This window comes from Oncorhynchus masou, unplaced genomic scaffold (assembly GCF_036934945.1).
Source record: "Oncorhynchus masou masou isolate Uvic2021 unplaced genomic scaffold, UVic_Omas_1.1 unplaced_scaffold_1195, whole genome shotgun sequence".
NCBI lineage: Eukaryota > Metazoa > Chordata > Actinopteri > Salmoniformes > Salmonidae > Oncorhynchus > Oncorhynchus masou.
In genome coordinates, this window is record NW_027001726.1 from 15,342 (window position 1) to 87,430 (window position 72,089).

General features: G+C 49.2%; 1 protein-coding gene and 1 long non-coding RNA gene across 3 annotated transcripts; both read left to right on the forward strand.

Annotated features, from left to right (window-relative positions):
* Window positions 1–14,282: 14,282 nt before the first annotated feature.
* On the forward strand, window positions 14,283–48,331 carry LOC135529643 (eukaryotic translation initiation factor 3 subunit B-like). The gene is made up of 17 exons (XM_064958269.1): window positions 14,283–14,523; window positions 16,532–16,733; window positions 18,880–18,990; window positions 19,585–19,642; window positions 19,731–19,859; window positions 20,071–20,228; window positions 25,072–25,203; window positions 25,697–25,763; window positions 27,715–27,761; window positions 29,654–29,743; window positions 29,867–29,886; window positions 29,942–30,135; window positions 30,318–30,404; window positions 40,717–40,847; window positions 45,128–45,255; window positions 45,866–45,975; window positions 48,290–48,331. The coding sequence occupies exons 1-16, from the start codon at window positions 14,424–14,426 to the stop codon at window positions 45,961–45,963; spliced, it is 1,752 nt and encodes a 583-aa protein (XP_064814341.1). The 5' UTR covers window positions 14,283–14,423; the 3' UTR covers window positions 45,964–45,975; window positions 48,290–48,331.
* LOC135529644 (uncharacterized) lies at window positions 30,427–37,989 on the forward strand. 2 transcript variants are annotated; one of them, XR_010453741.1, is made up of 3 exons: window positions 30,427–30,482; window positions 32,831–32,923; window positions 37,672–37,989. It is a non-coding gene; the product is annotated as an uncharacterized LOC135529644 (long non-coding RNA). The 2 variants fall into 2 exon arrangements; XR_010453742.1 differs by lacking the exon at window positions 37,672–37,989 and adding an exon at window positions 37,021–37,040.
* Window positions 48,332–72,089: the final 23,758 nt, after the last annotated feature.

The window sequence follows — 72,089 nt, forward strand, 5'->3', positions numbered from 1 at the left end:
TCGCTGTGTGTGAGATTATATAGGAAGTCTCATCCTCGCTGTGTGTGTGAGATTATATAGGAAGTCTCTCCTCCTCGCTGTGTGTGTGCGATTATATAGGAAGTCTCTCATCCTCGCTGTGTGAGAGATTATATAGGAAGTCTCTCATCCTCCCTGTGTGAGATTATATAGGAACTCTCTCATCCTCGCTGTGTGTGTGAGATTATATAGGAAGTCTCTCCTCCTCGCTGTGTGAGATTATATAGGAAGTCTCCTCCTCGCTGTGTGTGTGAGATTATATAGGAAGTCTCTCATCCTCGCTGTGTGTGTGAGATTATATAGGAAGTCTCTCATCCTCGCTGTGTGTGTGTGAGATTATATAGGAAGTCTCTCATCCTCGCTGTGTGTGTGTGAGATTATATAGGAAGTCTCTCATCCTCGCTGTGTGTGAGATTATATAGGAAGTCTCTCATCCTCGCTGTGTGAGTGAGATTATATAGGAAGTCTCATCCTCGCTGTGTGTGTGTGAGATTATATAGGAAGTCTCTCATCCTCGCTGTGTGTGTGTGAGATTATATAGCAAGTCTCTCATCCTCGCTGTGTGAGAGATTATATAGGAAGTCTCTCATCCTCGCTGTGTGTGTGTGAGATTATATAGGAAGTCTCTCATCCTCGCTGTGTGTGAGATTATATAGGAAGTCTCTCATCCTCGCTGTGTGAGTGAGATTATATAGGAAGTCTCTCATCCTCGCTGTGTGAGTGAGATTATATAGGAAGTCTCATCCTCGCTGTGTGTGTGTGAGATTATATAGGAAGTCTCTCATCCTCGCTGTGTGTGAGATTATATAGGAAGTCTCTCATCCTCCCTGTGTGTGAATGAGATTATATAGGAAGTCTCTCATCCTCGCTGTGTGTGTGAGAGATTATATAGGAAGTCTCTCATCCTCGCTGTGTGTGAGATTATATAGGAAGTCTCTCATCCTCGCTGTGTGTGTGAGAGATTATATAGGAAGTCTCTCATCCTCGCTGTGTGTGAGATTATATAGGAAGTCTCTCATCCTCGCTGTGTGAGATTATATAGGAAGTCTCTCATCCTCGCTGTGTGTGAGATTATATAGGAAGTCTCTCATCCTCGCTGTGTGTGTGAGAGATTATATAGGAAGTCTCATCCTCGCTGTGTGTGTGAGAGATTATATAGGAAGTCTCTCATCCTCGCTGTGTGTGTGAGATTATATAGGAAGTCTCTCATCCTCGCTGTGTGTGAGATTATATAGGAAGTCTCTCATCCTCGCTGTGTGTGAGATTATATAGGAAGTCTCTCATCCTCGCTGTGTGTGAGATTATATAGGAAGTCTCTCATCCTCGCTGTGTGTGTGAGATTATATAGGAAGTCTCTCATCCTCGCTGTGTGTGAGATTATATAGGAAGTCTCTCATCCTCGCTGTGTGTGTGTGAGATTATATAGGAAGTCTCTCATCCTCGCTGTGTGTGAGATTATATAGGAAGTCTCTCCTCCTCGCTGTGTGTGAGATTATATAGGAAGTCTCTCCTCCTCGCTGTGTGTGAGATTATATAGGAAGTCTCTCATCCTCCCTGTGTGTGAGTGAGATTATATAGGAAGTCTCTCATCCTCGCTGTGTGTGAGAGATTATATAGGAAGTCTCTCATCCTCGCTGTGTGTGAGATTATATAGGAAGTCTCTCATCCTCGCTGTGTGTGTGAGAGATTATATAGGAAGTCTCTCATCCTCGCTGTGTGTGAGATTATATAGGAAGTCTCTCATCCTCGCTGTGTGTGAGATTATATAGGAAGTCTCTCATCCTCGCTGTGTGTGAGATTATATAGGAAGTCTCTCATCCTCGCTGTGTGTGAGATTATATAGGAAGTCTCTCATCCTCGCTGTGTGTGTGAGAGATTATATAGGAAGTCTCTCATCCTCGCTGTGTGTGAGATTATATAGGGAAGTCTCTCATCCTCGCTGTGTGTGAGATTATATAGGAAGTCTCTCATCCTCGCTGTGTGTGAGATTATATAGGAAGTCTCTCATCCTCGCTGTGTGTGTGAGATTATATAGGAAGTCTCTCATCCTCGCTGTGTGTGAGATTATATAGGAAGTCTCTCATCCTCGCTGTGTGAGTGAGATTATATAGGAAGTCTCATCCTCGCTGTGTGTGTGTGAGATTATATAGGAAGTCTCTCATCCTCGCTGTGTGTGTGAGATTATATAGGAAGTCTCTCATCCTCGCTGTGTGAGAGATTATATAGGAAGTCTCTCATCCTCGCTGTGTGTGTGTGAGATTATATAGGAAGTCTCTCATCCTCGCTGTGTGTGAGATTATATAGGAAGTCTCTCATCCTTGCTGTGTGAGTGAGATTATATAGGAAGTCTCATCCTGGCTGTGTGTGTGTGAGATTATATAGGAAGTCTCTCATCCTCGCTGTGTGTGAGATTATATAGGAAGTCTCTCATCCTCCCTGTGTGTGTGAGATTATATAGGAAGTCTCTCATCCTCGCTGTGTGAGAGATTATATAGGAAGTCTCATCCTCGCTGTGTGTGAGATTATATAGGAAGTCTCTCCTCCTCGCTGTGTGTGTGAGATTATATAGGAAGTCTCTCCTCCTCGCTGTGTGTGAGATTATATAGGGAAGTCTCTCATCCTCGCTGTGTGTGAGATTATATAGGAAGTCTCATCCTCGCTGTGTGTGTGAGATTATATAGGAAGTCTCTCATCCTCGCTGTGTGTGAGATTATATAGGAAGTCTCTCATCCTCGCTGTGTGTGAGATTATATAGGAAGTCTCTCATCCTCGCTGTGTGTGTGAGAGATTATATAGGAAGTCTCTCATCCTCGCTGTGTGTGAGATTATATAGGAAGTCTCTCCTCCTCGCTGTGTGTGAGATTATATAGGAAGTCTCTCATCCTCGCTATGTGTGAGAGATTATATAGGAAGTCTCTCATCCTCCCTGTGTGTGAGATTACATAGGAAGTCTCTCATCCTCGCTGTGTGTGTGAGATTATATAGGAAGTCTCTCCTCCTCGCTGTGTGAGAGATTATATAGGAAGTCTCTCCTCGCTGTGTGAGAGATTATATAGGAAGTCTCTCCTCCTCGCTGTGTGTGTGAGATTATATAGGAAGTCTCTCATCCTCGCTGTGTGAGAGATTATATAGGAAGTCTCTCATCCTCGCTGTGTGTGTGAGATTATATAGGAAGTCTCTCCTCCTCGCTGTGTGTGAGATTATATAGGAAGTCTCTCATCCTGCGCTGTGTGTGAGATTATATAGGAAGTCTCTCCTCCTCGCTGTGTGTGAGATTATATAGGAAGTCTCTCATCCTCGCTGTGTGTGAGATTATATAGGGAGTCTCTCATCCTCGCTGTGTGTGAGATTATATAGGAAGTCTCTCATCCTCGCTGTGTGTGAGATTATATAGGAAGTCTCTCCTCCTCGCTGTGTGTGAGATTATATAGGAAGTCTCTCATCCTCGCTATGTGTGAGAGATTATATAGGAAGTCTCTCATCCTCCCTGTGTGTGAGATTACATAGGAAGTCTCTCATCCTCGCTGTGTGTGTGAGATTATATAGGAAGTCTCTCCTCCTCGCTGTGTGAGAGATTATATAGGAAGTCTCTCCTCCTCGCTGTGTGAGAGATTATATAGGAAGTCTCTCCTCCTCGCTGTGTGTGTGAGATTATATAGGAAGTCTCTCATCCTCGCTGTGTGAGAGATTATATAGGAAGTCTCTCATCCTCGCTGTGTGTGTGTGAGATTATATAGGAAGTCTCTCCTCCTCGCTGTGTGTGAGATTATATAGGAAGTCTCTCATCCTCGCTGTGTGTGAGATTATATAGGAAGTCTCTCCTCCTCGCTGTGTGTGAGATTATATAGGAAGTCTCTCATCCTCGCTGTGTGTGAGATTATATAGGGAGTCTCTCATCCTCGCTGTGTGTGAGATTATATAGGAAGTCTCTCATCCTCGCTGTGTGTGAGATTATATAGGAAGTCTCTCCTCCTCGCTGTGTGTGTGAGATTATATAGGAAGTCTCTCATCCTGCGCTGTGTGTGAGATTATATAGGAAGTCTCTCATCCTCGCTGTGTGTGAGATTATATAGGAAGTCTCTCATCCTCGCTGTGTGTGAGATTATATAGGAAGTCTGTCATCCTCGCTGTGTGTGTGAGATTATATAGGAAGTCTCTCATCCTCGCTGTGTGTGAGATTATATAGGAAGTCTCTCATCCTCGCTGTGTGAGAGATTATATAGGAAGTCTCTCCTCCTCGCTGTGTGTGTGAGATTATATAGGAAGTCTCTCATCCTAGCTGTGTGTGAGAGATTATATAGGAAGTCTCTCCTCCTCGCTGTGTGTGAGATTATATAGGAAGTCTCTCATCCTCGCTGTGTGTGAGATTATATAGGAAGTCTCTCATCCTCGCTGTGTGTGTGAGATTATATAGGAAGTCTCTCATCCTCGCTGTGTGTGAGATTATATAGGAAGTCTCTCATCCTCGCTGTGTGTGTGTGAGATTATATAGGAAGTCTCTCATCCTCGTTGTGTGTGAGATTATATAGGAAGTCTCTCATCCTCGCTGTGTGTGTGTGAGATTATATAGGAAGTCTCTCATCCTCGCTGTGTGTGAGATTATATAGGAAGTCTCTCATCCTCGCTGTGTGTGAGATTATATAGGAAGTCTCTCCTCCTCGCTGTGTGTGAGATTATATAGGAAGTCTCTCATCCTCGCTGTGTGAGAGATTATATAGGAAGTCTCTCATCCTCGCTGTGTGTGAGATTATATAGGAAGTCTCTCCTCCTCGCTGTGTGTGTGAGATTATATAGGAAGTCTCTCATCCTCGCTGTGTGTGTGTGAGATTATATAGGAAGTCTCTCATCCTCGCTGTGTGTGAGATTATATAGGAAGTCTCTCATCCTCGCTGTGTGTGAGATTATATAGGAAGTCTCTCCTCCTCGCTGTGTGTGTGAGATTATATAGGAAGTCTCTCATCCTCGCTGTGTGTGAGATTATATAGGAAGTCTCTCCTCCTCGCTGTGTGTGAGATTATATAGGAAGTCTCTCATCCTCGCTGTGTGTGAGATTATATAGGAAGTCTCTCATCCTCGCTGTGTGTGTGAGATTATATAGGAAGTCTCTCATCCTCACTGTGTGTGAGATTACATAGGAAGTCTCTCATCCTCGCTGTGTGTGTGTGAGATTATATAGGAAGTCTCTCATCCTCGCTGTGTGTGAGATTATATAGGAAGTCTCTCATCCTCGCTGTGTGAGATTATATGGAAGACTCTCCTCCTCGCTGTGTGTGAGATTATATAGGAAGTCTCTCATCCTCGCTGTGTGTGAGATTATATAGGAAGTCTCTCCTCCCGCGCTGTGTGTGTGAGATTATATAGGAAGTCTCTCATCCTCGCTGTGTGAGATTATATAGGAAGTCTCTCCTCGCTGTGTGTGAGATTATATAGGAAGTCTCTCATCCTCGCTGTGTGAGATTATATAGATGTCTCTCATCCTCGCTGTGTGTGTGAGATTATATAGGAAGTCTCATCCTCGCTGTGTGTGAGATTATATAGGAAGTCTCTCCTCCTCGCTGTGTGTGAGATTATATAGGAAGTCTCTCATCCTCGCTGTGTGTGTGTGAGATTATATAGGAAGTCTCTCATCCTCGCTGTGTGTGAGATTATATAGGAAGTCTCTCATCCTCGCTGTGTGTGAGATTATATAGGAAGTCTCTCCTCCTCGCTGTGTGTGTGAGATTATATAGGAAGTCTCTCATCCTCGCTGTGTGTGAGATTATATAGGAAGTCTCTCCTCCTCGCTGAGTGTGAGATTATATAGGAAGTCTCTCATCCTCGCTGTGTGTGAGATTATATAGGAAGTCTCTCATCCTCGCTGTGTGTGTGAGATTATATAGGAAGTCTCTCATCCTCACTGTGTGTGAGATTACATAGGAAGTCTCTCATCCTCGCTGTGTGTGTGTGAGATTATATAGGAAGTCTCTCATCCTCGCTGTGTGTGAGATTATATAGGAAGTCTCTCATCCTCGCTGTGTGTGAGATTACATAGGAAGACTCTCCTCCTCGCTGTGTGTGAGATTATATAGGAAGTCTCTCATCCTCGCTGTGTGTGAGATTATATAGGAAGTCTCTCCTCCTCGCTGTGTGTGTGAGATTATATAGGAAGTCTCTCATCCTCGCTGTGTGTGAGATTATATAGGAAGTCTCTCCTACTCGCTGTGTGAGATTATATAGGAAGTCTCTCATCCTCGCTGTGTGAGATTATATAGGATGTCTCTCATCCTCGCTGTGTGTGTGAGATTATATAGGAAGTCTCATCCTCGCTGTGTGTGAGATTATATAGGAAGTCTCTCCTCCTCGCTGTGTGTGAGATTATATAGGAAGTCTCTCATCCTCGCTGTGTGTGTGAGATTATATAGGAAGTCTCTCATCCTCGCTGTGTGAGAGAGATTATATAGGAAGTCTCTCATCCTCGCTGTGTGAGAGAGATTATATAGGAAGTCTCTCATCCTCGCTGTGTGTGAGATTATATAGGAAGTCTCTCATCCTCGCTGTGTGTGAGATTATATAGGAAGTCTCTCATCCTCGCTGTGTGAGAGATTATATAGGAAGTCTCTCATCCTCGCTGTGTGTGAGATTATATAGGAAGTCTCTCATCCTCGCTGTGTGTGAGATTATATAGGAAGTCTCTCATCCTCGCTGTGTGTGTGAGATTATATAGGAAGTCTCTCATCCTCGCTGTGTGTGAGATTATATAGGAAGTCTCTCCTCCTCGCTGTGTGTGAGATTATATAGGAAGTCTCTCATCCTCGCTGTGTGAGAGATTATATAGGAAGTCTCTCATCCTCCCTGTGTGTGAGATTATATAGGAAGTCTCTCATCCTCCCTGTGTGTGTGAGATTATATAGGAAGTCTCTCCTCCTCGCTGTGTGAGATTATATAGGAAGTCTCTCCTCCTCGCTGTGTGAGAGATTATATAGGAAGTCTCTCCTCCTCGCTGTGTGTAAGATTATATAGGAAGTCTCTCATCCTCGCTGTGTGTGTGAGATTATATAGGAAGTCTCCTCCTCGCTGTGTGTGTGAGATTATATAGGAAGTCTCTCATCCTCGCTGTGTGTGTGTGAGATTATATAGGAAGTCTCTCATCCTCGCTGTGTGAGAGATTATATAGGAAGTCTCATCCTCGCTGTGTGTGTGAGAGATTATATGGGAAGTCTCTCATCCTCGCTGTGTGTGAGATTATATAGGAAGTCTCTCATCCTCGCTGTGTGTGTGAGATTATATAGGAAGTCTCTCCTCCTCGCTGTGTGTGAGATTATATAGGAAGTCTCTCATCCTCGCTGTGTGTGTGAGAGATTATATAGGAAGTCTCTCATCCTCCCTGTGTGTGAGATTATATAGGAAGTCTCTCATCCTCGCTGTGTGTGTGAGATTATATAGGAAGTCTCTCCTCCTCGCTGTGTGTGAGATTATATAGGAAGTCTCCTCCTCGCTGTGTGTGTGAGATTATATAGGAAGTCTCTCATCCTCGCTGTGTGTGTGAGATTATATAGGAAGTCTCTCATCCTCGCTGTGTGAGAGATTATATAGGAAGTCTCATCCTCGCTGTGTGTGTGTGAGATTATATAGGAAGTCTCTCATCCTCGCTGTGTGTGAGATTATATAGGAAGTCTCTCATCCTCGCTGTGTGAGTGAGATTATATAGGAAGTCTCATCCTCGCTGTGTGTGTGTGAGATTATAGGAAGTCTCTCATCCTCGCTGTGTGTGTGTGAGATTATATAGGAAGTCTCTCATCCTCGCTGTGTGAGAGATTATATAGGAAGTCTCTCATCCTCGCTGTGTGTGTGTGAGATTATATAGGAAGTCTCTCATCCTCGCTGTGTGAGATTATATAGGAAGTCTCTCATCCTTGCTGTGTGAGTGAGATTATATAGGAAGTCTCATCCTGGCTGTGTGTGTGTGAGATTATATAGGAAGTCTCTCATCCTCGCTGTGTGTGAGATTATATAGGAAGTCTCTCATCCTCCCTGTGTGTGTGTGAGATTATATAGGAAGTCTCTCATCCTCGCTGTGTGAGAGATTATATAGGAAGTCTCATCCTCGCTGTGTGTGAGATTATATAGGAAGTCTCTCCTCCTCGCTGTGTGTGTGAGATTATATAGGAAGTCTCTCATCCTCGCTGTGTGTGAGATTATATAGGAAGTCTCTCCTCCTCGCTGTGTGTGAGATTATATAGGAAGTCTCTCATCCTCGCTGTGTGTGAGATTATATAGGAAGTCTCTCATCCTCGCTGTGTGTGTGAGATTATATAGGAAGTCTCTCATCCTCGCTGTGTGTGAGATTATATAGGAAGTCTCTCATCCTCGCTGTGTGTGAGATTATATAGGAAGTCTCTCATCCTCGCTGTGTGTGTGAGAGATTATATAGGAAGTCTCTCATCCTTGCTGTGTGTGAGATTATATAGGAAGTCTCTCCTCCTCGCTGTGTGTGAGATTATATAGGAAGTCTCTCATCCTCGCTGTGTGAGAGATTATATAGGAAGTCTCTCATCCTCCCTGTGTGTGAGATTATATAGGAAGTCTCTCATCCTCGCTGTGTGTGTGAGATTATATAGGAAGTCTCTCCTCCTCGCTGTGTGAGAGATTATATAGGAAGTCTCTCCTCCTCGCTGTGTGAGAGATTATATAGGAAGTCTCTCCTCCTCGCTGTGTGTGTGAGATTATATAGGAAGTCTCTCATCCTCGCTGTGTGAGAGATTATATAGGAAGTCTCTCATCCTCCCTGTGTGTGAGATTATATAGGAAGTCTCTCATCCTCGCTGTGTGTGTGAGATTATATAGGAAGTCTCCTCCTCGCTGTGTGTGTGAGATTATATAGGAAGTCTCTCATCCTCGCTGTGTGTGTGTGAGATTATATAGGAAGTCTCTCATCCTCGCTGTGTGAGAGATTATATAGGAAGTCTCATCCTCGCTGTGTGTGTGAGAGATTATATAGGAAGTCTCTCATCCTCGCTGTGTGTGAGATTATATAGGAAGTCTCTCATCCTCGCTGTGTGTGTGAGATTATATAGGAAGTCTCTCCTCCTCGCTGTGTGTGTGAGATTATATAGGAAGTCTCTCATCCTCGCTGTGTGAGAGATTATATAGGAAGTCTCTCATCCTCCCTGTGTGTGAGATTATATAGGAACTCTCTCATCCTCGCTGTGTGTGTGAGATTATATAGGAAGTCTCTCCTCCTCGCTGTGTGTGAGATTATATAGGAAGTCTCCTCCTCGCTGTGTGTGTGAGATTATATAGGAAGTCTCTCATCCTCGCTGTGTGTGTGTGAGATTATATAGGAAGTCTCTCATCCTCGCTGTGTGTGTGTGAGATTATATAGGAAGTCTCTCATCCTCGCTGTGTGTGTGTGAGATTATATAGGAAGTCTCTCATCCTCGCTGTGTGTGAGATTATATAGGAAGTCTCTCATCCTCGCTGTGTGAGTGAGATTATATAGGAAGTCTCATCCTCGCTGTGTGTGTGTGAGATTATATAGGAAGTCTCTCATCCTCGCTGTGTGTGTGTGAGATTATATAGCAAGTCTCTCATCCTCGCTGTGTGAGAGATTATATAGGAAGTCTCTCATCCTCGCTGTGTGTGTGTGAGATTATATAGGAAGTCTCTCATCCTCGCTGTGTGTGAGATTATATAGGAAGTCTCTCATCCTCGCTGTGTGAGTGAGATTATATAGGAAGTCTCTCATCCTCGCTGTGTGAGTGAGATTATATAGGAAGTCTCATCCTCGCTGTGTGTGTGTGAGATTATATAGGAAGTCTCTCATCCTCGCTGTGTGTGAGATTATATAGGAAGTCTCTCATCCTCCCTGTGTGTGAGTGAGATTATATAGGAAGTCTCTCATCCTCGCTGTGTGTGTGAGAGATTATATAGGAAGTCTCTCATCCTCGCTGTGTGTGAGATTATATAGGAAGTCTCTCATCCTCGCTGTGTGTGTGAGATTATATAGGAAGTCTCTCATCCTCGCTGTGTGTGAGATTATATAGGAAGTCTCTCATCCTCGCTGTGTGTGAGATTATATAGGAAGTCTCTCATCCTCGCTGTGTGTGAGATTATATAGGAAGTCTCTCATCCTCGCTGTGTGTGTGAGAGATTATATAGGAAGTCTCTCATCCTCGCTGTGTGTGTGAGATTATATAGGAAGTCTCTCATCCTCGCTGTGTGTGAGATTATATAGGAAGTCTCTCATCCTCGCTGTGTGTGAGATTATATAGGAAGTCTCTCATCCTCGCTGTGTGTGAGATTATATAGGAAGTCTCTCATCCTCGCTGTGTGTGAGATTATATAGGAAGTCTCTCATCCTCGCTGTGTGTGTGTGAGATTATATAGGAAGTCTCTCATCCTCGCTGTGTGTGAGATTATATAGGAAGTCTCTCATCCTCGCTGTGTGTGTGTGAGATTATATAGGAAGTCTCTCATCCTCGCTGTGTGTGAGATTATATAGGAAGTCTCTCTCCTCGCTGTGTGTGAGATTATATAGGAAGTCTCTCCTCCTCGCTGTGTGTGAGATTATATAGGAAGTCTCTCATCCTCCCTGTGTGTGAGTGAGATTATATAGAAGTCTCTCATCCTCGCTGTGTGTGAGAGATTATATAGGAAGTCTCATCCTCGCTGTGTGTGAGATTATATAGGAAGTCTCTCATCCTCGCTGTGTGTGTGAGAGATTATATAGGAAGTCTCTCATCCTCGCTGTGTGAGATTATATAGGAAGTCTCTCATCCTCGCTGTGTGTGAGATTATATAGGAAGTCTCTCATCCTCGCTGTGTGTGAGATTATATAGGAAGTCTCTCATCCTCGCTGTGTGTGAGATTATATAGGAAGTCTCTCATCCTCGCTGTGTGTGTGAGAGATTATATAGGAAGTCTCTCATCCTCGCTGTGTGTGAGATTATATAGGAAGTCTCTCATCCTCGCTGTGTGTGAGATTATATAGGAAGTCTCTCATCCTCGCTGTGTGTGAGATTATATAGGAAGTCTCTCATCCTCGCTGTGTGTGTGTGAGATTATATAGGAAGTCTCTCATCCTCGCTGTGTGAGATTATATAGGAAGTCTCTCATCCTCGCTGTGTGTGTGAGATTATATAGGAAGTCTCTCATCCTCGCTGTGTGTGTGTGATTATATAGGAAGTCTCTCATCCTCGCTGTGTGTGAGATTATATAGGAAGTCTCTCCTCCTCGCTGTGTGTGAGATTATATAGGAAATCTCTCCTCCTCGCTGTGTGTGAGATTATATAGGAAGTCTCTCATCCTCGCTGTGTGTGAGATTGTATAGGAAGTCTCATCCTCGCTGTGTGTGAGATTATATAGGAAGTCTCTCATCCTCGCTGTGTGTGAGATTATATAGGAAGTCTCTCATCCTCGCTGTGTGAGAGAGATTATATAGGAAGTCTCTCATCCTCGCTGTGTGAGAGAGATTATATAGGAAGTCTCTCATCCTCGCTGTGTGTGTGTGAGATTATATAGGAAGTCTCATCCTCGCTGTATGTGTGCGAGATTATATAGGAAGTCTCTCCTCCTCGCTGTGTGTGTGTGAGATTATATAGGAAGTCTCTCCTTCTCGCTGTGTGTGTGTGAGATTATATAGGAAGTCTCTCCTCCTCGCTGTGTGTGTGTGAGATTATATAGGAAGTCTCTCCTCCTCGCTGTGTGTGAGAGATGATATAGGAAGTCTGTGTGTTTACGGACATATTCAATCAATCCCTATCTCAGTCTGCTGTTCCCACATGCTTCAAGAGGGCCACCATCGTTCCTGTTCCCAAGAAAGCTAAGGTAACTGAGCTAAACGACTACCGCCCCGTAGCACTCACTTCCGTCATCATGAAGTGCTTTGAGAGACTAGTCAAGGACCATATCACCTCCACCCTACCTGACACCCTAGACCCACTCCAATTTGCTTACCGCCCAAATAGGTCCACAGACGATGCAATCTCAACCACACTGCACACTGCCCTAGCCCATCTGGACAAGAGGAATACCTATGTGAGAATGCTGTTCATCGACTACAGCTCGGCATTTAACACCATAGTACCCTCCAAGCTCGTCATCAAGCTCGAGACCCTGGGTCTCGACCCCGCCCTGTGCAACTGGGTACTGGACTTCCTGACGGGCCGCCCCAAGGTGGTGAGGGTAGGCAACAACATCTCCACCCCGCTGATCCTCAACACTGGGGCCCCACAAGGGTGCGTTCTGAGCCCTCTCCTGTACTCCCTGTTCACCCACGACTGCGTGGCCACGCACGCCTCCAACTCAATCATCAAGTTTGCGGACGACACAACAGTGGTAGGCTTGATTACCAACAACGACGAGACGGCCTACAGGGAGGAGGTGAGGGCCCTCGGAGTGTGGTGTCAGGAAAATAACCTCACACTCAACGTCAACAAAACTAAGGAGATGATTGTGGACTTCAGGAAACAGCAGAGGGAACACCCCCCTATCCACATCGATGGAACAGTAGTGGAGAGGGTAGTAAGTTTTAAGTTCCTCGGCATACACATCACAGACAAACTGAATTGGTCCACCCACACAGACAGCATCATGAAGAAGGCGCAGCAGCGCCTCTTCAACCTCAGGAGGCTGAAAAAATTTGGCTTGTCACCAAAAGCACTCACAAACTTCTACAGATGCTGGCGGGCTGTATCACCGCCTGGTACGGCAACTGCTCCGCCCACAACCGTAAGGCTCTCCAGAGGGTAGTGAGGTCTGCACAACGCATCACCGGGGGCAAACTACCTGCCCTCCAGGACACCTACACCACCCGATGTTACAGGAAGGCCATAAAGATCATCAAGGACAACAACCAGCCGAGCCACTGCCTGTTCACCCCGCTATCATCCAGAAGGCGAGGTCAGTACAGGTGCATCAAAGCTGGGACAGAGAGACTGAAAAACAGCTTCTATCTCAAGGCCATCAGACTGTTAAACAGCAACCACTAACATTGAGTGGCTGCTGCCAACACACTGACTCAACTCCAGCCACTTCAATAATGGGAATTGATGTAAAATATATCACTAGCCACTTTAAACAATGCTACCTAATATAATGTTTACATACCCTACATTATTCATCTCATATGTATATGTATATACTGTACTCTATATCATCTACTGCATCTTTATGTAATACATGTATCACTAGTCACTTTAACTATGCCACTTTGTTTACATACTCATCTCATATGTATATACTGTACTCGATACCATCTACTGTATCTTGCCTATGCTGCTCTGTACCATCACTCATTCATATATCTTTATGTACATATTCTTTATCCCCTTACACTTGTGTGTATAAGACAGTAGTTTTGTAATTATTAGTTAGATTACTTGTTGGTTATTACTGCATTGTCGGAAATAGAAGCACAAGCATTTCGCTCCACTCGCATTAACATCTGCTAACCATGTGTATGTGACAATTTTTTTTTGATTTGATTCATCCTCGCTGTGTGTGTGAGAGATTATATAGGAAGTCTCTCCTCCTTATTCTTGCTTGTGAGACCTTTCTCTGTGTGTGTGTGTGTCTCCTCACCCTCCTTGGTGAGACCAGTGAACCAGTCCAGCAGTTTCTCGAAGCTGGTGTCATCTGGTAGGGACTGTCTGGGGTCCGCTAGTACAGCGCACACCCGAGGCAACAACACCAGGCACTCACTGTCCATGCTGCTTAGAGATGTCTATGGGGAAAAGCCAAGAGGGGGAATATGACTTTAGTTTAGACAGATTGTAGTTTACTAGCTCTGGTCCAGGGCGTTTCGTAAGCGTTCATCGAGTCTAATAGTAAAGCACACTGCCGCCCTGGACCAGAGCTAGCTTGCTAAGTAAAGTAAGGAACTGTATGGCAACACGTTCGTAATCAAGTTAACCAAGTCAGCTACACAAAACAACTGAGTTGAATGACAAATGCACGATAACCACAGTACCTAGGTATATGTTGAAGATATCTGAGAAGCAATTTAGGGACAAATTCACGAAGCTTGATAGATAGCAATCGCCTGAAAAGTATCACGCGGGACTGAAACCGTGTTCCGTTTTACCGAAGCGTGCGTTCATGGATTCCCTCACTACGGAAAGTAAGAAGGACCATTCAAGGTGTGTGCATTAAAAAAAACGATTTAAAAAGAATAATAACAGCAACTGCGCATTTTCTCCGATCTCATACAATGTGGTAAACTGAATCTAAAAGGCATCGCATCGCACTGCAGCCTATCGACACACTAACACGTGTCTGTAGTGATATCGCGAAACCGGAAGTTAAACTCCTCCTCGACGTTTCCCCGCAATTCGTCCATTTTCACGTAAATCGCACATGGTGATACACAAAATCTACATTTTACACCGATTTAGCGTCGACTAACACACACTTCTTTCGCCTGTTAAATGCACGACACGGAGGATATGCCTGTTGATGTCGATTTCGACGAGGATGAACCGTCGTTCAGTGACCCAGAAGACTTTGAAGATGATGTCGACGATGAAGGTGAGGAAACGCAGGAAAGATGCCGGATTATAATGCGGCCTGGAGAGCCGCTTAGCACGTTGTTTTTAACACATAGTAGTTGGCCACAAGGCCATCATATGTAGTACATGGACATATAAACCAAAATGGGTATAAATAATTGAAATATTTAAAACATTTTGAAGGTTCAACGTGAAGACCAGTTAATGAGGACGTTCATTAAGTGATAATTTTAGTTAGCTACAAGGCCATCATATGTAATATAAACCAAAATGTATATAAATAATTGTTAAAATACTTTTTAAAACGTGTTTTTTTTTTGGAAGGGTCAACTTGAAGATCAGTTAATGATGACTTTTTTTGAGGATGTTCATTTTAAGTGATAATATTAGTTAGCTACAGTAGCTGCTAAAAGCTAACAGTGGATTCATTCATGCGGATTCACTCAAAGTTGTCCATACAGATGGCGTACCAAAAGGAGAAATATTTACTACGTCTGTGACATTTTACACATTTTGTTTGTTAGCTATGTTCTTATTGTAAACAAAATGTGAGCATAACTGTTTTGGTTTCCAGTTAGTTGAAGCGGGACATTTTGACTCCCCGCCGTCAGTGTTTTACTGTCCAACCTCAACTACCGGCTGTCAGATAATAGTGAATGCAGATATAGGTTTATAAAAACACACAACAAAGCCCAAACTACATCCTCATAGCCTTTATCCAAGTTTAATTTTCAGCAGGTGTGGCAACAATGGTAAATTCACTTTCTGTGGGGGACAACAGAGCTAATTTTAGGTGACATTGTCTCCAGTTAATTGCTAAAAACATGTAAAAATGTATGCACACGTGAGTCGCTTTAGATAAAAAGATTAAAAGTTTATGCTGAATGGCATTATTAATACATGAGGCCTGTCTTTGTCTTTACACAATCAATGATATGGAAAACCCTGGTTTGATCAAACTACCTCCTCAAATAACATGAGGCCTGTCTTTGTCTTTGACACAATCAATGATATGGAAAACCCTGGTTTGATCAAACTAACCTCATCAAATAACATGAGGCCTGTCTTTGTCTTTGACACAATCAATGATATGGAAAACCCTGGTTTGATCACAATCAATGAGGCCTGTCTTTGTCTTTGACACAATCAATGATATGGAAAACCCTGGTTTGATCAAACTACCTCCTCAAATAACATGAGGCCTGTCTTTGTCTTTACACAATCAATGATATGGAAAACCCTGGTTTGATCAAACTAACCTCATCAAATAACATGAGGCCCGTCTTTGTCTTTACACAATCAATGGTATGGGAAACCCTGGTTTGATCAAACTACCTCATCAAATAACATGAGGCCCGTCTTTGTCTTTGACACAATCAATGATATGGAAAACCCTGGTTTGATCAAACTACCTCCTCAAATAACATGAGGCCCGTCTTTGTCTTTACACAATCAATGATATGGAAAACCCTGGTTTGATAAAACTACCTCATCAAATAACATGAGGCCCGTCTTTGTCTTTGACACAATCAATGATATGGAAAACCCTGGTTTGATAAAACTACCTCATCAAATAACATGAGGCCCGTCTTTGTCTTTGACACAATCAATCATATGGAAAACCCTGGTTTGATAAACTACCTCATCAAATTTTTATTTTACCTTTTATTTTACTAGACAAGTCAGTTAAGAACAAATTCTTATTTTCAATGACGGCCTGGTTAACTGCCTGTTCAGGGGCAGAACGATAGATTTGTACCTTGTCAGCTCGGGGCTTCGAACTTGCAACCTTTCGGGTTACTAGTCCAACGCTCTAACCACTAGGCTACCCTGCCCCTTGGTCAAACACCCCAGCCACAGACTGTTCTCTACTACTTGGCAAGCGGTAGCTCTTTTTTTACCCCCCCCACGTAGGCTTTAAGACTTACTGGGTGACCTGCTGCCCCTCTGTCACGAGCTGCTACCACTGTTTATCTTATATGCATAGTCACTTTACATTCATGTACATATGTACATCCCCCGCGTAGAGTTACTGGGTGACCTGCTGCGGGAGAAGCCCCAGGAGGCAGACGGGATAGACTCTGTGGTTGTCGTGGACAATGTGCCCCAGGTCGGCCCCGAGCGCCTGGAGAAACTGAAGAACGTCATCCACAAGATATTCTCCAAGTTCGGCAAGATCACCAACGAGTTCTACCCGACGGTAGACGGACCTGAAGGACTCACGAAGGGGTGAGCAGGGAGGCTGTAGGAGGGGTGCAGGGAGGCTGTAGGAGGGGTGCAGGGGGCTGTAGGAGGGGTGCAGGGAGGCTGTAGGAGGGGTGCAGGGGGCTGTGGGAGGGGTGCAGGGAGGCTGTAGGAGGGGTGCAGGAGGCTGTAGGAGGGTGCAGGGAGGCTGTAGGGAGGGTGCTGTAGGGAGGGAGGCTGTAGGAGGGTTAAGGGAGGCTGTAGGAGGGTTCAGGGAGGCTGTAGGGGGGTTCAGGGAGGCTGTAGGGGGGTGCAGGCTGTAGGAGGGTTCAGGGAGGCTGTAGGAGGGTGCAGGGAGGCTGTAGGAGGGTTCAGGGGAGGCTGTAGGGGGGTGTAGGGAGGCTGTAGGGAGGGTTCAGGGAGGCTGTAGGAGGGTGTGTAGGGAGGCTGTAGGAGGGTTCAGGGAGGCTGTAGGGGGAGGCAGGGGGTTCAGGCTGTGGAGGGTTCAGGGAGGCTGTAGGGGGTGCAGGGGAGGCTGTAGGGGGGTTAAGGGGAGGCTGTAGGGGGGTGCAGGGAGGCTGTAGGAGGGCAGGGAGGCTGTAGGAGGGTTCAGGGAGGCTGTAGGGGGGTTCAGGGAGGCTGTAGGAGGGGTGCAGGGAGGCTGTAGGAGGGGTGCAGGGAGGCTGTAGGAGGGGTGCAGGGAGGCTGTAGGAGGGTGCAGGGAGGCTGTGGGAGGGTGCAGGGAGGCTGTGGGGAGGGTGCAGGGAGGCTGTAGGAGGGTGCAGGGAGGCTGTAGGAGGGGGGAGGTGTAGGAGGGGTGCAGGGAGGCTGTAGGAGGGGTTCAGGGAGGCTGTAGGAGGGGTGCAGGGGAGGCTGTGGGGGGTGGGGAGGCTGCAGGGAGGCTGTAGGAGGGTTAAGGGAGGCTGTAGGAGGGTTAAGGGAGGCTGTAGGAGGGGTGCAGGGGGGCTGTAGGAGGGTTCAGGGAGGCTGTAGGGGGTTGCAAGGAGGCTGTAGGGAGGCTGTAGGAGGGGTGCAGGGAGGCTGTAGGAGGGGTGCAGGGAGGCTGTAGGAGGGTGCAGGGAGGCTGTAGGGAGGGTGCAGGGAGGCTGTAGGGGGTGCAGGGAGGCTGTAGGAGGGTTCAGGGGCAGGGCTGTGGGGGGTTCAGGGAGGCTGTAGGGGGTTGCAGCTGTAGGAGGGGTGCAGGGAGGCTGTCCAGGGAGGCTGTAGGAGGGGGTGCAGGGAGGCTGTAGGAGGGTTCTGTAGGAGGGTGCAGGGAGGCTGTAGGGGGTTGCAGGGAGGCTGTAGGAGGGTGCAGGGAGGCTGTAGGGGGTTGCAGGGGGGCTGTAGGAGGGTGCAGGGAGGCTGTAGGGGGGTGCAGGGAGGCTGTAGGAGGGGTGCAGGGAGGCTGTAGGAGGGTTGCAGGGAGGCTGTGGGAGGGGTGCAGGGAGGCTGTAGGGGGGTGCAGGGGGCTGTGGAGGGTGCAGGGAGGCTGTAGGAGGGTGCAGGGAGGCTGTGGGGGTGCAGGGGCTGCAGGGAGGCTGTGGGAGGGGGGTGCAGGGAGGCTGTAGGAGGGTGCAGGGAGGCTGTAGGGGGGTGCAGGGAGGCTGTAGGAGGGGGGTGCAGGGAGGCTGTAGGAGGGTGCAGGGAGGCTGTGGGTATGGGGTTCACGGGGTGCAGGGAGGCTGTGGCTGTAGGGGGGTGCAGGGAGGCTGTAGGAGGGGTGCAGGGAGGCTGTAGGAGGGTGCAGGGAGGCTGTAGGGGGGTGTATGGAGGGAGGCTGTAGGGGGTTCAGGGAGGCTGTAGGGGGTTGCAAGGAGGCTGTAGGAGGGTTGCAGGGAGGCTGTAGGGGTTCAGGGAGGCTGGGTGGGAGGGGGGTCAGGGTGGCTGTACAGGGGTCAGGGGGCTGTAGGGGGTTCAGGGAGGCTGTAGGGGGGTATTTTAGGCTGTAGGGGTTGCAAGGAGGCTGTAGGAGGGTGCAGGGAGGCTGTAGGAGGTTATGTATGTTGTCAACCACAGTCACGTGTGTTTATTTTCCAAGCTATAGCACAATATTTTACGCAAAGTAGGTTTTTAAAGGACCAAAGAGCTTAGTCTTTGTTTTATTGTTTGATCTCTGTAGGTACATCTTCCTGGAGTATCCCACTCAGCCCTATAGTTAGTTAACCGGTAGTTAATGTTATCTCCTCTGTAGGTACATCTTCCTGGAGTATGGGGCTCCCACTCAGGCTCTGGAGGCAGTGAAGTTAACCTGTAGTTACAAGCAGCACACCTTCAGAGTCAATGTGTTCACCGACTTCGACAAGTATGGGGCTCCCACACAAACTCAGGTGTCCGGGGGCATCTTCCAGTGGCCAGTGATATGAACGTGTTCAGGGACATCATTCAAGCTGTTAAATGCAGGGGCATCATTCCAGCTGTTAATGTGTTCACCGGGGTGTCTGGGGGCATCACACACAAACACCAGCTGTTATATGGGGTGTCCGGGACATCATTCCAGCTGTTATATGGGGTGTTCAGGGGCATCATTCCAGCTGTTATATGGGGTGTCTGGGGGCATCATTCCAGCTGTTATATGGGGTGTCCGGGGGCATCATTCCAGCTGTTATATGGGGTGTCAGGGGCATCATTCCAGCTGTTATGGGGTGGGGGGGTGTCATCATTCCAGCTGTTATATGGGGTGTCTGGGGGCATCATTCCAGCTGTTATATGGGGTGTCCGGGGGCATCATTCCAGCTGTTTATATGGGGTGTCTGGGGTGTCCGGGGAGCATCATTCCAGCTGTTATATGGGGTGTCCGGGGGCATCTGGCACAACGTCAACACGGCAGAAATGTTTGCCAATAGATATACGTGATATAGAACTGCCTGCTGTAGATGGGGGGCCGTTTGTGTTCCAGGTACATGAGCATCAGCGACGAGTGGGAGACTCCTGAGAAGCAGCCCTTCAAGGACTTTGTGAGTTACACACTGTCACTTCAACCACACGTTCAGAGAGGGGGGGGGCAAGTCATTACTAACGGTCACTTCCTGTTTGTGTTGCCAGGGTAACATGCGTCACTGGATGGAGGACCCTGACTGTCGTGACCAGTACAGCGTCATCTACGAATCAGGAGAGAGGACCGCCATCTTCAACAACGACGCCAAGGATCCGATCGTCTCCGAGGAGAGGGCGGTGAGTCAACCGTTCGACCAATCACGACGACGCAGTGAGATGATGGTTCAACCAATCAGAATTTTGTTGTTGTTTTTTTTTTGCACCGAGCATTCTACATCTACTGGAATACATTTGACGGCTTTAAAAGTAGACGGGTTGATTGTGTCAACAAAATGTCTGCCGTAGTGTATATTGATGAATCCGGGGGCTGTGTGTTGTGTCCCTGTAGCGCTGGACAGAGACCTATGTGCGCTGGTCTCCCAAGGGAACCTACCTGGCCACGTTCCACCAGCGAGGCATTGCATTGTGGGGCGGAGAGAAGTTCAAGCAGATCCAGCGTTTCAGCCACCAGGGAGTGTCTCTGATCGACTTCTCCCCCTGCGAGAGGTAACCAATCGCTGATGGATAATCCATGCCTGTCCATATCACATCTATGGAGCCTTATGGGGCGGCAGGTAGCCTAGTGGTTAGGGGGGGGGGCAGGTAGCCTAGTGGTTAGAGGGGGGGCAGGTAGCCTAGTGGTTAGGGGGGGGGGGGCAGGTAGCCTAGTGGTTAGAGGAGGGGGGGCAGGTAGCCAGGTCGTTAGTGGTTAGAGGGGGGCAGGTAGCCTAGTGGTTAGAGGAGGGGGCAGGTAGCCTAGTGGTTAGAGGGGGGGGGGGCAGGTAGCCTAGTGGTTAGAGGGGGGGCAGGTAGCCTAGTGGATAGAGGGGGGGGGGGGGGCAGGTAGCCTAGTGGTTAGAGGGGGGGGCAGGTAGCCTAGTGGTTAGAGGGGGGGGGGCAGGTAGCCTAGTGGTTAGAGGGGGGGGGGGCAGGTAGCCTAGTGGTTAGAGGGGGGGGGCAGGTAGCCTAGTGGTTAGAGGGGGGGGCAGGTAGCCTAGTGGTTAGAGGGGGGGGGCAGGGGGGGGGGGGGCAGGTAGCCTAGTGGTTAGAGGGGGGGGCAGGTAGCCTAGTGGTTAGGGGGGGGGAGGGCAGGTAGCCTAGTGGTTAGAGGGGGGGGGGGGGGCAGGTAGCCTAGTGGTTAGAGGGGGGCAGGTAGCCTAGTGGTTAGAGGGGGGGCAGGTAGCCTAGTGGTTAGAGGGGGCAGGTAGCCTAGTGGTTAGAGGGGGGCAGGTAGCCTAGTGGTTAGAGGGGGGGGGGCAGGTAGCCTAGTGGTTAGAGGGGGGGCAGGTAGCCTAGTGGTTAGAGGGGGCCTAGTGGTTAGAGGGGGTAGCCTAGTGGTTAGAGGGGGGGCAGGTAGCCTAGTGGTTAGAGGGGGGCAGGTAGCCTAGTGGTTAGAGGGGGGGGGGCAGGTAGCCTAGTGGTTAGAGGGGGGGCAGGTAGCCTAGTGGTTAGAGGGGGGGGCAGGTAGCCTAGTGGTTAGAGGGGGGGGGCAGGTAGCCTAGTGGTTAGAGGGGGGGAAAGGTAGCCTAGTGATTAGAGGGGGGCAGGTAGCCTAGTGGTTAGAGGGGGGGGGCAGGTAGCCTAGTGGTTAGAGGGGGGGGGGGGGGCAGGTAGCCTAGTGGTTAGAGGGGGGGGAAAGGTAGCCTAGTGATTAGAGGGGGGGCAGGTAGCCTAGTGGTTAGAGGGGGGGGGCAGGTAGCCTAGTGGTTAGAGGGGGGGGGGCAGGTAGCCTAGTGGTTAGAGGGGGGGGGCAGGTAGCCTAGTGGTTAGAGGGGGGGCAGGTAGCCTAGTGGTTAGAGGGGGGGGGCAGGTAGCCTAGTGGTTAGGGGGGGGCAGGTAGCCTAGTGGTTAGAGGGGGGGGTAGCCTAGGGTTAGGGGGGGGGGCAGCCTAGTGGTTAGAGGGGGGGCAGGTAGCCTAGTGGTTAGAGGGGGGGGCAGGTAGCCTAGTGGTTAGGGGGGCAGGTAGCCTAGTGGTTAGAGGGGGGGCAGGTAGCCTAGTGGTTAGAGGGGGGGCAGGTAGCCTAGTGGTTAGAGGGGGGCAGGTAGCCTAGTGGTTAGAGGGGGGGCAGGTAGCCTAGTGGTTAGAGGGGGCAGGTAGCCTAGTGGTTGGGGGGCAGGTAGCCTAGTGGTTGGAGCGTTGGACTAGTGGTTGGAGCGTTGGACTAGTGGTTGGAGCGTTGGACTAGTGGTTGGAGCGTTGGACTAGTGGTTGGAGCGTTGGACTAGTGGTTGGAGCGTTGGACTAGTGGTTAGAGCGTTGGACTAGTGGTTAGAGCGTTGGACTAGTGGTTAGAGCGTTGGACTAGTGGTTAGAGCGTTGGACTAGTGGTTAGAGCGTTGGACTAGTGGTTAGAGCGTTGGACTAGTAACCGAAAGGTTGCTGGATCGAATCCCCGAGTCGACAAGGTAAAAATCTGTCGTTCTGCCCCTGAACAGGCAGTTAACCCACTGTTCCTAGGCCGTCATTGAGAATAAGAATTTGTTCTTAACTGACGTTGTTATAATGCCTAATTCCCTGATAGTAACTGAGGACCTTCGGGCCATAATGTAACTCTATGTAGTCTTATTAAGCCTTTTAAGGTGTTATAACGCTTCATAGGGACGTCGCCGTGACGTCCAGTCCCCTGATGGACACCCCCATGCCCTAGTGTAGCTCTGTCGGCGGTATGAAGCCGTGTGAAGCAACATAAAGGGGTTATAATGCTTGGTAGCTGCGGGTAACTGCCAGAATAAAGGAAACCCCAACAAAGTGTCTTAATAGGGTGTTGCACCACCAGCCAGAACAGCTTCGATGCTCGTCGGCGTAGATTCTATACGTTTCTGGAACTCTATCGGAGGGGTGTGTCACGCTGGCGTAAGGGATCGGGAGACAGGCGCAGGAATACGTAATGTTGTTATTATGTACAGGCACGGGGACAAAGACCAAACAAGCACGTATACAACACACAGGGTTTAAACCCCAAAACGAAAAGAGAGAGGAGTACCTCGAATAAATAACACAAGCGCACAATGACTAACACACGGGACGAGACCCACGACAGCACATGTACTCACACGCACCAACGGACATTGTAACAATATATCGACAGGACAATGGTAAACCAAGGGCACACAATTACTAATCACTGGGAATAGGGGCGCCTAATCACTGGGAATAGGGGCGCCTAATCACTGGGAATAGGGGCGCCTAATCACTGGGAATAGGGACCAGGTGCGTCTAATCACTGGGAATAGGGACCGGGTGTGTCTAATCACTGGGAATAGGGACTGGGTGTGTCTAATCACTGGGAATAGGGACCGGGTGTGTCTAATCACTGGGAATAGGGACCGGGTGTGTCTAATCACTGGGAATAGGGACCAGGTGTGACTAATCACTGGGAATAGGGGCGCCTAATCACTGGGAATAGGGACCGGGTGCGTCTAATCACTGGGAATAGGGACCGGGTGTGTCTAATCACTGGGAATAGGGACCGGGTGTGTCTAATCACTGGGAATAGGGACCGGGTGTGTCTAATCACTGGGAATAGGGACCGGGTGTGTCTAATCACTGGGAATAGGGACCGGGTGTGACTAATCACTGGGAATAGGGGCCGGGTGTGTCTAATCACTGGGAATAGGGACACGGGTGTGTCTAATCACTGGGAATAGGGGCCGGGTGTGTCTAATCACTGGGAATAGGGACCGGGTGTGACTAATCACTGGGAATAGGGACCGGGTGTGGGAATAGGGACCGGGTGTGTCTAATCACTGGGAATAGGGACCGGGTGTGTCTAATCACTGGGAATAGGGTGTGTCTAATCACTGGGAATAGGGACCGGGTGTGACTAATCACTGGGAATAGGGACCGGGTGTGACTAATCACTGGGAATAGGGACCGGGTGTGTCTAATCACTGGGAATAGGGACCGGGTGTGACTAATCACTGGGAATAGGGACCGGGTGTGTCTAATCACTGGGAATAGGGACCGGGTGTGTCTAATCACTGGGAATAGGGACCGGGTGTGTCTAATCACTGGGAATAGGGACCGGGTGTGTCTAATCACTGGGAATAGGGACCGGGTGTGTCTAATCACTGGGAATAGGGACCGGGTGTGTCTAATCACTGGGAATAGGGACCGGGTGTGTCTAATCACTGGGAATAGGGACCGGGTGTGTCTAATCACTGGGAATAGGGACCGGGTGTGACTAATCACTGGGAATAGGGACCGGGTGTGTCTAATCACTGGGAATAGGGACCGGGTGTGTCTAATCACTGGGAATAGGGACCGGGTGTGTCTAATCACTGGGAATAGGGACCGGGTGTGTCTAATCACTGGGAATAGGGACCGGGTGTGTCTAATCACTGGGAATACGGGACGGGTGTGTCTAATCACTGGGAATAGGGACCGGGTGTGTCTAATCACTGGGAATAGGGACCGGGTGTGTCTAATCACTGGGAATAGGGACCGGGTGTGTCTAATCACTGGGAATAGGGACCGGGTGTGTCTAATCACTGGGAATAGGGGCCGGGTGTGTCTAATCACTGGGAATAGGGGCCGGGTGTGTCTAATCACTGGGAATAGGGGCCGGGTGTGTCTAATCACTGGGAATAGGGACCGGGTGTGTCTAATCACTGGGAATAGGGACCGGGTGTGTCTAATCACTGGGAATAGGGACCGGGTGTGTCTAATCACTGGGAATAGTGTCTAATCACTGGGAATAGGGACGGGTGTGACTAATCACTGGGAATAGGGACCGGGTGTGTCTAATCACTGGGAATAGGGACCGGGTGTGTCTAATCACTGGGAATAGGGACCGGGTGTGACTAATCACTGGGAATAGGGACCGGGTGTGTCTAATCACTGGGAATAGGGACCCGGTGTGCGTAATGAAAGTGACAATGTGAAACTGTTCTTCCACGATAAAATCCTTCATTTGGTGTTTCGTTGACGGTGGTGTGAAAACCGCTGTCTCGGGCGCCTCTTCAGAATCTCCCAGAAGTGTTAATTTGGGATCCAGTGACTGAGACTCACACCCCCTTTAAAACCCCTGTGCTCCTTTCAGAGCCCTCTTTCAAAGTCTCTGAGATCTCTTCTTCTAGCCATGCTCGCCAAGATAACGGTCAACTGGGCATTTTTATTCATGACCCTAAGCATGATGGGATGTTAATTGCTTAATTACCTCAGGAACCACACCTGTGTGGAAGCCCCTGCTTTCATTATACTTTGTATCCCCCTCGTTGACTCAAGTGTTTCCTTTCATTTGGGCAGTTACCCTGTACATGGTGAGCCTCGTGTGGTTTATAACCTGTCTATGTCATCTGTATGAATCCTTATGAAGCTACACATAAAGGTGTTTATAATGCTTGGTAGGTACGTGGTGACGTTCAGTCCCCTGATGGACACTAAGGAGGACCCCCAGGCCATCATCATCTGGGACATTCTGACTGGCCAGAAGAAGAGAGGCTTCCACTGTGAGAGCTCCGCCCACTGGCCCATCTTCAAGTAAGGCCCGACGACACACCTCTCTGTTTTCATGTCTCTACATCTTCTAGTAAGGCCTGACGACACACCTCTCTGTTTTCCTGTCTCTACATCTTCTAGTAGCCAAGAACTGTAGCAGAACTTGTTTCTCTTGCTTTCTGTCTTGGTTCTCTCTCTAACTGCAGCGGTCTGTCTTGGTTTTCTCCCCTAACTACAGCAGTCTGTCTTGGTTCTCTCCCCTAACTACAAATCAAATGTATTTATATAGCCCTTTGTACATCAGCTGATATCTCAAAGTGCTGTACAGAAACCCAGCCTAAACCCCCAAAAACAGCAAGCAATGCAGGTGTAACTACAGCGGTCCGTCTTGGTTCTCTCCCCTAACTGTCTTGGTTCTCTCCCCTAACTGTCTTGGTTCTCTCCCCTAACTGTCTTGGTTCTCTCCCCTAACTGCAGTGGTCTGTCTTGGTTCTCTCTCGAACTGCAGTGTTCTAACGTGTGTCTGTTTCTCCAGGTGGAGTCACGATGGGAAGTTCTTTGCCAGGATGACCCAGGACACACTGAGCATCTACGAGACCCCAGTAAGTCCCCATACTGAGCATCTATGACCCCAGTCAGTCCCCACACTGAGCATCTATGACCCCAGTCAGTCCCCACACTGAGCATCTACGACCCCAGCCAGTCCCCACACTGAGCATCTACGACCCCAGCCAGTCCCCACACTGAGCATCTACGACCCCAGCCAGTCCCCACACTGAGCATCTACGACCCCAGTCAGTCCCCACACTGAGCATCTACGACCCTAGTCAGTCCCCACACTGCATCTAAGAGACCCCAGTCAGTCCCCACACTGAGCATCTACGACCCCAGTAAGTCCCCACACTGAGCATCTATGACCCCAGCCAGTCCCCACACTGAGCATCTATGACCCCCCCCAGTCAGTCCCCACACTGAGCATCTATGACCCCAGCCAGTCCCCACACTGAGCATCTATGACCCCAGTCAGTCCCCACACTGAGCATCTACGACCCCAGTCAGTCCCCACACTGAGCATCTACGACCCCAGTAAGTCCCCACACTGAGCATCTATGACCCCAGTCAGTCCCCACACTGAGCATCTACGACCCCAGTAAGTCCCCACACTGAGCATCTACGACCCCAGTAAGTCCCCACACTGAGCATCTATGACCCCAGTCAGTCCCCACACTGAGCATCTATGACCCCAGTCAGTCCCCACACTGTGCATCTACGACCCCAGTCAGTCCCCACACTGTGCATCTATGACCCCAGTCAGTCCCCACACTGTGCATCTATGACCCCAGTCAGTCCCCACACTGAGCGTCTAAGAGACCCCAGTCAGTCCCCACACTGAGCATCTATGACCCCAGTCAGTCCCCACACTGAGCATCTATGACCCCAGTCAGTCCCCACACTGAGCATCTATGACCCCAGTCAGTCCCCACACTGAGCATCTATGACCCCAGTCAGTCCCCACACTGAGCATCTATGACCCCAGTCAGTCCCCACACTGAGCATCTATGACCCCAGTCAGTCCCCACACTGAGCATCTATGACCCCAGTCAGTCCCCACACTGAGCATCTATGACCCCAGTCAGTCCCCACACTGAGCATCTATGACCCCAGTCAGTCCCCACACTGAGCATCTATGACCCCAGTCAGTCCCCACACTGAGCATCTACGACCCCAGTCAGTCCCCACACTGAGCATCTACGACCCCAGTCAGTCCCCACACTGAGCATCTACGACCCCAGTCAGTCCCCACACTGAGCATCTACGACCCCAGTCAGTCCCCATACTGAGCATCTATGACCCCAGTCAGTCCCCACACTGAGCGTCTAAGACCCCAGTCAGTCCCCACACTGAGCGTCTATGACCCCAGTCAGTCCCCACACTGAGCGTCTAAGAGACCCCAGTCAGTCCCCACACTGAGCGTCTAAGAGACCCCAGTCAGTCCCCACACTGAGCGTCTAAGAGACCCCAGTCAGTCCCCACACTGAGCGTCTAAGAGACCCCAGTCAGTCCCCACACTGAGCGTCTAAGAGACCCCAGTCAGTCCCCACACTGAGCATCTACGACCCCAGTCAGTCCCCACACTGAGCATCTACGACCCCAGTCAGTCCCCACACTGAGCGTCTACGACCCCAGTCAGTCCCCACACTGAGCGTCTGAGACCCCAGTCAGTCCCCACACTGAGCATCTATGAGACCCCAGTCAGTCCCCACACTGAGCATCTATGACCCCAGTCAGTCCCCACACTGAGCATCTATGACCCCCCATCCCACAGTAAGTCCCCACGCTGAGCATCTATGACCCCCCCTCCCCCCCTCAGTCAGTCCCCACACTGAGCATCTATGACCCCCCCTCCCCCCCTCAGTCAGTCCCCACGCTGAGCATCTGTGACCCCCAGTCTATGACCCCAGTGAGTTAGATTGACCAGTTTGACTCTGAGTGTGTCTGTGTAGCAGACTGGTGTGTCCGTACTGAACCACATCCTGTTTTCTCCTGTCGTAGTCCATGGGCCTGTTGGATAAGAAGAGTCTGAAGATCAGTGGCATCAAGTAAGTCTTTATCCTGGGGGTCTTGACCTTCATCAGTTCAATCTGTTATCTAGTCAGTCTTTATCCTGGGGGTCTTGACCTTCATCAGTTCAATCTGTTATTGTTATCTAGTCAGTCTTTATCCTGGGGGTGTTGACCCTTCATCAGTTCAATCTGTTATCTAGTCAGTCTTTATCCTGGGGGTGTTGACCTTCATCAGTTCAGTCTGTTATCTAGTCAGTCTTTATCCTGGGGGTGTTGACCTTCATCAGTTCAGTCTGTTATCTAGTCAGTCTTTATCCTGGGGGTGTTGACCTTCATCAGTTAGTTCAGTCTGTTATCTAGTCAGTCTTTATCCTGGGGTGTTGACCTTCATCAGTTCAATCTGTTATCTAGTCAGTCTTTATCCTGGGGGTGTTGACCTTCATCACTTAGTTCAGTCTGTTATCTAGTCAGTCTTTATCCTGGGGGTGTTGACCTTCATCAGTTCAATCTGTTATCTAGTCAGTCTTTATCCTGGGGGTGTTGACCTTCATCAGTTCAGTCTGTTATCTAGTCAGTCTTTATCCTGGGGGTGTTGACCTTCATCAGTTCAATCTGTTATCTAGTCAGTCTTTATCCTGGGGGTGTTGACCTTCATCAGTTCAGTCTGTTATCTAGTCAGTCTTTATCCTGGGGGTGTTGACCTTCATCAGTTCAATCTGTTATCTAGTCAGTCTTTATCCTGGCGGTGTTGACCCTAATCAGTTCAATCTGTTATCTAGTCAGTCTTTATCCTGGGGGTGTTGACCTTCATCAGTTAGTTCAATCTGTTATCTAGTCAGTCTTTATCCTGGGGGTGTTGACCTTCATCAGTTAGTTCAGTCTGTTATCTAGTCAGTCTTTATCCTGGGGGTGTTGACCTTCATCAGTTCAATCTGTTATCTAGTCAGTCTTTATCCTGGGGGTGTTGACCTTCATCAGTTCAATCTGTTATCTAGTCAGTCTTTATCCTGGGGGTGTTGACCTTCATCAGTTCAGTCTGTTATCTAGTCAGTCTTTATCCTGGGGGTGTTGACCTTCATCAGTTAGTTCAGTCTGTTATCTAGTCAGTCTTTATCCTGGGGGTGTTGACCTTCATCAGTTCAATCTGTTATCTAGTCAGTCTTTATCCTGGGGGTCTTGACCTTCATCAGTTCAGTCTGTTATCTAGTCAGTCTTTATCCTGGGGGTGTTGACCTTCATCAGTTAGTTCAATCTGTTATCTAGTCAGTCTTTATCCTGGGGGTGTTGACCCTTCATCAGTTAGTTCAATCTGTTATCTAGTCAGTCTTTATCCTGGGGGTGTTGACCATCAGTTCAATCTGTTATCTAGTCAGTCTTTATCCTGGGGGTGTTGACCCTTCATCAGTTCAGTCTGTTATCTAGTCAGTCTTTATCCTGGGGGTGTTGACCTTCATCAGTTAGTTCAATCTGTTATCTAGTCAGTCTTCATCCTGGGGGTGTTGACCTTCATCAGTTCAATCTGTTATCTAGTCAGTCTTTATCCTGGGGGTGTTGACCTTCATCAGTTCAGTCTGTTATCTAGTCAGTCTTTATCCTGGGGGTGTTGACCTTCATCAGTTCAATCTGTTATCTAGTCAGTCTTTATCCTGGGGGTCTTGACCTTCATCAGTTAGTTCAGTCTGTTATCTAGTCAGTCTTTATCCTGGGGGTGTTGACCTTCATCAGTTCAATCTGTTATCTAGTCAGTCTTTATCCTGGGGGTGTTGACCTTCATCAGTTCAATCTGTTATCTAGTCAGTCTTTATCCTGGGGGTGTTGACCTTCAATCAGTTCAATCTGTTATCTAGTCAGACAGAGACTAGTTATAGGAACACCACCTGTCAGACAGAGACTAGTTAGAGGAACACCACCTGTCCTCCCCTCTGCAGGGACTTCTCCTGGTCCCCAGGTGATGACATCATAGCGGTGTGTGTATCTAATCCCCCCTCCCCTCTGCAGGGACTTCTCCTGGTCCCCAGGTGATGACATCTTTATCGGTGTGTGTATTAATCCCCCATCCCCTCTGCAGGGACTTCTCCTGGTCCCCAGGTGATGACATCATAGCGGTGTGTGTATTAATCCCCCCCTCCTCCCCTCTGCAGGGACTTCTCCTGGTCCCCAGGTGATGACATCATAGCGGGGTGTGTTGACCTTCATCCCCCTCCTCCCCTCTGCAGGGACTTCTCCTGGTCCCTGGCAGGCAGTTAACATCATCAGTCGTTCTGGGTCCCTTCATCAGGACAAAGACATCCCAGCCAGAGTGACTCTGATGCAGCTTCCCTCCAGGCAGGAGATCAGAGTTAGGAACCTCTTCAACGTGGTGGACTGTAAACTTCACTGGCAGAGACAGGGAGACTACCTCTGTTATCTAGTCAGTCAAGGTGGACCGGACACCTAAAGGAACTCAGGTTAGTGAAGGGGGAGGAGAACAGAGACAGGGAGACTTTACCTCTGTGGGTGGACCGGACACCTAAAGGAACCCAGGTTAGTGAAGGGGGAGGAGAACAGAGACAGGAGACTACCTCTGTGTCAAGGTGGACCGGACACCTAAAGGAACTCAGGTTAGTGAAGGGGGTGGAGAACAGAGACAGGGAGTCTGACCTCTGTGTCAAGGTGGACCGGACACCTAAAGGAACTCAGGTTAGTGAAGGGGGGAGGAGAACAGAGACAGGGAGACTACCTCTGTGTCAGGTGGACCGGACACCTAAAGGAACTCAGGTTAGTGAAGGGGGAGGAGAACAGAGACAGGAGACTACCTCTGTGTCTCAGGTGGACCTGGGACACCTAAAGGAACTCAGGTTAGTGAAGGGGGTGGAGAACAGAGACAGGGAGACGACCTCTGTGTCAGGTGGACCGGACACCTAAAGGAACTCAGGTTAGTGAAGGGGGATGAGAACAGAGGGAGTCTGTTAATGTGACTGCTTTGATGTTTAAACCTCATTTACAAGTCCTCCTTTATCTAGTCAGTCTTCATCCTCTGTCACCTTCTCTCAATTGTCCTCTCCTCTATCGTTCCCCCTCTCCTCTTATCTGTCATCTCCTCCATCATTCTCTCTCCCTGTCTGTCACTCTCCTCTCGTTTCTCTCCCCTCTCCTCTCGTTCTCTCCTCCTCTCCTCCTGTCTGTTCTCTCCTCTCAGTTCTCTCGTTCTCTCCTCCTGTCTGTCCTCTCCTCTCAGTTCAAGTCTCCTCCTCTCCTCCTGTCTGTCCTCTCCTCTCCTCACCTTCTCTCCTCCTCTCCTCCTGTCTGTCTGTCCTCTCCTCCTGTCTGTTCTCTCCTCCTCTCCTCCTGTCTGTCTTCTCCTCTCGTTCTCTCCTCCTCTCCTCCTGTCTGTCCTCTCCTCTCGACAGAGACTTCTCTCCTCCTCTCCTCCTCCCTGTCACCACCTCCTCTCCTCCTGTCTGTCTCTCCTCTCGTTCTCTCCTCCTGTCTGTCCTCTCCTCTGAATTTCTCTCCTCCTGTCTGTCCACTCTCCTCTCGTTCTCTCCTCCTGTCTGTCCTCCTCCAGAGACTCCCTCTCGTTCTCTCCTCCTCTCCTCCTGTCTGTCCTCTCCTCCTGTCTGTCCTCTCCTCTCGTTCTCTCCTCCTGTCTGTCCTCTCCTCTCGTTCTCTCCCTCCAGAGACTGTCCCTCTCCTCTCAGTTCTCTCCTCCTCTCCTCCTGTCTCTCCTCTCAGTTCTCTCCTCCTCTCCTCCTGTCTGTCCTCTCCTCTCAGACAGAGACTCTCCTCCTCTCCTCCTGTCTGAGAAGAGAACACCACCCTGTCAGACTCCTCTAGTCCTCACCTCCTGTCTGTTCTCTCCCACCTTCTCAGAGACTCCTGTCTGTTCTCTCCTCTCCTAGAGTTTCTCTCCTCCTCTCCTCTGTCTGTCCTCTCCTCCTCGTTCTCTCCTCCTCTCCTCCCTGTCTGTCATCTCCTCTCGTTCTCCCCTCCTCCCCTCTCTCTCCTCTCTCCTCTCCCTCCCTCCTGTCTGTCCTCTCCTCCTCTTTCTCTCCTCCTCTCCTCCTGTCTCTCCTCTCGTTCTCTCCTCCTCTCCTCCTGTCTGTCCTCTCCTCATAGCGTTCTCCTCCCTCCTCTCCTCTTCTCCTGTCCCTAGTCCTCTCCTCTCCTGTCTGTTCTCCTGTCCTCCTCTTCCCTCTCCTCTCCTCCTGTCTGTCTCTCCTCCCTCTTCCCTCTCCTCTCCTCTCCTCCTCCTGTCTGTCCTCATCCCTGTCGTCCTCCTCTCCTCCCCCCTCTCCTCCTGTCTGGTCCTCTCCTCTGTGTCCTCTCCTCCTCCTCTCCTCTCCTGTCTCTCCCTCTCCTCCAGTTCTCTCCTCCTCTCCCTCCTGTCTGTCCCCCTCCTCTCCCTCTGCGGGACTCTCCTCCTCTCCTCCTGTCTCTAGCCTCTCGTTCTCTCCTCCTCTCCCCCTGTCTCTCCTCCCCTCAGGCGATCCCTCTCCTCCGGTGTGTCCCTCTCCTCTCAGGGGACTTCTCCTCCTCCCTCAGGCTGTCTCTCCTCCTGGTCCCCTGTCTCTCTCCTCTCGGGACTCTCCTCCTCCCCAGGTGATCATCTCCTTAATCTCCCCCTCCCCTCTCTCTCCTCTCCTCCCCAGGTGATGACTCATCCTCTCCCTCCTCTTCTCTCCCTCCTCTCCTCCCCTCTGCTCTCCTCCTGGTCCCCTCCTCATCCTCCTGTCTGTGTCTCTCCTCCTCTCCTCCTCTCTGTCTGTCCTCTCCTCCTGTCTCTCCTCCTGTCCTCTCCCCTCTCCTCCTGGTCCCTCCTGACATCCTCCTGTCTGTCCTCTCCTAATCCTCTCCTCCCTCTGTCCTCTCCTCCTGGTCCCCAGGTGATGACATCATAGCTGTCTGTCCTCTCCTCCTCCTCCTGTCTGTCCTCTCCTGGTCCCCAGGTGATGACATCCTCCTGTCCTGTCCTCTCTCCTCCCTCTCTTCTCTCCTCCTCTCCTCCTGTCTGTCCTCTCCTCCCCTCTCCCCAGGGACTCCCTGGTCCCCAGGTGATCATCATCTCCTCTCGTTCTCTCCCCCTCCTCTCCTCCTTCTCCTCCCCAGGTCTCTCCTCCTCTCAGGGTGTGGTGACCAACTTTGAGATCTTCAGGATGAGAGAGAAGCAGGTTCTTGTTGACGTGGTGGAGATGAAGGGAACCCGGAATCTAAAACTGGTGGACTGTAAACCCACTGACAGAGACGGACTGAACAACACCCCCTAAAGACGGAACAACTGACAAGACGGACTGAACAACCCCCCTGTGACAAGACGGACTGAACCCCCCTCCCCCCCACTCTGACAAGAGGGACTGAACAACACCCCCTCTGACAAGACCGGACTGAACAACCCCCCTGACAAGACGGACTGAACAACCCCCCGCTGACAAGACGGACTGAACAACACCCCCTCTGACAAGATGGACTGAACAACACCCCCTCTGACAAGGCGGACTGAACAACACCCCCCCTCTGACAAGACGGACTGAACAACACCCCCTCTCTGACAAGGTGGACTGAACAACACCCCCGCTCTGACAAGAGGGACTGAACAAGACCCCCACTCTGACAAGGCGGACTGAACAACACCCCCTCTGACAAGACGGACTGAACAACCCCCCCCGCTCTGACAAGACGGACTGAAGACGGACACCCCCAACCCCACTCTGACAAGGGGAGGGACTGAACAACCCACCCCCTCTGGACAAGACGGACTGAACAACACCCCCTCTGACAAGACGGACTGAACAACACCCCCCCGCTCTGACAAGGCGGACTGAACAGGAACCCCCAGCTCCTGACAAGACGGACTGAACAACACCCCCGCTCTGACAAGACGGACTGAACAACACCCCCGCTCTGACAAGACGGACTGAACCCCGCTCTGACAAGGGGACTGACCCCCTCTGACAAGACGGACTGAACAAAGGAACTCTGACAAGACGGACTGAACAACAGGGAGACCCTCTGACAAGACGGACTGAACAACCCCCCTCTGACAAGGGGACTGAGAACAACACCCCCACTCTGACAAGGTGGACTGAACAACCCCCCTCTGACAAGACGGACTGAACAACACCCCCCGCTCTGACAAGGCGGACTGAACAACACCCCCGCTCTGACAAGACGGACTGAACAACACCCCCTCTGACAAGGTGGACTGACACCCCCCTCTGAACCCCCCCTCTGACAAGGGAGGGACTGAACAACACACCCCCTCTGACAAGACGGACTGAACAACACCCCCGCTCTGACAAGACGGACTGAACAAGACCCCCTCTGACAAGGTGGACTGAACAACCCCCCCTCTGACAAGACGGACTGAACAACACCCCACTCTGACAAGACGGGACTGAACAACCCCCGCTCTGACAAGGACGGACTGAACAACACCCCCGCTCTGACAAGACGGACTGAACAACACCCCCGCTCTGACAAGATCGGACTGAACAACACCCCGCTCTGACAAGATTCGGACTGAACAACCCCCCCCTGACAAGGCGGACTGAACACCCCCGGCTCTGACTAGACGGACTGAACAACACCCCCCGCTCTGACTAGACGGACTGAACAACACCCCCCGCTCTGACTAGACGGACTGAACAACACCCCCCGCTCTGACTAGACGGACTGAACAACACCCCCCGCTCTGACAAGACGGACTGAACAACCCCCCTCCTGACAAAGACGGACTGAACAACACCCCCGCTCTGACAAGACGGACTGAACAACCCCCCGCTCTGACAAGACGGACTGAACAACCCCCCCGCTCTGACAAGACGGACCAACCCCCCGCTCTGACAAGACGGACTGAACAACACCCCCCTCTGACAAGACGGACTGAACAACACCCCCTCCTCTCTGACAAGACGGACTGAACAACACCCCCTCTCTGACCGGACTCTGACAAGACGGACTGAACAACACCCCCGCTCTGACAAGCGGACTGAACAACCCCCTCTGACAAGACGGACTGAACAACATCCCCGCTCTGACCCCCACTCTGACAGACGGACTGAACAACCCCTCCCCCCAACCCCCCTCTGACAAGACGGACTGAACAACACCTCCCCCTGCTCTGACAAGACGGACTGAACAACCCACCCCTCCGGACTCCTGCTCTGACAAGACGGACTGAACAACCCCCCGCTCTGACAAGACTGAACAACACCCCCCGCTCTGACTAGACGGACTGAACAACACCCCCCTCTGACTCCTCGGACTGAACAACACCCCCCCCTCTGACTCCTGTCCTGAACCCCCCCCCCCCTCCTGACTAGATCGGACTGTCCTCACCTCCTCCTCTCTGTCCTCTGAACCACTAGGTAACGCCTCTAGGGACTAAAACACCCCCCCTCACCACTCTGACTGACCCTAACGCCTCTGTCTGTAACGCCTCTCTGACCGGTAACGCCTCTCCTCCTCTCCCTAACAACCCCGCTCTGACAAGACCTGAACCACCCCCCTCTGACGCCACTAGGTAACCCCATCACTAGGTAAAACACTCCTCTCCTCTGACTAGACTCTCCCTCCTGTAGGTCCACCCCCCTCTGACTAGACGGACTGCCCCTCCCTCCTGTCTGTCCTGAACAACACCCTCTCCTCCTGACTCTCCTCTCCCTGCCACCTAGGTCTCTCCTGAACAACGCCTCTAGGTAACCCCCCCCGCTCTCCTCTGTCCTGACGCCCCCTCTGTAAAGACCACTCCCTCCTGTCAACCTCCCCCCTCCTCTGACTAGACGGACTGAACAACCCCCGCTCTGACAGGTGTGGTGACCAACTTTGAGACAAGACTGAGTAACACCACTGACAAAAGATGAAGGTACAACACCCCACGCTCTGACTAAGACGGACTGGTAACGCCACAAGACGGACTGAACAACACCCCCGGTGACAAGACGGACTGAACAACAACCCCTGGTAACACCACTGAACAACACCCCCGCTCTGACAAGACGGACTGAACAACACCCCCTCTGACAAGACGGACTGAACAACACCACCTCTGACAAGACGACTGAACAACACCCCCCGCTCTGACAAGACGGACTGAACAACACCCCTCTGAACGACGGGACTGAACAACACCCCCTCTGACAAGACGGACTGAACCACCCCCCCTAACAAGACGGACTGAACAACCCCCGCTCTGACAAGACGGACTGAACAACACCCCCGCTCTGACTAAGACGGACTGAACAACACCCCCTCTGACAAGACGGACTGAACAACACCCGCTCTGACAAGACGGACTGAACAACACCCCTCTGACAAGACGGACTGAACAACACCCCCTGCAGACTGACTAAGACGGACTGAACAACCCCCCGCTCTGACAGACGGACTGAACACCCCCACTCTGACAAGACGGACTGAACAACACCCCCTCTGACAGGTGAACAACACCCACGCTCTGTAACAACACCCCCCCGCTCTGACAAGACGGACTGAACAACACCCCCACTCTGACAAGACGGACTGAACAACACCCCCGCTCTGACAAGACGGACTGAACAACACCCCCTAGAGGTGAACAGCACCCCCTCTGACAAGACGGACTGAACAACACCCCCGCTCTGACAAGACGGACTGAACAACACCCCCCTCTGACAAGACGGACTGAACAACACCCCCACTCTGACAAGACGGACTGAACAACACCCCCACTCTGACAAGACGGACTGAACAACCCCTCCCCCCTCTTACAAGACGGACAGAACAACACCCGCTCTGACAAGGTAAACAACCCCCCGCTCTGACAAGACGGACAGAACAAGACCCCCTGACAAGAGGTGCAGTAAAGACCACTGGTAACACCACTAGGTGACAAGACCACTGAGGTAACGCCACAAGACGGTAAACGACCACAAGAGGTAACAGTGACCACTAGGTAACACCACTAGGTAACGCCACTAACAACGCCACTAGGTACAAGACGGACTGAACCACTCTGGTACAAGCCACTGAACAACACCACTAGGCCACTAACACCACCAGGTAATAGTAACGCCACCAGGTGCACTAGTAACACCACTGTAACGCCACTAGGTAAAGCATCACAGGTAACGCCACTAGTAACACCACCAGGTGCAGTAACACCACTAGGTATAGTAACACCACTAGGTACCACTAGTGGTAACGCCACTAGGTGCGGTAGGACCACTAGGTGCGGTAGGACCACTAGGTAACACCACTAGGTAACACCACCAGGTATAGTAAGCACCACCAGGTATAAACACCACCAGGTGCAGTAACACCAGTGGTAACCCACTAGCGGAGAGCATCATAGCGTTTGTAGGTATAGTAACACCACCAGGTATAGTAACACCACCAGGTATAGTAACACCACTAAGTACAGTGACACCACTAGGTACAGTAACACCAACACCACTAGGTAACACCACCAGGTATAGTAACACCACCAGGTGCAGTAACACCAGTGTTGTCGTCCCCGAGCGGAGAGCATCATAGCGTTTGTAGGTATAGTAACACCACCAGGTGTAGTGTCACCACCAGGGCAGAGCACCACCAGGTGCAGTAACACCACCAGGTGCAGTAACACCACCAGGTGCAGTAACACCAGTGTTGACCACTAGTAACACCACTAGGTACAGGGCATCATAGCGTTTGTAGGTATAGTAACACCACCAGGTGCAGTAACACCACCAGGTGTAGTAACACCACCAGGTATAGTAACACCACCAGGTGTAGTAACACCACTAGGTATAGTAACACCAGTGTTGTCGTCCCCTAGCGGAGAGCATCATAGCGTTTGTAGGTATAGTAACACCACTAGGTATAGTAACACCACGAGGTAACACCACTAGGTACAGTAACACCACTTGGTAACACCACCAGGTATAGTAACACCACCAGTTATAGTAACACCACCAGTTATAGTAACACCAGTGTTGTCGTCCCCTAGCGGAGAGCATCATAGCGTTTGCGTAGGGAGCCCAACGGCAGTAAGTTTGCCGTCCTGCACCAGTGAATCGCCCAGAATCAACGCCTCGTTCTACCACGTCAAGAACAACGGGAAGATCGAACTCATCAGTGAGTACAACCTTTACCTGAAATATCTCACACGGAAAGGAACCTTTAAAAACGTTGACTCTGTAATGTCTGTAAGGATCGACTCTGTAATGTCTGTAATGTCTGTAAGGATCGACTCTGTAATGTCTGTAAGGATCGACTCTGTAAGGATCGACTCTGTAATGTCTGTAAGGATCGACTCTGTAATGTCTGTAAGGATCGACTCTGTAATGTCTGGATCGACTCTGTAATGTCTGTAAGGATCGACTCTGTAATGTCTGTAAGGATCGACTCTGTAAGGATCGACTCTGTAATGTCTGTAAGGATCGACTCTGTAATGTCTGTAGGATCGACTCTGTAATGTCTGTGAGGATCGACTCTGTAATGTCTGTAAGGATCGACTCTGTAATGTCTGATCGACTCTGTAATGTCTGTGAGGATCGACTCTGTAATGTCTGTGAGGATCGACTCTGTAATGTCTGTGAGGATCGACTCTGTAATGTCTGTGAGGATCGACTCTGTAATGTCTGTGAGGATCGACTCTGTAATGTCTGTGAGGATCGACTCTGTAATGTCTGTGAGGATCGACTCTGTAATGTCTGTAATGTCTGTGAGGATCGACTCTGTAATGTCTGTAAGGATCGACTCTGTAATGTCTGTGAGGATCGACTCTGTAATGTCTGTGAGGATCGACTCTGTAATGTCTGTAAGGATCGACTCTGTAATGTCTGTGAGGATCGACTCTGTAATGTCTGTAAGGATCGACTCTGTAATGTCTGTGAGGATCGACTCTGTAATGTCTGTAAGGATCGACTCTGTAATGTCTGTAAGGATCGACTCTGTAATGTCTGTGAGGATCGACTCTGTAATGTCTGTGAGGATCGACTCTGTAATGTCTGTGAGGATCGACTCTGTAATGTCTGTAAGGATCGACTCTGTAATGTCTGTGAGGATCGACTCTGTAATGTCTGTGAGGATCGACTCTGTAATGTCTGTGAGGATCGACTCTGTAATGTCTGTGAGGATCGACTCTGTAATGTCTGTGAGGATCGACTCTGTAATGTCTGTGAGGATCTGAATGTCTGTAATGTCTGTGAGGATCGACTCTGTAATGTCTGTGAGGATCGACTCTGTAATGTCTGTGAGGATCGACTCTACTGTAATGTGTGAGGATCGACTCTAATGTCTGTGAGGATCGACTCTGTAATGTCTGTGAGGATCGACTCTGTAATGTCTGTGAGGATCGACTCTGTAATGTCTGTAAGGATCGACTCTAATGTCTGTGAGGATCGACTCTAATGTCTGTGAGGATCGACTCTGTAATGTCTGTGAGGATCGACTTGTAATGTCTGTGAGGATCGACTCTGTAATGTCTGTGAGGATCGACTCTGTAATGTCTGTGAGGATCGACTCTGTAATGTCTGTGAGGATCGACTCTGTAATGTCTGTGAGGATCGACTCTGTAATGTCTGTCTCCCCCCTGTAATGTCTGTGAGGAAACGACTCTGTAATTCTGTGAGGATCCCCCCTTCTCTCTCCTCTCCCCTCTCTCTCCTCCCCCCCTTCTGTCTCCTCCCCCCTTCTCTCCTTTCTCTCCCCCCCTCCTCTGTAATGTCTTCTCGACTCCCCCCTTCTCTCCTCCCTCTCCCCCCCTCTGTCTCCCCCCCTCCTCTCCCCCCTGTAATCCTCTCCCCCCTCGACTCTGTCCTCTCCCCCCTTCTAATCTCCCCCTTCTCTCCTGTCCCCCCCTTCTCCCCCCTTCTCTGTCCCCCTGTCCCTGAGGATCCCTCTCCTCCCCTAATCCTCTGTGAGGATCGGCTCCCCTAATCCCCTCCCCCTCTCTCCTCTCCCCTTCTCTCTCCTCTCCCCCCCTTCTCTCCTCTCTCCCCTGTCTCCTCCCCTCTTAATCTCTCCTGAGGATCCCCCTCTCTCTCCTCTCCTCCCCCTTCTCTCCAGAGATGTTGACAAAGCAGCAAGCCAACAGCATCTTCTGGAGTCCTCAGGGACAGTTCATGGTGCTGGCTGGACTCAGGAGGTACAAGACCTGTGTGTGTGAGGAGATCTCCCCTCCTGTGTTAACCCTGTCCTCTCCTCCAGTATGAACGGGGCCCTGTGTTAACCCTGTCCTCTCCTCCAGTATGAACGGGCCCTGTGTTAACCCTGTCCTCTCCTCCAGTATGAACGGGCCCTGTGTTAACCCTGTCCTGTCCTCTCCTCCAGTATGAACGGGGCCCTGTGTTAACCCTGTCCCTCTCCTCCAGTATGAACGGGCCCTGTGTTAACCCTGTCCTCTCCTCCAGTATGAACGGGGCCCCTGTGTTAACCCTGTCCCTTCCTCCAGTATGAACGTCTGTGTTAACCCTGTCCCTTCTCCTCCAGTATGAACGGGGCCCTGTGTTAACCCTGTCCTCTCCTCCAGTATGAACGGGCCCTGTGTTAACCCTGTCCTCTCCTCCAGTATGAACGGGCCCTGTGTTAACCCTGTCCTCTCCTCCAGTATGAACGGGGCCCTGTGTTAACCCTGTCCTCTCCTCCAGTATGAACGGGGCCCTGTGTTAACCCTGTCCTCTCCTCCAGTATGAACGGGGCCCTGTGTTAACCCTGTCCTCCCCCTCCAGTATGAACGGGGCCCTGTGTTAACCCTGTCCTCTCCTCCAGTATGAACGGGGCCCTGTGTTAACCCTGTCCTCTCCTCCAGTATGAACGGGGCCCTGTGTTAACCCTGTCCTCCCCTCCAGTATGAACGGGGCCCTGTGTTAACCCTGTCCTCTCCTCCAGTATGAACGGGGCCCTGTGTTAACCCTGTCCTCTCCTCCAGTATGAACGGGCCCCTGTGTTAACCCTGTCCCTCTCCTCCAGTATGAACGGGCCCTGTGTTAACCCTGTCCTCTCCTCCAGTATGAACGGGGCCCTGTGTTAACCCTGTCCTCTCCTCCAGTATGAACGGGGCCTGGCTTGTGGACACCCTGACTGCACCATGATGAACATGGTTGAACACTACATGGCCTCTGACGTCCAGTGGGACCTACGGACGATACCTGGTGACCTCTGTGTCCTGGTGGAGCCCTGGTACACCACACACCTCACACCACCACATGACGCACACCTTCTTAACGAGTGGACCCTCCAGGACGATACCTGGTGACCTCTGTGTCCTGGTGGAGTCACAGATATCTCCTCACACACACACACCCACACACACACACCTGCACACCTCACACACACACTTGACGTGGGAGTGGGACCCTACGGGTCACAAGATGACACACACACACACACACACACCCTGACACACACACATGATGACACACACACAGGAATAAACTCCTACTGTCATGTTTATTTAAATGGAAGCTCAACCAAATGAAGGTTGGTTTGGACCCGTCACAATTAACCGCTGATATCAGGCCGCTCCTGGCTCAGTGATTACAGACACCTGTGTCTATTGACACGACTTCTAAAACGAGAGTCATCCTGCAGTGTTTGTGATTATACCCTGATGAAGACCTGTCCTGATTAGTACGATGAACGGCACCCTTGTGATTATACCCTGATGAAGACCTGTTTCCAGTATGAACCCTGATGGACGGCGGTGTTTGTGATTATACCCTGATGAAGACCGGTGTTTGTGATTATACCCTGATGAAGACGGCAGTGTTTGTGATTATACCAGATGAAGACGGCAGTGTTTGTGATTATACCCTGATGAAGACGGCTGTTTCCATTATAATGAAGACGGCAGGTTTGTGATTATACCCTGATGAAGACTCTCCTGTTTGTGATTATACCCTGATGAAGACTGCGGTGTTTGTGATTATACCCTGATGAAGACGGCCCTGTTTGTGATTATACCCTGATGAAGACGGCAGTGTGTGTGATCATACCCTGATGAAGACGGCAGTGTTTGTGATCATACCCTGATGAAGACGGCAGTGTTTGTGATTATACCCTGATGAAGACGGCGGTGTTTGTGATTATACCCTGATGAAGACGGCAGTGTTTGTGATTATACCCTGATGAAGACGGCAGTGTTTGTGATTATACCCTGATGAAGACGGCTGTTTGATCCTACCAGATGAAGACGGCAGTGTTTGTGATTATACCCTGATGAAGACGGCAGTGTTTGTGATTATACCCTGATGAAGACGGCTGTGTTTGTGATTATACCCTGATGAAGACGGCAGTGTTTGTGATTATACCCTGATGAAGACGGCAGTGTTTGTGATTATACCCTGATGAAGACGGCAGTGTTTGTGATCATACCCTGATGAAGACGGCAGTGTTTGTGATTATACCCTGATGAAGACGGCAGTGTTTGTGATTATACCCTGATGAAGACGGCAGTGTTTGTGATTAGACCCTGATGAAGACGGCAGTGTTTGTGATTATACCCTGATGAAGACAGTGTTTGTGATTATACCCTGATGAAGACGGCAGTGTTTGTGATTATACCCTGATGAAGACGGCAGTGTTTGTGATTATACCCTGATGAAGACGGCAGTGTTTGTGATTATACCTGATGAAGACGGCAGTGTTTGTTTATACCCTGTGATTATACCCTGATGAAGACGGCAGTGTTTGTGATTATACCCTGATGAAGACAGCTTGTTTGTGATTAACCCTGATGAAAACTAAATGTTTGCATTATACCCTGATGAAGACGGCTCTCTTTAATTTTCAAGTTTTATACCCTGATGAGACAGCACTGTTTAAATATACCCTGATGAAGGCTGGTGGATTTGTTTATACCACAATGAAGACACAGTGTTTGTGATTATACCCTTCTGAAGACGGCAGTTGTTTTGTTCTTTTCCCTGATGAAAAAAGTGTTTTTATCCTGGCCATACAGTGTTTTTTAAAAGGGGTTATCTCTGGTGATGGACAAGTGTTTTTATCTGACCCATGAAGACGGCAGTGTTTTGATAAATGAAGGCGGGTGTTGTGATTATACCCTGATGGACAATGTTTTTATCTGAGGATACCAAGTGTGTTTTTATCTGAGCCATACCAAGTGTGTTTTTAAAAGGGGGTTGTCTCTCCCACAGGTGGAAATGCCTATTGTTTGTGGACCTTATAGGGGCGTCCTGAGAAGAACAACAAGGATCGTTTGTGATCAGCTACTCTGAGACCTCGGCCTGTACCGCTCACACAGGACTCCATCAAGGTAGGTGTTTGGCCTGCTACCCTGATCCCACTGACTGTCTTGTTGCTACGATAACATGGGCTTAGCCGGGACCCTTGACGGTCTTGTTGCTAGTATAACATGATGAAGCCGGGACCTTGTGTTTGTGATTATACCCTGATGAAACGGGGTTTAGCACCCTTGACTGTCTTGTTGCTATTATACCCTGATGAAGACCCTTGACTGTCTTGTTGCTACGTATAACTGGGCTTAGCGGGACCCTTGTGTTTTGATTATACCCTGATGAATAACGTGGGTTTAGCGGCTTGGTTTTGATTATTGTTGCTACGATGAAGATCAGCTTAGCCGACCCTTTGTCTTGTTGCTATACCCTGATGAAGACCCTTGACTGTTTGTGATTATAACCCTGATGGGACCCTTGACTGTCTTGTTGATTATACCCTGATGAAGATGGCTTAGCTGACCCTTGTTTTGATGTCTTGTTGCTACCCTGATGAACGGGGTTTAGCCGGACCCTTGACTGTCTTGTTGCTACGTGTTTGTGATTATACCCTGACCCTTGGTTTTGACTGTCTTGTTTGTGATTATACCAGCTGATGAAGACCCTTGACTGTCTTGTTGCTACGTGATCATGGGGGCTTAGCCGGGACCCTGATGAAGGCTGTCTTGTTGTGATTATAACCTGATGAAGACCCTTGGTTTTGACTGTCTTGATGAAGACGGCACCCTTGACTGTTTGTGATTATAACCCTGATGAAGACCCTTGACTGTTTGTGATTATACCCTGATGAACGGGTTTAGCCGGGACCCTTGGTTTTGACTTTTGTGATTATACCCTGATGAAGACGGGACCCTTGTGTTTGTGATTATACCCTGATGAAGCCGGGACCCTTGACTGTCTTGTTGCTACGTGAAACGGGGCTTATCTGGGACCCTTGACTGTCTTGTTGCTACGAATAACATGGGCTGTGCCGGACCCTGATGACAGTGTTTGTGATTATACCCTGATGAACATGGGCTTAGTCGGTGTTTGGTTTTGACAGTCTTGATGAAGACGGCGGTGTTTGTGATTAGCTACCCTTGACTGTCTTGTTGCTACGATATAACCTGATGAAGGGACCCTTGACTGTTTTGTTATACCCTGATGAATTGGTTTGTGGGACCCTGATTTTGACTGTCTTGTTTGCTATTATAACATCATGAAGCCGGGACCCTTTGACTATCTTGATGAAGGCGTATAACGTGGGTTTAGCCGGGACCCTTGACTGTTTGTTGCTCAATGAAGGGGCTTATCTGGGACCCTTGACTGTTTGTTGCTACGAATAAATGGGCTGAGCCGAAGACCCTTGGTTTTGACAGTCTTGTTGCTACGTAACATGGGCTTAGTCGGGATCCTTGGTTTTGACAGTTTGTTGCTATCATAACCTGATGAAGGCGGCCCATGACTGTCTTGTTGCTACGTATACCCTGGCTGAAGACGGGACCCTTGAGTGTCTTGTGATCATACCCTGATGACCCGGACTGTCTTGTTTGAAAATGGGCTTAGATGAAGGTTTTGACTGTCTTGTGCTACGTTAACATACTTAGAGAAGACCCTTGACTGTCTTGTTGCTACGTATAACCCTGATTAGCCGGACCCTTGACTGTCTTGTTGCTACAAATAACATGGGCTGCCTGGACCCTTGGTTTTGACTTCTTGTTGCCGATAACGTGGGTTTAGCCGAAAGACCTTTGGTTTTGACTGTGTCTTGTGCGTTTATATAACATCCTCTTAGCCGGGACCCTTGACTGTCTTGTTGCTACTATAACATGGGCTTAGCTGGGACCCTTGACTGTCTTGTTGCTACGTATAACCTGATGGGCTTAGCCGGGACCCTTGACTGTCTTGTTGCTACGTATAACCTGGGTTTAGCCGGACCCTTGACTGTCTTGTTGCTACGTATAACGGGGTTTAGCCGGGACCCTTGACTGTCTTGTTGCTACGTATTATTATTATTATTTTTTTACCTTTATTTAATCAGGCAAGTCTTGTTAAGAACAAATTCTTATTTTCAATGACGCCTGGGAACAGGGTTAACTGCCTGTTCATGGGCAGATCGACAGATTTGTACCTTGTCAACTTTGTTCCTGTGTTTTGACCCGTTCCCAGGTGATCAAGAAGGACCTGAAGAAGTACTCTAAGATCTTGAGCAGAAGGATGTTGGAGCCAGTCGAAGGCCTCCAGGGAGCTGGTGGACAAGAGGAGGAGCATGATGGAGGACTACCGTACCTACCGAGAGGCTGCCCTGCAGCAGCACCACGAACAGAAGACCGCCCGCCTGCAGCTACGAGGAGGTACGTAGATAACCCCTCCTGCAGCTCTGAGGAGGCACGTGGATAAACCCCCCCCTGCAGCTACGAGGAGGTACGTAGATAAACCCCCCTGCAGCTGAGGGGGTGTAGATAACCCCCCCCCTCCTGCAGCTCTGAGGAGGTGCACGTGATAAACCCCCCCCCTGCAGCTACGAGGAGGTACGTAGATAAACCCCCCTGCAGCTCCGAGGAGGTACGTAGATAAACCCCCCTCCCCCCTGCAGCTACGAGGGGGCGTAGATAAACCCCCCCCCCCCCCCTGCAGCCCGAGGAGGTACGTAGATAGACCACACCCCCTGCAGCTACGAGGAGGTACGTAGATAGACCCCCCTGCAGCTACGAGGAGGTACGTAGATAAACCCCCCCCCTGCAGCTCCGAGGAGGTTTAGATAGACCACACCCCCTGCAGCTACGAGGAGGTACGTTAGACCCCTCCCCCCGACCGTCTCACCGTCTCCATCCATGGCGGCCCAGACTCTTCCATCCAACTGTCTCACGCTACAGAAACAAGGAGATGGGCTGTTGCCCCCGCGGGCCGTTCTGGCTTGGGACCAGGCTTGCTAAGCTTGACCCCTGACCTCTCTGTCTCTAGGAGTGGACACTGATGAGCTGGACAGTAACACAGATGACTGGGAGGAGGAGACCATTGAGTTTTTTATCAACGAAGAAATCATTCCCCTTGGAGAGTAGTCCCCTACGCAGGTAACACCCACACACACTACCTCCACACACACACTACTACACACACTACCCATACACGCACACACACACACTACACACACCCACACACCTACACACACACACTACCACACACACACACACACTACCACACACACACACACTACCACACACACACTACCACACACACTACCACACACACACACACACTACACACACACACTACCACACACACACTACCACACACACTACCACACACACACTACACACACACACTACACACACACTACACACACTACACACACACACTACCACACACACACACACTACCACACACACACACACTACCACACACACACACACACACACACACTACCTACACACCCACACCACTACCACCACACTACCTACACACACACACACACTACCTACACACACACACTACCTACACTACCGACACACACACTACCCACACCACACTACCCACACACACTACCCATACACATACAGCACACACACACAACTACCTACACACCCACACACTACCTACACACTACCCACACACACACACACTACCTACACACTTACCCACACACTACACACACACACACACTACACACACACACACTACCTGACACACTACCCACACACACACACACTACCACACACACACACTTGCCTACACACACACACACTACTACACACTCACTACCCACACTCTACACAAGGACACACACTACCTGGACACACACACACACACACACTACCTACACACACACACACACACACACCACACACACACACACACTACACACACTACCTACACACACACACACACACTACTCCACACACACACTACACACACACTACACACACACACACACACACTACCTACACACACACACACACTACACACTCACTACACACACACACACACACTACACACACACACACACACTCATTACCTACACACACACTACCCACACACACTACCTACACACTACCCACACACACACACACTACTACACACTACCCACACACACACACACACTCTTCACACACACACTACCTACACACTCACACACACTACTACACACTCACTGTTACACACACTAACTACACACTACCCACACACACTACTACACACTCACTACCCACACACACTAACTACACACTACTACACACACTACCTACACACACACACACTCACACACACTACCTACACACACACACACACACACACACACTACTACACACACTACCTACACACACACACACACACACTACCCACACACACACTACACACACACACACACTACACACTACACACACACACTACCTACACACTACCCACACACACACACACTACCTACACACACACACACACACACACTACCTACACACTCACACACACACACACTACACACACACACACACACACACTACTACACACACTACCTACACACACACACACACTACTACACACACTACCTACACACACACACACACTACCCACACACACTACACACACACTACACACTACACACACACACACACACACTACCTACACACACTTCACACACACACTACCCACACACACTACACACACACAACACACACTACACACTACCCACACACACTACCTACACACTACCCACACACACACACACTACCTACACACACACACTACCTACACACTACCCACACACACACACACTACCTACACACACACACTACCTACACACTCACACACACTACTACACACTCACTACCCACACACTAACTACACACTACCCACACACACTACTACACACTCACTACCCACACACACATAACTACACACTACTACACACACTACCTACACACACACACACACACTCACACACACTACCTACACACACACACACGCACACACACACACTACTACACACACACTACCTACACACACACACACACTACCCACACACACACTACCCACACACACACTACACCACACACACACTACACACTACACACACACACTACCTACACACTACACACACACACACACACACTACCTACACACTCACACACACACACACTACCTACACACTCACACACACTACACACTCACTACACACTCGCACACACTACTACACACTCACTACCCACACACACTAACTACACACTCACTACCCACACACTACTACACACTCACTACCCACACACACTAACTACACACTACCCACACACACTACTACACACTAACTACACACACACGCACTACCCAAACACACACACTCTACCTACACACTAACTGGCTGTGGTTTTGACGGTCTCTCCCCCTCTTTCTCTCCAGGTCCATTTTTGCGTGGGGACTAGAGGGGGGAGGGGCGTATTGTCAACTGGAGGAGGGAAAACTACGCTGAGAATCTTGGGAGTCGCCAGAGTTACACCATTCTCTCTTTGTGACATCATCAAAGCGTGCCTTGTGGTATAGCGACTACAGCAAGCTAACAACTGAGGGAGGAGGGAGGAAACTAACTTTTAAACTCTTTTTTTTTCATCACCTTGGTCTTTTTCTGGCACTTTTTGAAATAGAACAATACTGTTGTTTTTTTTTTTTCTCATAATCTATCCTCACTCACTCACTTTCTATCCTTCTTATCTTGACTACACACCCCCCTTTGCAGTCTTTAACCGTCGTTACCGTGGCAACGGTCACACCTTACCATAAAGAGACGGAGACCGTTGCACCGCCCCCGGGAGGGATGAGGACTGGGTGTGTGACGTGGCAGTATGTGTGTGAGGCCAGAGAGAGTGTTCTCCTGATGACCAAACGTTCAAGGCTGTGTTGTAGTAGTAGTAGTGTGTTGAAGTGGCAGTATCCTCCTCCGTTTAGACTACCTGACGTTGTTGTTGTTGTTGTTGTTATCATACTAGACCACAACTATCACATGATCTTCGACGTCAATAAAGATAAACGTCATTCAAATCATCCACATCTTGTCTTGGTTAAGGTTGTTTTTATACATGTTGTTTTATATTTATTTATTCTTAAGGTTGTTTTTATATGTGTCATTTATATTTATGTGTTGAAAGTGTTTTAAAGTGTTTTTCATATTTATTTATTCATGTGTTGAAAGTGTTTTATATTTTCTCTATTTAGACAGACGTTCTCATACCAGAGTGACGTAGTGCAGGCAGTGTCTTCAACTAAGGTGCATCGCATTAACTGCTTCATTGCAACATTAACAGGCAGTGTAACTAAGGTGCATCTTACCGTTCATTAACAGGCAGTGTCTTCAACTAAGGTACCCTGCATCTTACCGCCCCTATTAATCAGGCTGTCTTAACAGGCAGTGTCTTCAACTAAGGTGCATCGTACCGTTCATTAACAGGTAGTGTCTTCAACTAAGGTGCATCGTACCGTTCATTAACAGGTAGTGTCTTCAACTAAGGTGCATCGTACCGTTCATTAACAGGCAGTGCCTTCAACTAAGGTGCATCGTACCGTTCATTAACTGATGTCCTGTCTTCACGGTAAATTGTTTGTGTTCCTCATCAATCTTCACACAATACCCCATAATGACAAAGTAAAAATAGATTTAGAAAGCGTCACCTTTTTCATATTAGCTCCTGTACGTTGAGAACGCTTTGCTCTGCGCCTGCGCACTCACTTTCCACTGTCTGTTACTTGATTTGAGTGGTTAGAGCGTCACGAGGTATTTGGTTCTCTGTCCGTTCTCTTTGCTGTAGCCCGTTGCGATTTCTTATTGCGGCACGCCCTCGCAATGTCCTATCATCCCACATGCATCACACTTTTCATGTTTGAATTTACAGTCAGACGCTCTGTGTTGGCCTCAGCAACGATAACACTTGCCCTTCTTTGAAACCAGCGCAGTTCTATGAATGGTTTATCAGGGCGCAACAGGTTTCTCATTGAGTTGCATGTTTGTTCACCGACAACGCGCATGAGTATGGATTTCTGTATAGCGGCATCAGTTATTTCATTAGCAGCAAAGAAATGTTCCATTATTTCACAGTACTCCTCTCATTCCTGATTTGTAGGATCAACTGGTGGTAGCGAGTCTATTGTTGCCAAAGCCATCTTTTCCGATTCTCTCTCCCCGCACACAGTCAATCATTTGAACTACCCGTATCCAGGGAACCCGTCCTCCAGAATCTTCCACCGCTCACTTGAGTCTCGCTTCCAGCGTCGCGCGCCAAACTCTCCGTTGAATGCGTGGCAAACAAATCCAACGCTGTCCTCCATAGTTATCCCTCATCGACAAATATGTAGTATTTTAGGATGCTTCTTTAAAGCAAACCCCGTATTGAGTCAATACTGCCATCTATTGGTAAACATAATACTTAACATAAATATAACAGGTTACTACATTTCCAAAACATCGTTTTAGAGAATTTGGCAGTAACATACAACCAGTCTCAACCGGCAGACCACGCCAGCCCAGGACCTCCACATGCGGCTTCTTCATCTGTGAGATTGTCTTGAGACCAGCCACCTCGGACAGCTGATGAAACATCTGGAGTTTCTGAGACCAGCCACTGACAGCTGATGAAACTGAGGGTTTCTGCACAAACTGTCACACCAGGGGTCTTGACCTGACTGCAGTTCGGCATTGTAACCGATTTCAGTGGGTAAATGCTCCCCTTCGATGGCCACTGCCACTCTGTAGGGCTCTTCACTATTAATCCTGGTTTCTACTGTACCGGGTAGATGGCAGACAGCCTGTATGACGTCGTGTGTTCGAGCAGTTTGCTGATGTCAACGTTGTTAACAGAGTGCCCCATGGTGGCGGTGGGGTCAAGTTATAGGCAGGCGTAAGCTACGGACAACAAACACAATTGGATTTTATTGTTGCCAATTTCAATGCACAGAGTACCTGAGGTCCATTGTCGCGCCATTCATCCGCCCCATCACCCCATGTTTCAGTATGATAACGGCACGGGAAGAAGGGGTCTACTGTTTAGTGTCACAATGCATGAAGCACATGGTGATCACACCAGATAACGACTGGTTTTCTGATCCACGCCCCTACTTTTTTTTTTTTTTAAGGTATCTGTGATCAACAGAATGCATATTTAATAAAAAACAATTACCTTTATTTAACCAGGCAAGTCAGTTAAGAACAAATTCTTATTTTCAATGACGGCCAAGGAACAGTGGGTTAACTGCCTGTTCAGGGGCAGAACGACAGATTTGTACTTTGTCAGCTCGGGGGTTTGAACTTGCAACCATCCGGTTACTAGTCCAACACTCTAACCACTAGGCTACCCTGCCACCCCTATCTATATTCCCAGCCCTAAAAATGGTCAAAGACCCCAGCCACCCCAGCCACAGACTGTTCTCTCTACTACTGCATGGGTAGCGGAGTGCCAAGTCTAGGACAAAAAGGCTTCAGTTTTTACCCCCAGGCTTTAAGACTTCTGAACAGGTAACCAATGGTTACCCAGACTTATTGCATTGTGTGCCCCCCCCTCCCCCAACCCCTCTGTTACGTTGCTGCTACTCTCGGTTTATCTTATATGCATAGTCACTTTAACTATACATTCATGTACATATGTACATACTACCTCAATTGGCCCGACCAACCAGTGCTCCCGCACATTGGCTAACCGGGCTATCTGCATGGTGTCCCACCACCCTCCAACCCCTCTTTTTACGCTTCTGCCGGCTCTCGTGACAAATAATGCTTTGATTTGATTTGAGTCTGAAATCCATAGATTAGGGCCGAGTGCATTTATTTCAATTGACTGATTTCCTTGTATGAACTGAAACTCAGGAAAGTCGCTGCATGTTGCATTTCTATTTTTGTTGAATGGAGCATCAGGGTGACGGTCACAGTCCGAGACACTCCACTGTTGTATTCGGCATAGTATGGTGTGTCACGTTTAGTATGGTATATGTTCATTTGTGGATGTCCATCATAATTGATATGTTACAAATTCCAAATTTCTTGTGGCTACTGTTAGCTTGGTGGCAAAACGTTAGTTAGGCTAGGGGTTAGGGTTAACCTGTTGGGGTTAGGGTTAGTGAGGCTAGGGGTTAGGGTTAAGGTTGGGGTTAGGGTTAGTGAGGCTAGGGGTTAGGTTAAGGTTGGGGTTAGGGTTAGTGAGGCTAGGTGTTAGTGTTAAGGTTGGGGTTAGTGAGGCTAGGGGTTAGGGTTAAGGTTGAGGTTAGGGTTAGTTAGGTTAGGGTTAAGGTTGGGGTTAGGGTTAGTGAGGCTAGGGGTTAGTGTTAAGGTTGGGGTTAGGGTTAGTGAGGCTAGGGGTTAGGGTTAAGATTGGGGTTAGGGTTAGTGAGGCTAGGTGTTAGGGTTAAGGTTGGGGTTATTGTTGGGAGGCTAGGTGTTAGGGTTAAGGTTGGGGTTAGGGTTAGTGAGGCTAGGTGTTGTTGGGGTTAAGGTTAGGGTTAGTGAGGCTAGGTGTTAGGGTTGGTTAGTGAGGCTAGGTGTTAGGGTTCGGGTTAGTGAGGCTAGGTGTTAGGGTTAGGTTAGTGAGGCTACCTGTTGGGTTAGGGTTAGTGAGGTCTAGGTGTTCAGGGTTTCACTTAGTGAGGCTAGGGGTTAGGGTTAGTGAGGCTAGGTGTTAGGGTTATAGTGAGGCTAGGTGTTAGGGTTACTTAGTGAGGCTTTCACTGTAAGGTCTAGGTTACACCTGTTAGTATGAGGCTAGGTGTTAGGGTTAGTGACTAGGTGTTCAGGTTAGGGTTACTAGGCCTGTTAGTTATTTAGTGAGGCTAGGTGTTAGGGTTAGTTAGAGGCTAGGTGTTAGGGTATTCAGCATTTCACTGTAGGCTGGTGTCAGGGTTAGGGTTAGTGAGGCTAGGTGTCAGGGTTAGGTTAGTGAGGCTAGGTGTCAGGGTTAGGTTAGTGAGGCTAGGGGTTAGGGTTAGGGTTAGTGAGGCTAGGTGTTAGGGTTAGGGTTAGTGAGGCTATTGTTAGGGTTAAGGTTAGTACAGGCTCGGTGTCAGGGTTAGGTTTCACTTGAGGCTAGGTGTTAGGGTTATGGTTAGTGAGGCTAGGGTTATGTTAGTTAGGGTTAGTGAGGCTACCTGTTAAGGTTCAGCAAATTTAGTGAGGCTCGGTGTTAGGGTTAGGGTTAGTGAGGCTAGGTGTTAGGTTGGGGTGTTGTGAGGCTAGGTTTAGGGTTAGGGTTAGTGAGGCTAGGTGTTAGGGTTAAGGTTTGGGTTAGTGAGGCTAGGCTAGGTGTTAGGGTTAGTGAGGCTAGGTGTTAGGGTTAGGGTTAGTGAGGCTAGGTGTTAGGGTTGGGGTTAGTGAGGCTAGTGTTGGGGTTAGGGTTGGGGTTAGTGAGGCTAGGTGTTAGGGTTGGGGTTAGTGAGGCTAGGTGTTAGGGTTGGGGTTAGTGAGGCTAGGTGTTAGGGTTAAGGTTGGTTAGACGTTAGGTTAAAAGGCCAGGGGAAAGGTTAGCTAACATGTTAAGGTTTCATTTTTGTTGAGGAGCAAAGTAGGCAAACAGTAGTAAGTAGGCAAAGTTTCTGATTAGCTGTAACGTTTAGTCTGAGACTTGGACATGCAACCTCTGGGTTGTGGAGGTCCATAACCACCTCCTTAGGCCTTAAAAGTAACCTTGTCTTATCTAACCATGAGGCTATGCTACCTTTATAATGTTACTTACTACATTATTCATCTAGTGAGGCATGGCGGTGGTTGGGTTGTAGGGGTTCATGCTTTAGGAGGCTAGGTTCTATTGGGTTACTGAGGCTAGGGTTAGGTTAATCCAGGCACTTAGGGTTAGTGAGGCTAGGTGAGGGTTAGGGTTAGTGAGGCTAGGTGTTAGGGGCTTAGGGCTTGGGCCATTTAGGGTTAACTTAGTGAGGCTAGGTGTTAGTGTTAAGGTTGGGGTTAGGGTTAGTGAGGCTAGGTTTAGGGTTAGGTTTCACTTAGGGTGTTGAGGCTAGGTGTTAGGGTTAAGGTTGGTTTGTGAGGCAGGTGTTAGGGTTGGGGTTAGTGAGGCTAGGTGTTACCTCCCAGGCTGTAGGGGTTAGGGGTTAGTGAGGCTATGTTAGGGTTCTGGGGTTAGTGCTAGGTGTTACCATTGAGGAAGTACAGTTCCCGCTGAGCCCAGGTGTTAGGGTTAAGGTTGGCTTATGGATAGGCTAGGTGTTAGGGTTAGGTTAGTGAGGGAGTCTACACCTGGGTTGTAGGCTAGGTGTTAAGGAATTAGGATAGGATAAGGTCTAACACCACCCCCCCTTGATGATTTAGATGTTAGGGTTGTAAAGTGTTAGGGTTGTTCCACTGGATGTCAGAAGGTTAATTAGTGAATTTGTAAGTCGTCAGGATTAGTGGTTAGCTAAATGACTTAAATGTAATGTAATGTAATATGCATACGTATATACTGTACTCTATATCATCGACTGCATCCTTAAGTGTATCATAGCCACTTTAACTATGCCACTTTAACGTTGTTACCAGATGTATATACTGTACTCGATACCATCTACTGTATCTTGCCTATGCTGCTCTGTACCATCACTCATTCATATATCCTTATGTACATATTCTTTATCCTTACACTGTGTTAAGACAGTAGTTTAGGTGTTAGTTAGATTACTTGTTGGTTATTACTGCTAATGCACAAGCATTTATTACTCGTTAACATCTGCTAACCATGTTATGTGACAAATAAAATGTGATTTGATTACTAACCATATCAATCTATCCTGGATTTACATTTACTGTTACCCTATCAATCTATCCTGGATTTACATTTACTATGTTACCCTATCAATCTATCCTGGATTTACATTTACCTATCAATGTATATTTACATTACCCTATCAATCTATCCTGGATTTACATTTACTGTTACCCTATCAATCTATCCTGGATTTACATACTGTGTTACCCTATCAATCTATCCTGGATTTACGTTTACTATGTTACCATCAATCTATCCTGGATTTACATTCTATCCTGGATTTACGTTATGTTACCCTATCAATGTTTACCATGTTACATCAATCATTTATTATCCTTATGTACATATCTATCCTGGTTTACATCCCCTTTTACACTGTGTATAAGACAGTAGTTATCCTGGATTTACATTTACTATGTTACCCGGAACTATCAATCTATCCTGGTTACATTTAAGGTTGACGTTTAGGTTTGTTACCCATATCAATCTATCCTGGATTTACATTTACTATGTTACCCTATCAATCTATCCTGGATTTGAATTCTATCCTGGATTTACGTGTTATGGATCAATCTATCCTGGATTTACGTTTACTGTGTTACCCTATCAATCTATCCTGGATTTACATTTACTGTGTTACCCTATCAATCTATCCTGGATTTACATTTACTGTTACCATATCAATCTATCCTGGATTTACATTTACTGTGTTACCATATCAATCTATCCTGGATTTACATTTACTGTGTTACCCTATCAATCTATCCTGGATTTTTTTACCTTTATTTAACCAGGCAAGTCAGTTAAGAACAAATTTTATTTTCAATGATGGCCTAGGAACAGTGTGTTAACTGAACAACAGATTCTGTACATTGTATGGATTTGAACTTGCAACCTTTTGGACTAGTCCAATGTATGGAAGCTACATTGCCGCCTCAATGTTGGAGGCTTTAATGTGTTACCATATCAATCTATCCTGTATTTACTTCACTATGTTACATCTAGTCTATGATGGAAGGTCTGACAGTAACCATCACCCAGTACTTCTGATGAAACCCAAACAATGTTTTATAACTGCACATTTACAATACATTGGATAAAACACACAGTGAAATAAGATGCACGCTCATCCTTTGGCTTCAGAACAGTATGGAAACTCAATGTATGGAAGCTCAATGTATGGAAGCTCAATGTATGGAAGCTCAATGTATGGAGGCTCAATGTATGGAGGCTCAAAAACAATGTATGGAGGCTCAATGTATGGAGGCTCAATGTATGGAAGCTCAATGTATGGAAGCTCAATGTATGGAAGCTCAATGTATGGACGCTCAATGTATGGAAGCTCAATGTATGGACGCTCAATGTATGGAAGCTCAATGTATGGAAGCTCAATGTATGGAGGCCAATGTATGGAAGCTCAATGTATGGAAGCTCAATGTATGGACGCTCAATGTATGGAGGCTCAATGTACTGGAAGCTCAATGTATGGAAGCTACGTGGTAAGAAACGGAAAAAAACACATCGCTCAATCAAACCCATGTAAGCTATAGCAGACAGCATTCGACGCACCCTCTCCTTTCCACACGCCCACCACTTTCCTTTCGACGCACTTTCTCTCCCTTTCCACACGCCCACCACTTTCCTTTCGACGCACCCTCTCCTTTCCACACGCCCACCACTTTCCTTTCGACGCACTCTCTCCTTTCCACACGCCCACCACTTTCCTTTCGACGCACCCTCTCCTTTCCACACGCCCACCACTTTCCTTTCGACGCACTCATTCGCCCACACTCCGGTCGCCATAAGAAGGGTATGGCTAGATGGGGTCCAGCTTTCGTCAAATTAATGTCGAAGGTAGATTTTTTTTTTTGCATTTTTGCAAACCCTAACCCATTTCCTAACTTTAACCTAGTTCTCCTAACCTGCTACAAAAAGTAAAATCTGACGTTAATTTGATTCCTTCTAGCCATGACCAAGGGCTCCAGAATGGCGCAGTGGTCTAAACTACTGCGTCTTAGTGCTAGAGGCGTCACTACAGACCCTGGTTTGATTCCAGGTTGTATCATAACCGGCTGTAATTGGGAGTCCTATAGGGTGGCGCACAATTGGCCCAGCGTCGTCCGGGTTAGGGTTTGGCCAGGATAGAACGTCATTGTAAATAAGAATTTGTTCTTGCCAATGTTAAATAAAATATAATACATAAAATACCCATATTGAGCTGCAGCTACCTTCCCGGTTCGACAATCTATAGACTGCCGAGGTGATAGACGAGATCACAAGAAGTCTCGCGATTGTCTTTGCAGTGCTCGGTCCTCGGGTCCCGTCCGGTTGCTTTGTGTGCTCGACTATGTGCTGCTCTCTCTCCCTCATCTACAGACCAGACTTCACACCCTGTACCACGTCGAGGGGCCAGTGCGCGACCATGGAAGCGAACAAAGAGGTAAACGAAAAAACCGTTAGTTAAGAAAAAATAAACATTTAAAACCGGCCGGATGTTATTGTGAATAGAACAGTTTGTACTTTCAGCGGAGGGGCTTCCTCTTTCTTCTTTCCGGTAACAAATCGACTAAAACAGCTGGTATGTTAGTTAACCGATGTCATTTTACTGTTATTGCCTGCTGTGTGGCCGTTATTTGAGATTAATCGGGATGTATAAAATGTGTCTGCGGGGATTGGGGAAATGGGGAATACACAGTGATCTCAACATTGACGTTAAGAGGAAGGGGAGAGAGAAAAGAGAATACGTGTACAGTTGGAAGCGGGAGTTACTGGCTATATCTTGGCAGGACAGGCCCTGGATGATTGCAGGAAACCGCAGTGGAAGGAAGGAGAGAGGGGTAGCCTAGAGAGAGGGGGAAAGAGAGAGTGATTATGTTTGAGAGAGAGAGAGAAAGAGAAAGAGAGAGCCTAAAGAGTGTTTGAGAGAGAGAGAGTGATTGTGTTTGAGAGAGAGAGAGGGGTAGCATAAAGAGAGAGAGAGAGGGGTAGCCTAAAGAGAGGGGAAAGAGAGAGTGATTGGGTTGAGAGAGAGAGAGTGTGATTGTGTTTGAGAGAGAGTGTGATTGTGTTTGAGAGAGAGAGAGATCACATCATTTCAAAGTGGACATGTGGGTAATATTTGGTTGAGACATCGATAATCATGGGACAGTTTAAACAACTGTTTCTTAAACATTGTGGATATAGTGGCACCATGGAAAACCTTAAGAATTAAACAAAGAACTGAACATTGGATTAAATCAAGACTATAACAGAACCAAAGAGGAAGATGCTTTCACTAGACACATCACCTTAAGGATGTACTGGGGGGTTGGGTCAGGTCCTAGGTTGTTACTCCAAGATAGATGTACTGGAGGGGAGGGTCCTAGGTTGTTACTCCAAGATGGATGTACTGGAGGGGAGGGTCCTGGGTTATTACTCCAAGATGGATGTACTGGAGGGGAGGGGAGGGTCCTAGGTTATAACTCTAGATGGATGTACTGGAGGGGAGGGGAGGGTCCTAGGTTATTACTCCAAGATGGATGTACTGGAGGGGAGGGTCCTAGGTTATTACTCCAAGATGGATGTACTGGAGGGTGGAGGGTCCTAGGTTATTACTCCAAGATGGATGTACTGGAGGGGAGGGTCCTAGGTTATAACTCTAGATGGATGTACTGGAGGGGAGGGGAGGGTCCTAGGTTATAACTCCAAGATGGATGTACTGGAGGGGAGGGTCCTAGGTTATTACTCCAAGATGGATGTACTGGAGGGGAGGGGAGGGTCCTGGGTTATAACTCCAAGATGGATGTACTGGAGGGGAGGGTCCTAGGTTATAACTCTAGATGGATGTACTGGAGGGGAGGGTCCTAGGTTATAACTCCAAGATGGATGTACTGGAGGGGAGGGTCCTAGGTTATTACTCCAAGATGGATGTACTGGAGGGGAGGGTCCTAGGTTATAACTCTAGATGGATGTACTGGAGGGGGGGAGGGTCCTGGGTTATAACTCCAAGATGGATGTACCTAGGTATAACTCCAAGATGGATGTACTGGAGGGGGGAGGGTCCTAGGTTATTACTCCAAGATGGATGTACTGGAGGGGAGGGTCCTAGGTTATAACTCCAAGATGGATGTACTGGAGGGGAGGGAGGGTCCTAGGTTATAACTCCAAGATGGATGTACTGGACTGGTTATAACTCTAGATGGATGTACTGAGGGTCCTAGGTTATAACTCCAAGATGGATGTACTGGAGGGGAGGGTCCTAGGTTATAACTCCAAGATGGATGTACTGGAGGGGAGGGTCCTAGGTTATTACTCCAAGATGGATGTACTGGAGGGGAGGGAGGGTCCTAGGTTATAACTCCAAGATGGATGTACTGGAGGGGAGGGTCCTAGGTTATTACTCCAAGATGGATGTACTGGAGGGGAGGGTCCTAGGTTATTACTCCAAGATGGATGTACTGGAGGGGAGGGTCCTAGGTTATTACTCCAAGATGGATGTACTGGAGGGGAGGGTCCTATTACTCCAAGATGGATGTACTGGGGGAGGGTCCTAGGTTATAACTCTAGATGGATGTACTGGAGGGGAGGGTCCTAGGTTATTACTCTAGATGGATGTACTGGAGGGGAGGGTCCTAGGGTTATAACTCCAGATGGATGTACTGGAGGGGAGGGTCCTAGGCTATTACTCCAAGATGGATGTACTGGAGGGGAGGGTCCTAGGTTATTACTCCAAGATGGATGTACTGGAGGGGAGGGTCCTAGGTTATTACTCCAAGATGGATGTACTGGAGGGGAGGGTCCTAGGTTATTACTCCAAGATGGATGTACTGGAGGGAGGGTCCTAGGTTATTACTCCAAGATGGATGTACTGGAGGGGGAGGGTCCTAGGTTATTACTCCAAGATGGATGTACTGGAGGGGAGGGAGGGTCCTAGGTTATTACTCCAAGATGGATGTACTGGAGGGAGGGTCCTAGGTTATTACTCCAAGATGGATGTACTGGAGGGGAGGGTCCTAGGTTATTACTCCAAGATGGATGTACTGGAGGGGAGGGTCCTAGGTTATAACTCCAAGATGGATGTACTGGATCCTAGGTTATAACTCCAGATGGATGTACTGGAGGGAGGGTCCTAGGTTATTACTCCAAGATGGATGTACTGGAGGGCAGGGTCCTAGGTTATAACTCCAAGATGGATGTACTGGAGGAGGGTCCTAATTACTCCAAGATGGATGTACTGGAGGGGGAGGGTCCTAGGTTATTACTCCAAGATGGATGTACTGGAGGGGAGGGTCCTAGGTTATTACTCCAAGATGGATGTACTGGAGGGGAGGGTCCTAGGTTATTACTCCAAGATGGATGTACTGGAGGGGGGGGTCCTAGGTTATTACTCCAAGATGGATGTACTGGAGGGGAGGGTCCTAGGTTATTACTCCAAGATGGATGTACTGGAGGGGAGGGGAGGGTCCTAGGTTATAACTCCAAGATGGATGTACTGGAGGGGAGGGTCCTAGGTTATTACTCCAAGATGGATGTACTGGAGGGGAGGGTCCTAGGTTATAACTCTAGATGGATGTACTGGAGGGGAGGGTCCTGGGTTATAACTCCAAGATGGATGTACTGGAGGGGAGGGTCCTAGGTTATTACTCTAGATGGATGTACTGGAGGGGAGGGTCCTGGGTTATAACTCCAAGATGGATGTACTGGAGGGGAGGGTCCTAGGTTATAACTCCAAGATGGATGTACTGGAGGGGAGGGTCCTAGGTTATTACTCCAAGATGGATGTACTGGAGGGGAGGGTCCTAGGTTATAACTCCAAGATGGATGTACTGGAGGGGAGGGTCCTAGGTTATTACTCCAAGATGGATGTACTGGAGGGGAGGGTCCTAGGCTATTACTCCAAGATGGATGTACTGGAGGGGAGGGTCCTAGGTTATAACTCCAGATGGATGTACTGGAGGGGAGGGTCCTAGGCTATTACTCCAAGATGGATGTACTGGAGGGAGGGTCCTAGGTTATTACTCCAGATGGATGTACTGGAGGGGAGGGTCCTAGGTTATTACTCCAAGATGGATGTACTGGAGGGGGAGGGTCCTAGGTTATTACTCCAGATGGATGTACTGGAGGGGAGGGTCCTAGGTTATTACTCCAAGATGGATGTACTGGAGGGGAGGGTCCTGGGTTATAACTCCAGATGGATGTACTGGAGGGGAGGGTCTAGGTTATTACTCCAAGATGGATGTACTGGAGGGGAGGGTCCTAGGTTATTGGATGTACTGGAGATTACTGGATGTACTGGAGGAGGGTCCTAGGTTATAACTCCAAGATGGATGTACTGGAGGGGAGGGTCCTAGGTTATTACTCCAAGATGGATGTACTGGAGGGGAGGGTCCTAGGTTATTACTCCAGATGGATGTACTGGGTCCTAGGTTATTACTCCAAGATGGATGTACTGGAGGGAGGGTCCTAGAAGTCCAAGATGGATTCCTTTAAGCAGTGTCTCAGGCTGAAGGTGTCAAGATGTCTGAACTAAACTGCTATAAGGGATGTATAGGCCTCAACATTATCCAAGATGGATTTAAAGAAATTGTGCTGAACTTATTGTTCTCTATTTCACCCATTTAATCAACATCTCTGTTGAGCAGGGTAGAGTCCCAGGGATTAAAACATGCTGCAGTGATGTATCCACAAGAAGGGCAGGAAAAGTGGATGTACTGGGTCCACTGGATGTGGGACTGGGTCCACTGATGGATGGGACTACTGAGAGAGGGTCCTAGAGACTGAGACTATAGAGGGTCTGGGTCTACTGTGGGAGACTGGGTCTATAGAGACTGGGTCTACTGTGGAGACTGGGACTATAGAGACTATTATTACTCCAGATGGAGAGACTGGGTCTACTGTGGAGACTGGGACTATAGAGACTGGGTCTACTGTGGAGACTGGGACTATTGAGACTGGGTCTACTGTACGAAAGACTGGGACTATAGAGACTGGGTCCACTGTAGAGAGACTGGGACTGTAGAGACTGGGTCTACTGTAGAGACTGGGACTATAGAGACTGGGTCTACTGTGAGACTGGGACTATAGAGACTGGGACTACTGTAGAGACTGGGTCTACTGTGGAGACTGGGTCTACTGTAGAGACTGGATCCACTGTAGAGACTGGGTCTACTGTAGAGACTGGGTCTACTGTGGAGACTGGGACTATAGAGACTGGGTCTACTGTGGAGACTGGGTCTACTGTAGAGACTGGATCTACTGTAGAGACTGGGACTATAGAGACTGGGACTGGGAGACTGGGACTATAGAGACTGGGTCTACTGTAGAGACTGGGACTATAGAGACTGGGTCTACTGTGGAGACTGGGACTACTAGAGACTGGGACTGTAGAGACTGGGTCTACTGTGGAGACTGGGACTATAGAGACTGGGTCTACTGTGGAGACTGGGACTATAGAGACTGGGTCTACTGTGGAGACTGGGACTGTAGAGACTGGGTCTACTGTAGAGACTGGGACTACTGTAGAGACTGGGTCTACTGTGGAGACTGGGACTATAGAGACTGGGTCTACTGTGGAGACTGGGTCTACTGTAGAGACTGGATCTACTGTAGAGACTGGGACTGTAGAGACTGGGTCTACTGTGGAGACTGGGACTATAGAGGCTGGGTCTACTTTGGAGACTGGGACTATAGAGACTGGGTCTACTGTGGAGACTGGGTCTACTAGAGACTGGGTCTACTGTAGAGACTGGGACTATAGAGACTGGGTCTACTGTAGAGACTGGGACTATAGAGACTGGGTCTACTGTAGAGACTGGGTATAGAGGCTGGGTGGAGGAGACTGGGTCTACTGTGAGACTGGGACTACTGTGGAGACTGGGTCTACTGTGGAGACTGGGACTATAGAGACTGGGTCTACTGTGGAGACTGGGACTATAGAGACTGGGTCTACTGTAGAGACTATAGAGACTGGGTCTACTGTAGAGGGACTATAGGGACTGGGACTATAGAGACTGGGTCTACTGTGAGACTGGGTCTACTGTAGAGACTGGGACTATAGAGACTGGGTCTACTGTGGAGACTGGGACTACTGTGGAGACTGGGACTATAGAGACTGGGTCTACTGTGGAGACTGGGACTATAGAGACTGGGTCTACTGTAGAGACTGGGACTATAGAGACTGGGTCTACTGTGGAGACTGGGACTATAGAGGCTGGGTCTACTGTGGAGACTGGGACTATAGAGGCTGGGTCTACTGTGGAGACTGGGACTATAGAGACTGGGTCTACTGTGGAGACTGGGTCTACTGTAGAGACTGGGTCTACTGTAGAGACTGGGTCTACTGTGGAGACTGGGACTATAGAGACTGGGTCTACTGTGGAGACTGGGACTATAGAGACTGGGTCTACTGTGGAGACTGGGACTATAGAGACTGGGTCTACTGTGGAGACTGGGACTATAGAGACTGGGTCTTCTGTGGAGACTGGGACTATAGAGGAGTCTGGGTCTACTGTGGAGACTGGGTCTACTGTGGAGACTGGGTCTACTGTGGAGACTGGGACTATAGAGACTGGGTCTACTGTGGAGACTGGGTCTACTGTGAGACTGGGACTATAGAGACTGGGTCTACTGTGGAGACTGGGACTATAGAGACTGGGTCTACTGTGGAGACTGGGACTATAGAGACTGGGTCTACTGTGGAGACTGGGACTACTGTGGAGACTGGGTCTACTGTGGAGACTGGGACTATAGAGACTGGGTCTAGAGACTGGGTCTACTGGGACTATAGAGACTGGGTCTACTGTGGAGGGACTATGGAGGCTGGGACTATAGAGACTGGGTCTACTGTGGAGACTGGGTCTACTGTAGAGACTGGGTCTACTGTAGAGACTGGGACTACTGTGGAGACTGGGTCTACTGTGGAGACTGGGTCTACTGTGGAGACTGGGACTACTGTAGGAGACTGGGTCTACTGTAGAGACTGGGACTATAGAGACTGGGTCTACTGTGGAGACTGGGTCTACTGTGGAGACTGGGTCTACTGTGGAGACTGGGACTATAGAGACTGGGTCTATGGGTCTACTGTAGAGACTGGGACTATAGAGACTGGGTCTACTGTAGAGACTGGGTCTACTGTGAGACTGGGTCTACTGTAGAGACTGGGTCTACTGTGGAGACTGGATCTACTGTAGAGACTGGGTCTACTGTAGAGACTGGGTCTACTAGGAGACTGGGTCTACTGTAGAGACTGGGTCTACTGTGGAGACTGGGACTACTGTAGAGACTGGGTCTACTGTGAGACTGGGACTATAGAGAGACTGGGACTACTAGAGACTGGGTCTACTGTGGAGACTGGGACTATAGAGACTGGGTCTACTGTGGAGACTGGGACTATAGAGACTGGGTCTACTGTAGAGACTGGGACTATAGAGACTGGGTCTACTGTAGAGACTGGGACTAGACTGGGACTATAGAGACTGGGTCTACTGTGGAGACTGGGACTATAGAGACTGGGTCTACTGTGAGACTGGGACTACTGTGGAGACTGGGACTATAGAGACTGGGTCTACTGTAGAGACTGGGTCTACTGTAGGACTATAGAGACTGGGTCTACTATAGAGACTGGGTCTACTGTTAGAGACTGGGACTATGTAGAGACTGGGACTTAGAGACTGGGTCTACTGTGGAGACTGGGACTATAGAGACTGGGTCTACTGTAGAGACTGGGTCTACTGTAGAGACTGGGACTATAGAGACTGAGGACTATAGGAGACTGGGTCTACTGTGTCTGGGTCTACTGTGGAGACTGGGGACATTCAGGAGGGAGGAGAAGGTGGCAAAGAGCTTCCTAGGGTTAGACAGGGAATTTAGAGTGGTAGAAAGTGGCTTGGGAGACAGAGAGGAAAATGTAGGAGAGGAGGGGGAAGGTATGCCAGCCGAGGGAAGGTCTACTGTGGAGACTGTTCTGTGAGAATGAGTATCGAGAGAGAGGACTGGAGGATAGGGGACTACTGGGAAGAGAGGAGGGTTGGGGCAGAATCAGGAGACTGGGACTATAGAGACTGGGTCTACTGTGGAGACTGGGTCTAGAGACTGGGACTATAGAGGTTGGGTCTACTGTGGAGACTGGGACTATAGAGACTGGGTCTACTGTGGAGACTGGGTCTATAGAGACTGGGACTATAGAGAATGGGTCTACTGTGGAGACTGGGTCTACTGTGGAGACTGGGTCTACTAGAGACTGGGACTATAGAGAATGGGTCTACTGTGGAGACTGGGACTATAGAGACTGGGTCTACTGTGGAGACTGGGACTATAGAGACTGGGTCTACTGGTCTGGGACTATAGAGACTGGGACTATTTGGAGAGGGACTGGGTCTACTGTGGAGACTGGGACTATAGAGACTGGGTCTGGGTCTACTGTAGAGACTGGGACTATAGAGACTGGGTCTACTGTAGAGACTGGGACTATAGAGACTGGGTCTACTGTAGAGACTGGGACTATAGAGACTGGGTCTACTGGGAGACTGGGACTATAGAGACTGGGACTGGGACTGTAGAGACTGGGTCTACTGTAGAGACTGGGACTATAGAGAGTGGGTCTACTGTAGAGACTGGGACTATAGAGACTGGGTCTACTGTGGAGACTGGGACTATAGAGGCTGGGTCTACTGTGGAGACTGGGACTATAGAGACTGGGTCTACTGTAGAGACTGGGACTATAGAGACTGGGTCTACTGTAGAGCCTGGGACTATAGAGACTGGGTCTACTGTGGAGACTGGATCTATTAGACTGGGACTATAGAGTCTGGGTCTACTTTGGAGACTGGGACTATAGAGACTGGGTCTACTGTGGAGACTGGGACTATAGAGACTGGGTCTAGTAGACTGGGACTATAGAGTCTGGGTCTACTTTGGAGACTGGGACTATAGAGACTGGGTCTACTGTAGAGACTGGGACTATAGAGACTGGACCTACTTTGGAGACTGGGACTATAGAGGTTGGGTCTACTTTGGAGACTGGGACTATAGAGGTTGGGTCTACTGTGGAGACTGGGTCTACTGTGGAGACTGGGTCTATAGAGACTGGGTCTACTGTGGAGACTGGGTCTACTGTGGAGACTGGGTCTATAGAGACTGGGTCTACTGTGGAGACTGGGTCTACTGTGGAAACTGGGTCTATAGAGACTATAGAGACTGGGTCTACTGTGGAGACTGGATCTACTGTGGAGACTGGGACTATAGAGACTGGGTCTACTATAGAGACTGGGTCTACTGTGGAGACTGGGTCTACTGTGGAGACTGGGACTATAGAGGCTGGGTCTACTGTGGAGACTGGGACTATAGAGACTGGGTCTACTGTGGAGACTGGGACTATAGAGAGTGGGACTATAGAGACTGGGTCTACTGTGGAAACTGGGACTATAGAGAGTGGGACTATAGAGGCTGGGTCTACTGTGGAGACTGAGACTATAGAGACTGGGTCTATAGAGACTGGGTCTACTGTAGAGACTGGGACTATAGAGTCTGGGTCTACTGTGGAGACTGGGTCTACTGTGGAGACTGGGTCTACTGTAGAGACTGGGTCTACTGTAGGGTCTGGGTCTACTGTGGAGACTGGGACTATAGAGACTGGGTCTACTGTGGAGACTGAGACTATAGAGACTGGGTCTATAGAGACTGGGTCTACTGTAGAGACTGGGACTATAGAGTCTGGGTCTACTGTGGAGACTGGGTCTACTGTGGAGACTGGGTCTACTGTAGAGACTGGGTCTACTGTAGAGTCTGGGTCTACTGTGGAGACTGGGACTATAGAGACTGGGTCTACTGTAGAGACTGGGACTATAGAGACTGGGTCTACTGTAGAGACTGGGACTATAGAGACTGGGACTATAGAGACTGGGTCTACTGTGGAGACTGGGACTATAGAGACTGGGACTATAGAGTCTGGGTCTACTGTGGAGACTGGGACTATAGAGACTGGGTCTACTGTAGAGACTGGGACTATAGAGACTGGGACTATAGAGACTGGGTCTACTGTGGAGACTGGGACTATAGAGACTGGGACTATAGAGACTGGGTCTACTGTGGAGACTGGGACTATAGAGACTGGGACTATAGAGACTGGGTCTACTGTAGAGACTGGGTCTACTGTAGAGACTGGGTCTACTGTAGAGACTGGGTCTACTGTAGAGACTGGGTCTACTGTGGAGACTGGGTCTACTGTGGAGACTGGGACTATAGAGACTGGGTCTACTGTGGAGACTGGGTCTATAGAGACTGGGTCTACTGTAGAGACTGGGACTATAGAGACTGGGTCTACTGTAGAGACTGGGTCTATAGAGGCTGGGTTTACTGTGGAGACTGGGTCTACTGTAGAGTCTGGGTCTACTGTGGAGACTGGGTCTACTGTGGAGACTGGGACTATAGAGACTGGGTCTACTGTGGAGACTGGGACTATAGAGACTGGGACTATAGAGAATGGGTCTACTGTGGAGACTGGGTCTACTGTAGAGTCTGGGTCTACTGTAGAGACTGGGACTATAGAGACTGGGTCTACTGTGGAGACTGGGACTATAGAGACTGGGTCTACTGTAGAGACTGGGACTATAGAGACTGGGTCTACTGTAGAGCCTGGGACTATAGAGACTGGGTCTACTGTGGAGACTGGGACTATAGAGACTGGGTCTACTTTGGAGACTGGGACTATAGAGACTGGGACTGTAGAGACTGGGTCTACTGTAGAGACTGGGACTATAGAGAGTGGGTCTACTGTAGAGACTGGGACTATAGAGACTGGGTCTACTGTGGAGACTGGGACTATAGAGGCTGGGTCTACTGTGGAGACTGGGACTATAGAGACTGGGTCTACTGTAGAGACTGGGACTATAGAGACTGGGTCTACTGTAGAGCCTGGGACTATAGAGACTGGGTCTACTGTGGAGACTGGATCTAGTAGACTGGGACTATAGAGTCTGGGTCTACTTTGGAGACTGGGACTATAGAGACTGGGTCTACTGTGGAGACTGGGACTATAGAGACTGGGTCTAGTAGACTGGGACTATAGAGTCTGGGTCTACTTTGGAGACTGGGACTATAGAGACTGGGTCTACTGTAGAGACTGGGACTATAGAGACTGGACCTACTTTGGAGACTGGGACTATAGAGGTTGGGTCTACTTTGGAGACTGGGACTATAGAGGTTGGGTCTACTGTGGAGACTGGGTCTACTGTGGAGACTGGGTCTATAGAGACTGGGTCTACTGTGGAGACTGGGTCTACTGTGGAGACTGGGTCTATAGAGACTGGGTCTACTGTGGAGACAGGGTCTACTGTGGAAACTGGGTCTATAGAGACTATAGAGACTGGGTCTACTGTGGAGACTGGATCTACTGTGGAGACTGGGACTATAGAGACTGGGTCTACTATAGAGACTGGGTCTACTGTGGAGACTGAGACTATAGAGACTGGGTCTATAGAGACTGGGTCTACTGTAGAGACTGGGACTATAGAGTCTGGGTCTACTGTGGAGACTGGGTCTACTGTGGAGACTGGGTCTACTGTAGAGACTGGGTCTACTGTAGAGTCTGGGTCTACTGTGGAGACTGGGACTATAGAGACTGGGTCTACTGTGGAGACTGAGACTATAGAGACTGGGTCTATAGAGACTGGGTCTACTGTAGAGACTGGGACTATAGAGTCTGGGTCTACTGTGGAGACTGGGTCTACTGTGGAGACTGGGTCTACTGTAGAGACTGGGTCTACTGTAGAGTCTGGGTCTACTGTGGAGACTGGGACTATAGAGACTGGGTCTACTGTAGAGACTGGGACTATAGAGACTGGGTCTACTGTAGAGACTGGGACTATAGAGACTGGGACTATAGAGACTGGGTCTACTGTGGAGACTGGGACTATAGAGACTGGGACTATAGAGTCTGGGTCTACTGTGGAGACTGGGACTATAGAGACTGGGTCTACTGTAGAGACTGGGACTATAGAGACTGGGACTATAGAGACTGGGTCTACTGTGGAGACTGGGACTATAGAGACTGGGACTATAGAGACTGGGTCTACTGTGGAGACTGGGACTATAGAGACTGGGACTATAGAGACTGGGTCTACTGTAGAGACTGGGTCTACTGTAGAGACTGGGTCTACTGTAGAGACTGGGTCTACTGTAGAGACTGGGTCTACTGTGGAGACTGGGTCTACTGTGGAGACTGGGACTATAGAGACTGGGTCTACTGTGGAGACTGGGTCTATAGAGACTGGGTCTACTGTAGAGACTGGGACTATAGAGACTGGGTCTACTGTAGAGACTGGGTCTATAGAGGCTGGGTTTACTGTGGAGACTGGGTCTACTGTAGAGTCTGGGTCTACTGTGGAGACTGGGTCTACTGTGGAGACTGGGACTATAGAGACTGGGACCATAGAGGCTGGGTCTACTGTGGAGACTGGGTCTACTGTAGAGACTGGGACTATAGAGACTGGGTCTACTGTGGAGACTGGGACTATAGAGACTGGGACTATAGAGACTGGGTCTACTGTAGAGACTGGGACTATAGAGACTGGGAGTATAGAGACTGGGTCTACTGTAGAGACTGGGTCTACTGTGGAGACTGGGACTATAGAGACTGGGTCTACTGTGGAGACTGGGACTATAGAGACTGGGTCTACTGTGGAGACTGGGACTATAGAGACTGGGTCTACTGTAGAGACTGGGACTATAGAGACTGGGTCTACTGTAGAGACTGGGACTATAGAGACTGGGTCTACTGTAGAGACTGGGACTATAGAGACTGGGTCTACTGTGGAGACTGGGACTATTGAGGCTGGGTCTACTGTGGAGACTGGGACTATAGAGACTGGGTCTTCTGTGGAGACTGGGTCTACTGTGGAGTCTGGGTCTACTGTGGAGACTGGGACTATAAAGGCTGGGTCTACTGTGGAGACTGGGTCTACTGTGGAGACTGGGTCTACTGTAGAGACTGGGTCTACTGTAGAGTCTGGGTCTACTGTGGAGTCTGGGTCTACTGTGGAGTCTGGGTCTACTGTGGAGACTGGGTCCACTGTAGAGACTGGGACTATAGAGACTGGGTCTACTGTAGAGACTGGGACTATAGAGACTGGGACTACTGTGGAGACTGGGTCTACTGTGGAGACTGGGTCTACTGTGGAGACTGGGACTATAGAGACTGGGACTATAGAGACTGGGTCTATAGAGACTGGGACTATAGAGACTGGGTCTATAGAGACTGGGTCTACTGTGGAGACTGGGTCTACTGTAGAGGCTGGGTCTACTGTAGAGACTGGGACTATAGAGACTGGGTCTACTGTAGAGACTGGGTCTACTGTGGAGACTGGGACTATAGAGACTGGGTCTACTGTGGAGACTGGGACTATAGAGAGACTGGGACTATAGAGACTGGGGCTACTGTGGAGACTGGGTCTACTGTGGAGACTGGGTCTACTGTAGAGGCTGGGTCTACTGTAGAGACTGGGACTATAGAGACTGGGTCTACTGTAGAGACTTGGACTATAGAGACTGGGTCTACTGTAGAGACTGGGTCTACTGTGGAGACTGGGACTATAGAGACTGGGTCTACTGTGGAGACTGGGACTATAGAGACTGGGTCTACTGTGGAGACTGGGTCTACTGTGGAGACTGGGTCTACTGTAGAGTCTGGGTCTACTGTAGAGACTGGGTCTACTGTAGAGACTGGGACTATAGAGACTGGGTCTACTATAGAGACTGGGTCTACTGTGGAGACTGGGACTGTAGAGACTGGGTCTACTTTGGAGACTGGGACGATAGAGACTGGGTCTACTATAGAGACTGGGTCTACTGTGGAGACTGGGACTGTAGAGACTGGGTCTACTGTGGAGACTGGGACTATAGAGACTGGGTCTACTGTGGAGACTGGGACGATAGAGACTGGGTCTACTGTGGAGACTGGGACGATAGAGACTGGGTCTACTGTAGAGACTGGGACTATAGAGACTGGACCTACTTTGGAGACTGGGACTATAGAGACTGGGTCTTCTGCAGAGACTGGGTCTACTGTAGAGACTGGGTCTACTGTAGAGAGGGAGGAGGGGGGGGAGGGGGAGGAGGATTCAGGAGGGAGGAGAAGGTGGCAAAGAGCTTCCTAGGGTTAGAGGCAGATGCTTGGAATTTAGAGTGGTAGAAAGTGGCTTTAGCAGCAGAGACAGAGGAGGAAAATGTAGAGAGGAGGGAGTGAAAGGATGCCAGGTCCGCAGGGAGGCGAGTTTTCCTCCATTTCCGCTCGGCTGCCCGGAGCTCTGTTCTGTGAGCTCGCAATGAGTCATCGAGCCACGGAGCGGGAGGGGAGGACCGAGCCGGCCTGGAGGATAGGGGACATAGAGAGTCAAAGGATGCAGAAAGGGAAGAGAGGAGGGTTGAGGAGGCAGAATCAGGAGATAGGTTGGAGAAGGTATGAGCAGAGGGAAGAGATGATAGGATGTAAGAGGAGAGAGTAGCGGGGGAGAGAGAGCGAAGGTTGGGACGGCGCGATACCATCCGAGTAGGGGCAGTGTGGGAGACTGGGACTATAGAGACTGGGTCTACTGTGGAGACTGGGTCTATAGAGACTGGGACTATAGAGGTTGGGTCTACTGTGGAGACTGGGACTATAGAGACTGGGTCTACTGTGGAGACTGGGACTATAGAGACTGGGACTATAGAGAATGGGTCTACTGTGGAGACTGGGTCTACTGTAGAGTCTGGGTCTACTGTAGAGACTGGGACTATAGAGACTGGGTCTACTGTGGAGACTGGGACTATAGAGACTGGGTCTACTTTGGAGACTGGGACTATAGAGACTGGGTCTACTGTAGAGCCTGGGACTATAGAGACTGGGACTATAGAGTCTGGGTCTACTGTGGAGACTGGGACTATAGAGACTGGGTCTACTGTAGAGACTGGGACTATAGAGACTGGGTCTACTGTAGAGACTGGGACTATAGAGACTGGGTCTACTGTGGAGACTGGGACTATAGAGACTGGGTCTACTTTGGAGACTGGGACTATAGAGACTGGGACTGTAGAGACTGGGTCTACTGTAGAGACTGGGACTATAGAGAGTGGGTCTACTGTAGAGACTGGGACTATAGAGACTGGGTCTACTGTGGAGACTGGGACTATAGAGGCTGGGTCTACTGTGGAGACTGGGACTATAGAGACTGGGTCTACTGTAGAGACTGGGACTATAGAGACTGGGTCTACTGTAGAGCCTGGGACTATAGAGACTGGGTCTACTGTGGAGACTGGATCTAGTAGACTGGGACTATAGAGTCTGGGTCTACTTTGGAGACTGGGACTATAGAGACTGGGTCTACTGTGGAGACTGGGACTATAGAGACTGGGTCTAGTAGACTGGGACTATAGAATCTGGGTCTACTGTAGAGACTGGGACTATAGAGACCGGACCTACTTTGGAGACTGGGACTATAGAGGTTGGGTCTACTTTGGAGACT

Bases quoted from the DNA above. Each gene is read 5' to 3' on its own strand.
- LOC135529643 (XM_064958269.1), top strand. From the start codon at position 14,424: ATGCACGACACGGAGGATATGCCTGTTGATGTCGATTTCGACGAGGAT. The intron at 14,524-16,531 runs GTGAGGAAACGC...TCCCCCGCGTAG, and splicing joins AGATGATGTCGACGATGAAG to AGTTACTGGGTGACCTGCTG. The intron at 40,848-45,127 runs GTACACCACACA...AGGATGTTGGAG, and splicing joins TGTGTCCTGGTGGAGCCCTG to CCAGTCGAAGGCCTCCAGGG.